The 72,089-nt window shown below is 43.0% G+C and overlaps 3 protein-coding genes across 4 annotated transcripts in view; all 3 read right to left on the bottom strand.

Annotated features, from left to right (window-relative positions):
- The window catches only part of pcloa (piccolo presynaptic cytomatrix protein a), a gene marked incomplete at both ends in the record, with an annotated part of 97,501 nt that extends 60,327 nt beyond the window's left edge, over positions 1-37,174 (bottom strand). The window contains 3 exons of the mRNA XM_083794564.1: positions 26,208-27,266; positions 31,138-31,944; positions 36,923-37,174. Of these exons, the coding sequence (XP_083650690.1) occupies positions 26,208-27,266; positions 31,138-31,944; positions 36,923-37,174 (2,118 nt within the window). The remainder of the gene's footprint in view (positions 1-26,207; positions 27,267-31,137; positions 31,945-36,922) is intronic.
- A 12,988-nt stretch (positions 37,175-50,162) lies between these two features.
- On the bottom strand, positions 50,163-51,563 carry LOC310879736 (monocarboxylate transporter 10-like; the record flags this gene model as incomplete). Its single annotated transcript, XM_083794563.1, has 1 exon — positions 50,163-51,563. The coding sequence occupies one exon, from the start codon at positions 51,561-51,563 to the stop codon at positions 50,163-50,165; it is 1,401 nt and encodes a 466-aa protein (XP_083650689.1).
- A 3,850-nt stretch (positions 51,564-55,413) lies between these two features.
- On the bottom strand, positions 55,414-71,585 carry LOC310853425 (uncharacterized protein). 2 transcript variants are annotated; one of them, XM_083757760.1, is made up of 5 exons: positions 71,316-71,585; positions 68,130-68,736; positions 58,534-60,295; positions 58,283-58,494; positions 55,414-56,677 (listed from the first exon to the last, which is right to left on the bottom strand). In XM_083757760.1, the coding sequence occupies exons 2-5, from the start codon at positions 68,578-68,580 to the stop codon at positions 56,586-56,588; spliced, it is 2,517 nt and encodes an 838-aa protein (XP_083613886.1). In that variant the 5' UTR covers positions 68,581-68,736; positions 71,316-71,585; the 3' UTR covers positions 55,414-56,585. The 2 variants fall into 2 exon arrangements, with proteins under 2 accessions (XP_083613886.1, XP_083613885.1); XM_083757759.1 differs by having other exon boundaries at positions 58,283-60,295.
- Positions 71,586-72,089: the final 504 nt, after the last annotated feature.

Genomic DNA, 72,089 nt, shown 5'->3' with positions numbered 1-72,089 from the left:
CGCTTTCACCAAACCCCACCTATAGGGTATGGGCGCTGGACGGATGTGCTGCAGTGACAAAGACAATATTGTGATTGCTGTGAAAGGGCAGAATCCCTCCAGCCCATTCAGAATAACATATAAGAGGGAATTAAGATACACTTTTCATTTCAGTTTCCAAAGTGCTTCTTCTAGTGCTAACGGGTCCTTCAGTGCTAACAGAACAACACGCGTCACAATTAGTCCACCAAGTGAACGAGGGTCGTCCACAGCCTCGCTAAGATGCGAGTGCCACGGCCGTGTGCGAGCGTCTGCGTGCGCACACACTGTCAAAGAGTTGAGTTTGAGTGTGTTGATAGCATATACGCTCACAGACACACAGCTAGCTCTCTCTATCTCTCTCTCTCCCTCTCTCTCTCATTGAAAAGTACAGGCATCAAGTATACTTAAAGGACCACTTCACCACTTTTCAACCTATCTTCATATAATAGGTCCTCACTAATAATCATGAAAAAAATGGTGCAATTTTTTTCTACTCGGTCTGTGTCTCATAGGAGGGCTGTGGGCAGTTCCATCATCGATGGGGAATACAAGCTAATAGAAACGGCAGGCTTTCTAGTCCTGAAAAGTTGCAATGCGAAAATGGAAGCCATCGTTCTCACGATAATGAAAATCTAAATATTTTCGTAAAAAAATAATTGTTTAAAAAATAATCTGCCTAATGATTTACCTAAAGTAAAAGTGCTCCTTATGCAGACCGTTTCACAAGTTTTCAAATGTATAAAATGTATAAAAATAGCAGATCTGCAAGCTCAAAGCGCGTCGCAAGGCGTCCCATTGTGAGCTTGTAGATTGTCTGTTTTCAAAAATAGGGCTAAAGTGGTACGATTTGCAATATTAATCAAAATCTAGAAAGTAACAAGTAACTTAAGTTTTCAAATAATTGTAGTGGAGTAAAAGTAACTATTATTTCCTCTGAGATGTAGTAGAGTAGAAGTAAAAATGTGGAAATACTAAAGGACTTTCCACCACCACGCACACACGCACACGCACACACACACACACACACACACACACACACACACACACACACACACACACACACACACACACACACACACAAAAAATAAAATGTACCGTATTGATCTCGGGGATACAATTCATCCTCCAATGTGCATCTGAGACTTTTACGTGACATCAGTTGTCTATGAAAGTGGTTGCCAAACTTTTAATAGCAAGACCCAAAAATGTAATTAAAGTAAACGTTTGCCCGGGACCCAAACTAGTGAAAAATATCATATCTACAAGCTCACAATGCGACGCTTTGCGCTGCGTTGTGAGCTCGTAGATCCGGCTATTTTCACTACTTCTTAAACACCTGTTTCTAATTTATGGAATTTCTTAGATTTTTCATGAAATCGGTGAAAACAATCTTGCCATGAATTTTGTTTTTAATTCATGAACATTTTGAACTTTTTTGGAAGGGTTTTTGAAAATGTTTTGAAATATTAAAAAACAAAACACAGGAAACAAAAAATTTATAAAGGGACCCATATAAATGTTTCCGCAACCCACAAATGAGATCAATGGTCTCTGACACGTCAATATGACTCCAAATGTTGGAAAGGTGTCAGAGCCCCTTTTCCCCAAAACTATACATCGCATGTGAAGAAATACATTCGCCCGTCGCTGATCGCCGGTACAAACAGACCATTTTAAGGACTTTTAAGAGGTTTTTAAAATGTAAATAAAGGAAAGGAAAGGGAAAAAAAGACTCTCAGTCATAACTGCCAGGTGCAACAAGCTCTTGTAGCGCCCCTTTTCCCTTTTCGTTCGTTTACGAAGTTCTTTTGCTGGTTCACTCATTGTGTTCTGTTAACATAACATTAGCTTCTGTTAGCTTCTGTTACCGCTCGCTCCATGTTGCAACGTTCAGAGTATGGGTTTTTATGCTGGTCAGACTATCATTGGCTTAGGAGGCAGCCAATCATGACTAGGTCGTCACTAAAGTCATCTTTATGGTCGTCAGTAGTGATTGGTGCAAATGTAGTCCAGGCCCTTTTCAAACACCATTACTTGCTGCGCACGTAAGAACTGGTCAAACATTGGCCAAATTGTCAAATAATGTAAGAAAGAGGCAAAACATTTTGAAAATATAGCCATTTTCACAATAACCGAATCAAACAAAGTGTAATGCCTCAACTCCTACAATCCCAAGTGCTTGCAGGGTGTGCAACTGAAGCGCAAATTGCTCCCGATGTGCTGGAGGGTGCCCTGCATGGCTTCCGCAGCAATCAGTGTATGAATGTGTGTGTGAATGGGTGAATGTAATGCACAATCTATGTAAAGCACCTTGGATAAAGGCACTATATAAATGCACCATTTACCATTTAATAGCAATAGCAGGTAGGTATAACAGGCGGTCCCCAGCTCCAATAATGATTATTTTGGAGGGTTGTGGCCTGAAAAGGTTGAAAACCCACTGTTCTAGATGGCTAGATTCAGGAGCCACGCTGAGTTCCATCTGACAAATATCCAGCATGGATTGAAACATTATGTGATAAATGAAGAAGTCTAAATGATGCAGGATATTATACAGTATATCTCAGAAGCATAAACCGCAGACAGCAACCAGATATGGAGGCTTCAGGCTGCCATATGGGGCTGTACACATCCCTAGGAGAGTTTAACGTTTCACTTATTTACAGTGGTGGAAAAGGTATACTCTCATGTTTTACTTAACCCATTTTGACCTGAGATCAGATTATATAAATGTCAGTCGTTCTTCGATTTTTCAAAAATAGCAGACCTACAAGCTATGAGCTTGTAGATCTGCTATTTTTCAATAGCTAAGGCATAACATAATGCTAACACCAAAAGGGGTTCCCGCTCAGTAGTAAAAGTAAAATAGAGCAGGTATCAATAGAGTATCAATAGAGCAATGTAGAAATACTCAACACAGTAACTAGTAACTAAAGTTTTCAAACAATTGTAGTAGAGGGAAAAGTACAATATTTGCCTCTGGGATGTAATGGAGTATAAGTAAAAGTATTGGAAATTGGAAATACTTAAGTAAAGAACAAACACCTCAATAGTACAGTAGGCTGATTTTGTCCTATATTGATGATATTCACACAGCTGCCATCTATCTATCTTACCAGCAAGGGTATACCTAGGTGACACTTCCTATATTGGTAGGCAGCTGCCAAAGGGCTGGTGTAAGCTTGTGGGAGGGCTTGAGCCCAAGTGTATTGATTTGGGTACCTCTTTTTATACTGCTTATATTATATTATATTATATTATATTATATTATATAGAGACTAACTAAGTGTACCAGTGTCAGGGGAAGACGGACAAAGTGTGCCAGTTCAGTAAGAAGAAGGTCAATAATATAATATAATATAATATAATATAATATAATATAATATAATATAATATAATATAATATAATATAATATTATTGACCTTCTTCTTACTGAACTGGCACACTTCTTCGGTCTTCCCCTGACACTGGTACACTTAGTTAGTCTCTTAGATCTGGCGCTTCTGAGTTAATCTCTCTGGAACACTTCTGAGAAACCCTCTCTGGAACACACTTCTGAGGACCTCTGGAACACACATCTGAGGAACTGTGGAACGCACTTCTGAGGTACTCTGGGACACTTCTGACTGTCTGAGCCATACTTTATAGGGTGACGTGACATCGTAGCCTGACGTCACGCCACTGACCGTTTCCGTGGCAACACAGCCCATTCATCTAAACAGAAAAGTCCTCTGTAATTATATTAAACAACCTTCAAAGTCACCAACATTGCAGCTGTGGGGAAAGCTTGAATTATCCTCTTTTAATCTGTAAAGTTTTTGTTTAATAAAAATCCACCGTAGACATTTTATGAGCTATAATTCCTGTCAAGAAATTCCTTGCAGATGATTATTTTCTAAGGGTGCGTTCGGAAATGCGCATCGGGAATGTGGTCAGTTTGTTGAGTGTGGTGGGCGGTGACGTCACAGAGTGCGTTCAGTGTGCCTTATTTACGAACGACCACAGCTGTGCAACGCATTCACACCGATTCACACCGGACGACCCCAGCCTCAGGGTAGGGTCGCTCAGTGCGGGCACTCGGCACACCCGGGGCGCCGCGCATTGGATTTCTGAACGACAATGGGCCGTTGAGTGATAGTCAACGAGCACTTCTAAACTCCAGCACTTCAGGAAAAAAATCAGGAAGTAGCTCATAAAATGTCTACGGTGGATTTTTATGAAACAAACACTTTACAAGTTGAAAGAGGATCATTCAAGCTTTCCCTACAGCTGCAATGTTGGTGATTTTGACGTTGTTTAATATAATTAGAGAGGACTTTTGTGTTTGGATGAATGGGCTGTCTATGGGAAGTGTCACCTATAGGTATCACCTTGCTGGCAAAATGGCTGCGGTCTGAATAAAGAGAATAGCCTAGCACCGATTACTAATGTTTTGACCCACATTTTGTAAATAAACAAATACATAGAAATGTAAAAAAAAAAAAAATCAATTTGAAAAGATTTGTCCACCGGAGGCTAGTTAGTATGTTGAAGCAATGCTAATGGGAATGATTCTGAATTGGGTCAGCCAACCTGAGTCTATAATGCTTCTAGCTGCCAAACACTGGGTCGCTGACACTATATTTGGTTTCATTGGCGTCGTTGCAAAAAGCCAACAACATTCCACTGGACATCTCTCTGTAAAGGTAGTGACCATTTCAAAATAGTTTTCAGCCCTCGATAAGACCCAGGGAATATAAACAGTGGAATCATGTGGATCTCTGGATCTATACGAGAGCACAAATGGAACCAATTGGAACCCATTTTGGGCGGGAACCCCTTTTGGTGTTAGCATTACGTTATGCTTTAGCTATTGAAAAATAGCAGATCTACAAGCTCATAGCGCGCCACCGAGTGGCGCGCTACGAGCTTGTAGGTCTGCTATTTTTGAAAAATCGAAGAACGACTGACATAGAAACATAGCTTTTTCAGAAAACTGTCAGGATGTAGAAGACATTTTTTTAATCTGATCTCAGGTCAGAATGGGTTAATGAGTGTCGGGCTAATGAGTGTCAATTTGGGGGTCCTTGACATCAAAAAGTATTAACGTTATAGACTATACTTTACACTATCAAATAAAGGCAGAAAAAGCTCCAAAAATATTTTTTTTAAACTAAAACCGTAATTGATTTAAACAGGATGGACTGATTACAACGCTGAATGTACACACACACACACACACACACACACACACACACACAATAATGGGAATATTAGGGGCAGAACCAGATTAAACACTTTGCCCCTTGCGTAAAAAGTTGAAACATGGACATACAAGGTTTCTGCCCAACAATCCGACAACAGCAACATGTCAATAACAAGGCTCTTCCCAACTGACAAACATCCCCCCCCCGCCCCCCCTTCCCCCCTAAAACGGTCTCCATGGGAACAGAAGCAGTCTCAAAGCACATCTCAGTGACTATAATGGAGCTCTTGTCAAAATGAAAGTTTGGAAGAGAGAAATACCGCAGCATCAGCGGCCTCGCAAGCCAAACATGGTCTTTGATCAACAACACTTTAATGCATGACTATAATTACTAAGAATATGATTGTGACATTTCTGCTTAATGATTGCTTTTCCATTTGGTTGTCTGAGCATATTTGGAAGCCAATATTTGTACTAACGTTATTCAAGTGAACATTTGAATAAAATACTTTTAATTGTAACAAGAGTATTTCCACTGTTGATTTTGACAGCAATTTTAGTTTTAATCTGTCTTGAATACAATTTCATTTAGTTTTAGTCTTAGTCTGAAATATTTGAGTTTGAGTTTAGTTTTAGTCAGCTATTATTATATGTGATCTTAGTCCATTAAATCTACAGTTGATTTTGTCAACCAAAAAACATATTTTGGCAGCTTGATGGCATCGTAATGGCAGATTTTACACTTGGTTGCATTCTGAAAATAGCCTGCAACAAAATATACAATGACTTGTCTTTTAGTTCTACTGGATCTCTTCTCCACTAGTCCCTTCAATTTAGTCTAGTTATGTTGACAAAATTGTCAACATATATAATCTCAGTTTATGTCATCATAGCTTAGTTTTTATTTTGCTTCTATTTAGCTACCAATGCCATATTCAGTGATTTCACTTAATTCAAATATCACTTATTTTTTTGTTTTGTTGTGACAATCCTCTCTACTATAGAGTGTGCTGACTATATAAGGAGTTCCTCCCTGTCCCCAGTTAACCCCTGGGGGTCAAAAAACCTCAGGTTTCGTTTTTGGCTCTCTATTCTGATTGGATGAAAGGCTTTGCCACCTAGCAAAAAACGAAACCTAAGGTTTTTTGAGTGAAATCACTGAATATACCTTTAAGGGGATGGGAGGAGTGTGAGGACAGGCGTTCCGCAAAGCCGTCAAGTCAGAGGCTGCCAAACGAAGGAAGCAGGTGGCTATTTATTTATTTTTATTTAACCTTTATTTAGCCAGTAAAAACCACATTGAGACTCTTTTTTAATTGGAACGTTCCGGCTATGGATCAAGAGAAAGGACCCCGACTGGGGGCTGCAAAATGAACGTGGAGGGGTAAACGCAGAGAGGGCACACCTGGGACGCCATGTGTCGCCGTTGGGCCCTTTGGAGGTGTCAATGAAACACCTACTGTATGAAGGAGGGTGCCCACCTGACACTGTTGTTTTTGGCAGCAAATTTCTATTTTAGTTTTAGTCATAGTCTTCGGAATGAAACTCCAATTAGTTTTAGTCATATTTTAGTCACCTGGAATGTTTTAGTGTTTCTATCATTTCAGAAATGTTTGACATCTGAAACATTTTCTAAATATGAATTTAATTTTGTCATGCTAGTGCGTAAAGACACTTGAACCCAGCCGGGTGGAAATTCAGTTTTCTGTCTTCGGTTTCTATTCAAGAAAATGTGTCTCAGTGAGTTGAGCCTATAGTAATTTATGCTCTGTTGCATCAGCGCCGCATTTAAAAGCTTGCAGGTGTGCTATTTTTGGCCGGAGTGAAAACTGCAAAGTGCAGCTAGCTGGCTTAATGGGAAACGATTCAGAAATTAAACATTGTTTGGCATGAATGGAACATTCTTCAACCCGTCAGTATCGGTGTTATCCCTGACACGGCCTTCAAACGCCACAAACAGGTCAGCTTAGAGGTCAGAAGCAGCTTTTTTCACCGGCTCAGACTGTTAGCCAAGGTCAAACCATAATGTCTCCCATAACGACCTGGAGAGGGTTAAACTTATCCGTGCATTCATTTCTTCAAGACTATTACAATTCATTATATGTGACCAGATTTGACTGAGAGACTGCCATCGTGCACATTCCAGCTTTTCACCAGAGGAGAAAAACTTATTTATTTATTTATTTTATTATTAGTTAATAGCACAGGCAGTCTCTTCACATACTAGAGCATGTGTCAGAGCTGAAATCAACATGTAAATAATATATGAAATAAATGCTTAAACATGTAGCTAGGTGTAATGTTAGAGACCACAGAAGTGAGCCCGTTTTCTCAACTCACTGTTTTCTGCAAGACATTACTCTATAAGCCATATCTCCAAAACTGGTGGGTCAAACTGTTTAACTGAACAACCAATATATCAATTTGAAGCTATGATTCCCTGCTTTCATAGCTGCTGCCCGTCTCCTCACTGTAACAAAGAAACATAATATCACAAGCCTCGCGTCATTGACTCCCTGTACGATTTCGTATTGATTTCAAGATTTTAATGTATGCTTTTGAAGTTAGAAATGGGCTAGCACCCTTGTTGTTCCTTGCTGATCTCATTTCCAACCACAACCCGCCCAGAGTTTTAAGGTCGGCCGATCTGCTACAGTTGAATGTGCAGCGCTAGCAACCAACAGAAGAACTAAGGGTGACCGGGCCTTTACAGTTGAATGTGCAGCGCTAGCAACCAACAGAAGAACTAAGGGTGACCGGGCCTTTACAGTTGAATGTGCAGCGCTAGCAACCAACAGAAGAACTAAGGGTGACCGGGCCTTTACAGTTGAATGTGCAGTGCTAGCAACCAACAGAAGAACTAAGGGTGACCGGGCCTTTACAGTTGAACTAGGGATGCACCGAAAATTCGGCCACCGGAAATATTCGGCCGAAAATGGCTAAAAATGTATTTTCGGCCTATTCGGTTTCGGCTCAAATAAGCCGAAAAATATCACCGAATAGTAGTAGTGGTCCTAAAGTTGTGAATCAAACTAAACTGCGGGAAAAACACAGATGTACAAGCCCAACGCGCTGTGCATTGCGACGGGTAGATAGCTTGTAGATCTGCTACTTTCAGCGCAGGAAGGGCGCATGCTTATGACGCTCTTGCATCAGCTCAGCAGGCAGCAGTCACAACACAACACACGAGCAGCAGTCACGGAATGCTTCAATGCACAGGCAGATCCGACACAACTTTATTGCATACATCTGTGCTTTCATCCAAGCTTCCATAGCCTTTTAAATCTTATTTCCCATCCACGGGCACAAGCAACGTGCTATCAGCAGCTCTTCCACCCGATCTGTGGACGGGTGGTGTTCTGTTGACGAGGGAAGCTATAGCTAGCAATAGCATGGGAGCTAACGTTAGTTTTAACAGTACTTTCCATCCGTTCCCCAACACCTCACACAATGATACTGTATCGTTGCGTCTGCCCATGTTTAATGGTCATGAAGGGTTTCACTGTCCACAGCAGGCAGACCTGTCAAAACGATGCACTTCCCAAAACTCAGAGACATGCCACCACCTATAAATTCAAACCCACCTCTGGAATATTGCTATCTCATTCCACTTTAATTTATTTTATTCCATAGTCTTAAGTTTTTCTCTAATAAAGTTGTTTTTATTTGTTTTCTCATGTTCTCCTTGAAAAGTGTCTAAGTACTCAGAGAAGCTTTATATAAATAATATTATTATCACTATTATTATTACTACTTGTTTTATTGCCTATGCTTATGTAGAAAAAAAAGCTCACTGCTCAGGTCAAATAGGCCTATTGATATGCGATTAAAATGTGATTAATTGAGATTAATTAATCACAAAGCCTCCAATTAATTAGATGTTTTTTAATGGACCCATAAGTGTTTATTATTTAAGTTAGGTTTTGCCATAATCATGTCTTTTGCCATAATCAGGTAGCTTTACAACAAATATGTATTTGGCTATTCAGTATTCGGTTTTCGGCCAACTGTTTCCTATATTCGGTATTCGGTTTCGGCCAAGAATTTCCCTTTCGGTGCATCCCTACTAGCAACCAACAGAAGAACTAAGGGTGACCGGGCCTTTACAGTTGAATGTGCAGTGCTAGCAACCAACAGAAGAACTAAGGGTGACCGGGCCTTTACAGTTGAATGTGCAGTGCTAGCAACCAACAGAAGAACTAAGGGTGACCGGGCCTTTACAGTTGAATGTGCAGTGCTAGCAACCAACAAGAGAACTAAGGGTGACCGGGCCTTTACAGTTGAATGTGCAGTGCTAGCAACCAACAAGAGAACTAAGGGTGACCGGGCCTTTACAGTTTAATGTGCAGTGCTAGCAACCAACAGAAGAACTAAGGGTGACCGGGCCTTTACAGTTGAATGTGCAGTGCTAGCAACCAACAAGAGAACTAAGGGTGACCGGGCCTTTACAGTTTAATGTGCAGTGCTAGCAACCAACAACAGAACTAAGGGTGACCGGGCCTATACAGTTTAATGTGCAGTGCTAGCAACCAACAAGAGAACTAAGGGTGACCGGGCCTATACAGTTTAATGTGCAGTGCTAGCAACCAACAAGAGAACTAAGGGTGACCGGGCCTTTGCGGCGGCTAGCTGCCCCCAGGCTCTGGAATAGCTTGCCCCTACATATCAGAACTGCCCAGTCGATAAATATTTTTAAATCCCTGCTAAAGACTTATTTTTCCCCCTCCTTCCTCCTTTTAGTGAAAGTTGAGGTAGCCCTATATCTTCCCTCACTGGAAGCAAATGTTTGCTAGTTTGCGCCTTTTTCTATTGCCTGCAGATGTCTGTTCATATTGCACTATGTTTGCTTTTGTTTTCTATTGCCTGCTGTATGTTTTTAATGTCTGTTTATATTGAATTGTTTTCCCTTTGTTTTATTTTAACCTGTGCAGCACTTTGGCTGACTTTGTCATAAATGCTATAAAAAATAAAAGGTTGAGTTGAGTCGAGTATGTTGTGTAATGTCAAATCACAGTAATTATATCCAATTCATTCTCACATTGGATCAATTTTCACCTACAATATAGCATACATTACATGCATTACTGATGTTTTGGACACTATTTTCTCAAAAGGTGCAATACTTTAAAATCAATTTAAAAATGTATCATCAAAGTTTCTATTTGAGAACATTTAACTGAATTGAATAAAAGTGATTGTACACTTTCTACAGTATATTTAGAAATGATTTATTATGGTTCCCTTAATACCCAAATAATAGTGTGTGATGTTATATTTCCTTTCATTGTATATTCTTTGTTGATGGTACATTCTGTCATCATGGTGCTGTTGGTGTGACTCATTCAGATACCTGACTCAAAGCCCACACACACCATCTGCGAACGCCACGCGTCAAAACAGCCGCCTCCGTTATTTTCAATGAACCTATAATACCACCTTTAATAGTGTGTGAGATTTATAGATTTTGGGGCATAAATAATATATTAGACGCCTTTAATCCAGAATTGATCGATACTGTACACACTGTACAAAATAGGGCACTTTGCTGTCCAGAGGGCAAAAGGGCATGTGCTTTTAGATCTGCTATTTTATCTGCTATCGTAAGACTACGACTGAAACCAAACACATATTTTCTGCCAACCCTGGAGCCACATTGGTCCATGGAAACGTCTCGACTATTCCATGAATCAAAGCAATCGTTAGAATAATCGTTAAGAAGATCAGTTGCAGCTCTACACAAGTGACGAGTGTCACTTCAGTAGGCATTTACTGTAGTCCAGTAGTGGCATTTATTCTGAAAACCCGTGTATAATGTTGGAGCTGTTTGTTTGAGATGTAAACAGCTTGCACAGAACAGAGCAGAACCCCTGCAAGCGTGTGTGGGTGTGTGTGAGGTGCCCGTGCCTGCCTGCTTGTGTTCGTGCCTGCCTGCCTGTGCCCGTGCCTGCCTGCCTGCGTTCGTGCCTGCATGCCTGCCTGCCTGCCTGCCTGACTGCGTTCGTGCCTGCCTGCCTGACTGCCTGCGTGCCTGCGTGCCTGCCTGCCTGTGTTCGTGCCTGCCTGCCTGCATGCGTGTGTTTTCTGCCTGCTTCTCTGTCTCACAGTATTGGTTTTGTCGGCCAAAACTATGACGGAAAATGTTCGTCGACTGCCCTTTTTCACAGAGGAAAACAAAACTAAGCTAAGACTAAAACTAAGACTAAATACACTGAAAATGTCAGAGAAATCCAGTTATATTTGGTTGCGCTCTGAAAATAGCAGACCTACAAGCTTGTACTGTAGATTGTCTGTTTTCAGCATGCAACTAAGGATGTAAAAGTAAAATCAAGCATTACTACACCTAAGGCCTACCAAAACACATTTTGTGTTGTTAAAAAGTTATTCAAAAGACAATGACTAAAACTAAATCAAACGTTGCTGTCAAAATGAGTGCGTGCGTGCGTGCGTGCGTGCGTGCGTGCGTGCGTGCGTGCGTGCGTGCGTGCGTGCGTGCGTGCGTGCGTGCGTGCGCGCCTGCTTCTCTGTCTCACCAGGATCCAGAGTTTTGGCAGAAATAATTTCCTGTCTCCTGGCATTTGTGTTCTTGGCACATTGAGGGCTCGGTGGCTAAAATATGCCTCTCGCTGAGCCCCCGAGCCCTGGTAAATGAGATAATGATAATAATATTATTATTATTATTATTATTATGGTAAATGAGATAATGGTATAATTGGATCTTGTGCTCCGGCTGGAGTGGAGCGGGCTGTGTTCAAAACATAAACAAACTACACAGGGCATATAATATGGGGAGCATTTTGTGTTTGGTTCAACGTCCAAAGTCATTTCTAAATGTACTGTATGTATATAAAACAGGTTGATCTGGTATATTTACTCATTGACTGCCTAAACGACGAGTTATTAGCTTATTATTAATTGTGGCTGTTCAAAAATAGTAGACCCTACAAGCTCAAAGCGCGCCACTATGAGCTTGTAAGGTCTACTATTTTTGAAAAATCGTGAAAATAAACGTTTTTAACTCAAATCTTTGCTTCTGGGGGTCCCTGGAACTACATATTTTCAGATGAGGGTCGGTGGCCAATTTTTGCGGTCCTTGACATGAAATATTGAGCACCACCGATATAGAAACATGAGGTATTTCAGAAAACTGTCATGATTTTAGACGTCAGGTCTAAAATGGGTGAAAAGCATGCTTCTGCCATGCTGGTTCCCTTAAAGGTTTTATGACATTCATTTTCATTTATTTTTCTTTTTCTTTTTTCTTTTAGGTTTTATGACCTCAATTACATCCAAAAAACCTGAACTTTGAACATTCAGTGGATTTTCTGTGGTCTGAAGTATTCTTTGGGGTTTGGAAGCCTTTTGAGCTACAATGAAAACAGGCAAAACAGTAAAAACAGTGACATCTGCTGGCAAATCCCATTGACATATATGGGATTTGCAGGATCTTACATCACAAACTGCCGGCAAATCAGAGCACCTGTTTGAGCCAGAAAACCCCAGATCACAGAAAATCTAATGAATGTTAAAAGTTCATGTTGTTTGGGTGCAATTGAGATTAGAAAACCTAAAAAAATAAGAACAATTCCAAAACCTTTTTTTTAATGTCACAATCCCTTTAATACCCAAATAATAGTGTGTGATGTTATGATATTTCCTTCCATTGTTTATTCTTTGTTGATGGTAAATTCTGGTGTGACTCATTCAGATACCTGACTCACTAGTGCTGAAGCTAAACAGCATCAGCGTCAATGGGGGAGCCTACCGGTAACAAGACAACTCACCCCTTTTCTGTTTTCCTCCCAGAATTTTCCCCAGTGAGGGGTGTGGGAGAGGCTGGACAGCAGACGGCTAGACTTTGAATTTCTCTAACTATAAACTTTCATGACAGCAGAACAGCCTAAGTACAAATATAATTTATGAAAAGCTACTACAGTGTTCACAGAAGTTGTAGTAGGATATGTGGGGATTATCTGACGAGGTACCATTTGAGTGGGCAAAACCTTACATATACTAAATAATACTAAATTGTTTATAGGGTCAATATAAGTAAAAGAAATATAGCCTTTCCAAAGGGGTATCTTATATTTTTCCAAAAAGAATACAAACAGCCAATAGCATATTACAAAGTTATCCCCCTCACTGGTGAAAATTCCGGGAGGAAAAACAGGCAAACACCGGGGTGAGTTGTCCAGTATTCAGCCTACCCACCTGCCCCATTTTGAGGGGCAGGTGCTCAAGTGAAAAAAGGGCACCTTGTGCGGCACGTGGAACCGCCGGCTCCTTTAATAGTGTGTGTGTGAGATTCATAGATTTTGGGGCATAAATAATATATTAGACACCTTTAATCCAGAATTGGTCGATGTCACCAACCATGGGCCACATACTGTACAGTACACTGTACAAAAACAAAATTAACCGTATATAACTTGACTTGGGGAAGGAAGGGCCACTAGATGTGCACTGCCAGCTTTAGGCTATTTTAGTTTGGTGGCCGTTTGGCGATTACTTTTCTCTGTCAGAAGAGACGTAACTTTATGGACTGTATAAGCTTTTCAATTTCTAAAAGCACCTCTTGAAAGGGGGGGGGGGATGAAGGGGGAACACAAAACATCAGAGAGAGAGAGAGAGAGAGAGAGAGAGAGAGAGAGAGAGAGAGAGAGAGAGAGAGAGAGAGAAGAGACAGAGAGAGAGAGAGGGGAGCAGAGAGAGAGAGAGGGAAGGAGAGACACAGACAGAGACAGAGACAGAGACAGAGACAGAGACAGACACAGACAGACAGACAGACAGACAGACAGAGAGAGAGAGCTGCCCTGCAGTTGTTTGTGTTCTTCATGTCGTCCGCGGTTCTTTTGTGGCAGGAACTATTTTTGTACATTTCATTTAGTTTCTCCTCCGGGGCATGAGGGCGGCGCCAAAGAGACAGAGAGAGAGTCGGACGGGACACACCAGGCAGTCACGCCACACTGGACAGCAATAAGCCAAACACAGACAGTCACATATTAACTGAAAAAGCTATGTTTCTATGTCAGTCGTTTTCAAAATTAGCAGACCTACAAGCTCGTAGCGCGCCACTCGGTGGCGCGCTATGAGCTTGTAGGTCTGCTATTTTTCAATAGCTAAAGCATAACATAGTGTTAACACCAAAAGGGGGTTCCCGCGCAGAATGGCACCACTTCACCACTTTTCAACCTATCTTCATATAATAGGTCCTCACTAATAATCATGAAAAAATGGTGCAATCTTTTTTACTACTCGGTCTGTGTCTCATAGGACGACTGTGGGCAGTTCAGAAACCGTATTCCAGTGACATCATCGATGGGGAATACAAGCTAATAGAAACGGCAGGCTTTCTAGTCCTGAAAAGTTGCAATGCGAAAATGGAAGCCATCTTTCTCACGATAATGAAAATCTAAACATTTTTGTAAAAAGAAATCTGCCTAATGATGATGTCACTGGAAGACGGTTTCTAAACTGCCCACAGCCCTCCTATGAGACACAGACTGAGAAGAAAAACATTCTGCCATTTTATCATGAGTATTAGTGAGGACCTATTATATGAAGATAGGTTGAAAAGTGGTGAAGTGGTCCTTTAACCCATTTTGACCTGAGATCAGATTCTAAAAATGTCTTCTACATCCTGACAGTTTTCTGAAAAAGCTATGTTTCTATGTCAGTCGTTCTTCGATTTTTCAAAAATAGCAGACCTACAAGCTCATAGCACGCCACTCGGTGACGTGCTATGAGCTTGTAGATCTGCAATTTTTCAATAGCTAAAGCATAGCATTATGCTAACCTTAACACAGACTGGGACACAAGTCTGTGGTACACAACAACAACAACAGAGTCACAACAATACCGGGGTTGTCTCTACAAGGAAGAGGTGCATGCTGGGTTATGATGTCACCATGATGGACAGGTCGTGGAAACAAACAGTAGCCTACTCACATGTTTTTACTTAAGTAAAAGTACCAATACTATACAACTTTTGTACAAAAGTATTTGTAAGGCCTATTTGAAAATAGCAGATCTACAGATCTACGCGACGCATTGTGAGCTTGCAGATTTGTCTATTTTCAAATTGACGAAATGTACTGTATATAGGCCTATACAGGGTTGAAGTGGTTAATGCATGTTTTGTAATCAAAATCTACAAAGTAACTATAGTAACTAAAGTTTTCACATAATTGTAGTGGAGTAAAAGTACAATATTTGCCTCTGAGATGTAATGGAGTAGAAGTAAAAAAATAAGTATTGAAAATTTGAAAAGTAATTTGAGTAAAGGTATTTCTACTTTAGACCACTGAAGGGTGTTGAGGTGACGTTGCTGCTCTGTCATATCTGGCTGTTACAGTCATGCTATTGTGGGTGTGTGTGTGTGTGTGTGTGTGTGTGTGTGTGTGTGTGTGTGTGCATTGCGTGTGTGCGTGCGTGCGTGCGTGCGTGTGTGCGGAGGAAGATGGTTCATGGTGTGAGGGAAGTATGGACACGAGCACAGAATAACAATGAAGGAACACAGAGCACATGAAAGACCCTAGTGTGTGTGTGTGTGTGTGTGTGTGTCACCTCTAAGAAACATGGCTGGAAATGGACAGGACGAGCAAAAGGGCTTACGCACGCACACGCACACGCGCACACGCACACGCACACGCACACGCACACGCACACGCACACGCACACGCACACGCACACACACACACACACACACACACACGCACACGCACACACACGCTTCAGAAGTGACTCAAGCATCCTGCAGGGTAGTTCAGCTGCTCCAGTTCCCCAGATGGATCAAACTAAAACAACAAAACCAGACCCAAACTACAGTGTTGTAGTTTAAAATGTAGGCGTTTAACAGACTCTCCGTCTCCTCTCCACCAGACCAGAACTACAGTGTGTAGAGTTTAAAATGTAGGCGTTTAGCACACAAGTACAGACTGAGAACAGGAGAACAACTGAGAAGAACTTCAAAGAAACATACTATAGGATACCAGGTATTAAAAGGTCATAACTCATATCTCAGGGTTCCTTGAGTCACAGGTCTGTAAATCTGAGAGTGTACAATTTTTCTACTCTCTCAGAGTTATTGGGGGGGGGGGCTGGGTCTTTGAATTTAAAATATTCATATCACAGACCCCCAAAAATGCACTTTCATTAATCATTAGACCTACTAGACCATTGAGGATGGCCTCATTTCAAATGACCCTGTCTTGGAGACTTGTGAAAATACGTTGTGTTTGGCGTTTTAAACATTGATATAATTTAGCTATTGGAAAATAGCAGATCGACAAGCTCAGAGCTTGTAGGTCTGCTATTTTTGAAAAATCGTAAAAATGTTCCTCAAATCTTTCCGAAAATTGTCATGATTTAGATTTAGAAGATTTTTTTTTTTTAATTTCGACGTCAGGCCTAAATGTGATATATTATATATTTATATATATATATATATATATATATATATATATATATATATATATATATATATATATATATATATATATATATATATATTTCTATTCAAGCGAATAGAATAGACCGGGTCACTGCTTTAGATCACTGTATGAAATGGTGATTGTCGCCTCAACCTGGCAACCTGTCACTGTATGAAATGGTGATTGCCAGGTTGTGGCCTACTCCATTAAAATGTGGAGGAAGGTTTCCAACCTGTGGGATGTAGTGTGATGTCTGTGGTGTAGTGTGATGTCTGTGGTGTAGTGTGATGTCTGTGGTGTAGTGTGATGTCTGTGGTGTAGTGTGATGTCTGTGGTGTAGTGTGATGTCTGTGGTGTAGTGTGATGTCTGTGGTGTAGTGTGATGTCTGTGGTGTAGTCAGTGGGTGGAATATATAGAGCTGTATATCTGAGAGCTGATCTCTTCTTTCTTAGTTGTGATGCTTTGCCTCAAAGCTAGTTAGCACTGCAGCGCCTCTCCCACATTATGTAAGGCAGGCTTGTTACACGATGGTGAGGGCAGGATGACACAGAGCCTGGGCTACAGACAGACAGTAGGGCAGGATGACACAGAGCCTGGGCTACAGAAAGACAGTAGCTTCTCTCCCAGTGACTAGCAGTCGATAAGACACTATTCTGTGTCTCATCAAAGTGAATTAACCCATTTAGACCTGAAGACGATTCTACGAATGTCTTCTAAATCCTGACAGTTCTCTGAAAACCCTAATGTTTCCATATCAGTGGTTCTCAAACTATTTCATGTCAAGGATCCCCAAAAATAGATGCATTTGGCCGCCGACCCCCATCTGAAAATGTGTTGTTCCAGGGACTTCCCCGGAAGCAAACATTTGAGTTAAAAACGTCCACTCTGAAAGAATATATATATTAAAAGATTTGCGCCACATGTTCACAATTTTTCAAAAATAGCAGACCTACAAGTTCATAGCGCGGCGCTCGGTGCCGCGCTATGAACTTGTAGATCTGCTATTTCTCCACAGCTAAAGCATAACAATGCTTAAAACACCAAAAGGGGTATCCGCCCAAAATGGTTTAAAGTGAGAGGAACAGAGGAACCGATGCAGGCAACACAAAAGGAGGATCTGGTAGTCCAGAAACACCACCGTGTTCAGGAGAGGAAAGAAGAGAAAAGCGGAGAAGCTGTTAGTGAATGAAGGAGCGGTCTGCAACGCAGCGGCAGTATAGAGTACAGTACAGTATAGAGTACAGTACAGTACAGTATAGAGTACAGTACAGTACAGTATAGAGTACAGTACAGTATAGAGCCAAGAAGGAAGGAAAGACTTGAAACTGAACATCTGAGATGTTGAGATTGGACACCATAAGTAGCATCAGAGAGAGAGAGAGAGAGAGAGAGAGAGAGAGAGAGAGAGAGAGAGAGACATTAGATAAAAACCACTAAAGCCGGGTGTGTTTCCCTGGGTGTGTTTCCCTGGGTGTGTTTCCCTGGGTGTGTTTCCCTGGGTGTCTATAATTCTTGACACTAATAGAGCGTCGCAGTCCCGCCCCCTCGAGAGACCCGGAAAAGAAATCGCCGTTCATTTTTCTCATAGGCATTTCTTAAAGTATTTATTTAAAGACGGTTACGCCGCAGACAAAGCCAACTCGGATCGTGACAAATCATGACAATGAACACAATATTTTGGGCCGATCAAATCATTAGAAAGAAGAAAATAAAGGCAGGAGACAAGACTATTTGTTTTGTTTTTCTTCTTATAAATGATTTGATCGGCCCAAAACATTGTGTTCATTGTCATGATTTGTCACGATCCGAGTTGGCTTTGTCCGCGGCGTAACCGTCTTTAAAGAAATACTTTAAGAAATGCATATGGGAAGAATGCATTGGGATTCATTTCCTGGGCCACTCGTCGTTCTTAAAGGGGGAGGGACTGTGACGCTCTATATTGCTGAGGATTAAAAGCAGGAATACCAGAGTCTAGGATAAGGTCTTTGGTAGAAATGGTGCAGGCTTCCTGTTGCCCTTTTCAAACCCCTTAAGGAGGCAGAGATTACCGATTATGTCTGTCTCTTACAGTCTCACATAGACACTGAAGTATTCTGTCTGTCTCTTACACTCTCACACAGACACTGAAGTATTCTGTCTGTCTCTTACACTCTCACACAGACACTGAAGTATTCTGTCTGTCTCTTACACTCTCACACAGACACTGAAGTATTCTGTCTGTCTCTTACAGTCTCACATAGACACTGAAGTATTCTGTCTGTCTCTTACACTCTTACACAGACACTGAAGTATTCTGTCTGTCTCTTACAGTCTTACATAGACACTGAAGTATTCTGTCTGTCTCTTATAGGGGATTCACACTGAGACGGACTGAATCCGTTTCATTGGAACCGTTTCCGAATACGGTTGCCTGGTCCCCGATGGCCATGATTCACATTGCCCGAGATTCAACAGCGCACCCGGGTACACTTGCATAACACACTTTAATCCTCCTGATGACGGTGTGCTTGATGGCTGGCGCGCACGGACACTGACCATCAACTGTGCGACATTGTCTCAAATAAATCCAGACACACTGAATTGCATTGCCTCTTTGGCTTTTTGCCGTTATACTACTTCACTGTCAGCCTGCCTGCTATTCACTGTGTCAGTCAGTTCTGTGCTCCAGTGTATTAGTTTGCTATGGATTCTACTTTAGCATTATTATTATTTTGTTTTACTTTGGAAACTGTGCCAAGCAAAGCCCAAGAGCCACGTGTAGTCCGCAGAATAAGATCAGCGCGGTGCTGCGCGTATAAGCAGATTCAACAGGAGAAGGGCGGCGTTGAGAAATGCGCTTGTGTTACACATCGTGCAGCGGCTGTGTTTTTTTTTGTTGACGCTTGGCTCGTCGACTAGAGATTATGTCACGTTCTTTTAAAAAAAACAGTCCACTTCCTTCTTTAGGTACGCATGCATTCACATTGGAACGATCCGTATCTGAATACACTTCAACGGTCCAGAGACCCTCCCCCCATGCGGTCCCAGGGACGGTTGGGCGATCCGCTCCCGGGAACGGTACGCATCATTCACACTACCACAACATCTGCCAAGTGGTCCCGAGTGCGCACCCGGGACCATAGTGTGAATCCCCTATTACAGTCTTACATAGACACTGAAGTATTCTGTCTGTCTCTTACAGTCTTACATAGACACTGAAGTATTCTGTCTGTCTCTTACACTCTTACATAGACACTGAACTATTCTGTCTGTCTCTTACACTCTCACATAGACACTGAAGTCAGCACAAACACTCACTGTGTGTGCACACCCTTTGTGTGCCACACGACATGGGACGGACAGACGGACTGTTGTGTGGTCTATAGTTACGTTCGTCCATCTGCCCATTGTTTAACACGTACAGACACACACGCACACGCACGCACGCACGCACGCACGCACACAAACCGTAGTTTTGCACAGCCAGACAATCTGCCAAAACAGCTGGGGACATCTAAATTAATCGTAGGTCCTAGAACAGTGGCTACTGAAAAATATATGACTACTGCTTTGAAAACCAATCCATACTGTCCCAATATGAAGGACTGTCATCGGCCTAAAGTCTTTGGCATTGGTTAATTCCACAATGCTGTTATATTCTTCTTATTATTATTTTTGATCTCCAGATATTGTGCTATAGCCCCTAGAACAACTTTAAATGTAACTGGATGCAAACCAGATTCGGCACAAACAAGGGACTAAATTATTTTCGCTCCTATGCCACCAAAATGTGGAACGCCCTACCAACAGTCATTAAGACATGCGAATCCCTTGATTCCTTCAAAACCGCTCTCAAAGGGCACCTATACGGACGGCTGCAATTCGAAACTGGCCCCCGTAAAATCTGAATCCCCCCCCACCGCCCCCCCCCTTTTCCCCTCACTGTATATGTTTCTTTTCCCTTTTTGCTTCCTATATGATGAATTCCTGTTCTGTTCTTTAACTATATAGAAGTGTATATTTGTACGTCTATAAATGTTTTGATGAATTGAACATGGTGGACCCTCTTGTAAACAAGTGTAATGCTTAATTGGGTCGTCCACTCTCAGTTAACAGTCTTTGTATTGAGTTTGTGCTTGAAATGTACTGTAATTCTGCAAACTGTTAATAAATATTTCAATCAATCAAAAAAACCCACAAAATTAAATAACTCTGTCCAATACAGAGCCAACCCAACAGGCCTGGCGCAGACAGACCCGAAGCAATCTAGAGTAAACACCAACACAGCACCGCTCCACTCCAGCAGAACCTCGCCTCGCGTGTCCCTTTTCATAAAACCGTATTATTCAGTCCTTAGACACGCTCGCCACTGACCCACATACTAACGTCGAACAAATGAATCCTTGCCGACAGCCAGCATTATGGCAGAGAGTGACACAGAAGTGAAGCGCAGCGCTCAGGGGCGGATGACTCAACCGAGGCATGTGTGTGTGTGTGTGTGTGTGCGTACGTGTGCGCGTGTGTATGTGTATGTGTATGTGTATGTGTATGTGTGTGTGTGTGTGCGTGTGTGTGTGCGTGTGTGCGTGTGTGTGTGTGTGTGTACATTTTTGTATTAAAGTAGACTGAACATTCACACTCAGTGACTCACATATTAGTCCATTGCTCATTATTACAAAGTCAGAGTTTCATTTAACACTGAGGGTTTCACTGTGTGGGGAACCTCTTTATATTATATTCTAGCTGCTATAGTGTGACATCCACCACCACAAGGATAAAGGGATTTTACCCACTTAAGGCCTGACGTCGAAAAAAAAACAAAAAACAATCATGACAGTTTTCTGAAAAACCTGTGTTTCTATGTCAGCGGTGCAAAACCGTTTTCTAATCCTATCTGATAATATGTTGTATAGCAGACCTACAAGCTAAATTATAACATAATGCTTAAAACACCAAAAGGGGTTTCCCGCCCAAAATGGGTTAAAGGCTTTTAACAGTTGATTTTAATGCAGCTACTGAGGTAGAACATGACTGGAAGAAATAAGACATCTAAAGGAAATGTCAATGTTTTCAATCTGATCATGTATGTCAATTCAGTCATGATGAATGAATGAATGAATATACTGTAACGTTGAATATTTCCTGCATCGTCGTACTCTATGAAAGACACCAAGGGCCCTATTTTCACCAGTGCCCTTAACCCTAAACTTATCCCTAAACTTATCCCTAAACTTCTTTGCCTATTTTTTGGGGGGGATTGACTGCCCATACGTCAAACATCCCATTAAAAAAATCTCCCGTGGCTGTTACCTATTTTTTTCTTTTTTACTATTTTGGAAAAAAAAATTAAGTACTTATATATACAGAATATACTGTACAAGCTCACAACGTGTCGATGTAGATTTTAAAATGTTTTTCAAAATAGTAAAAAAAGGATTAGGGATAAGGGGTAATTAGGCACGTACGATAAAAGGGCCACGTGAAACTACGTGGCACATAAAAAAGGCTTTCATTCATTATTTTTAATCTAATCTAATCTACCGTGCTGTCAGTTTATGGAAATGTAAATAGCATCAAGACAGTGTTCACTTTGAATATATCGACAATTTAATCAACAATTAAAAGCAGATTAAATGTTGAAGATGATGAAGTGATCCAGTAGTAGAACTAAAGGGAAGTCATTTTGTCACGCTCGGGTGCTGCGCTCTGAAAGTATCAGATCTACAAGCTTGTAGATCGGCTATTTTCAGTATGCAACCAAGTGTAAAGTATAGTTTTAGTCGACTAAATATAGGATTTGAGTGGACTAAATCTACAGTTGATATATAGTTTGATGTCACTCATCATGGCTGATTGACACCAAACTACTTTTTTTTGGTCGACAAAATCAACTGTAGATTTAGTCCACTAAAATCTTATATTTAGTCGACTAAAACTAGACTAAAACGAGATTGATTTACCTTTGCAATGGATGCCATGACCTGTGAAAAGGATAGTGGATGTTTACTAATTGTTTGAACCGGAACTGATTGTCTGCCATTTTAGGAGCTTTTTTCAAAAACGTCTGACACTGGCGCACTATAGCGGCCACTACAGCACTGGCGCTGATCCAGTTAATGGGTTAGTTGTTGTATTGTTGGCATTTTGCACATTATGTGAAAGTCATCCTTGGCATTTGCCCATCCTACGAGGAGCAAGTGGCTGCTATTAATACAGCAACGAGGGAGCACTTAGGGGTTAATACAGCGACGGGGGAGCACTTACTGTAGGGGTTAAGTGTCTTCAACAGATCGGAGGGGGGTTGCCGGTGACCTTCCGATTCCCAGACGGCCTCTCTCTACCCACTCAGCTGTGTCCTGTACAACCTCCTACTGTAGTGACACCATTGTTTTCCTCTATTCTTTTACATAATTGTGACCAGATTTGACAGACTGCCATCGTGCAAATTCCAGCTTTTCACCAAAAAACTCATTTTCAAAAATGAGTTAATAGCACAGGCAGACTATTCACATACTAGAGCATGTCTGAAACAAATGTCAGAGCTGAAATTGACGATGTAAATATGAAATAAATGCCCAAACATGTAGCTAGGTGTAATGTTAGAGACCACAGAAGTGAACCTTTCAAGCCTGTTTTCTCAACTCACTGTTTCTCTATAAGCCATATCTCCAAAACTGGTGGGTCAAACTGAACAACCAATATGTCAATTTGAAGCTATGATTCCCTGCTTTCATATGACATGAAAAAAACGAAAATTCAAAATAATCCAATGGCAGTCCCTCAGTCACATATAATAGAGCTCAACAGTGTGCAGGTGCCGGAGGTTAAAATTCCATTCATTTTCTGCATAGAGTACGGACATCTTTTTATTATTTTGTATTAGTTCTAGATGGCTGGTCCTTCAGCACCATGCAGAAAAAAGTTAAATAAACATTTCCCAATAAAGTTGTGGTGATTTTAGAGCTTCTAATCTATGGCCAATCGGAGCATCAATGATGAGCTCTCCATAATGTAATTAATTACGCTTTTCCCCATGCTTGGCCGCCCCTTAATTAGTTCATCTTCTCATTAACACAGAGCAGGAGTGTGTGTGCGCCTCAAGGAAAGATCAGGTCTGCCACCGTGTCTGTCTGTAAACAATTAGCAGCCATTTTGTTTGTTGACCCGCAAACGCTTTGTGGCTACTGGGTTCCTAGCCGCAAGCTACTTAGCTATAATGTTACTTATTTATATGGCATGTAAGTTGTAATACCAACCCTCGACAGCCCATTCATTGAAACCGAAAAGTCTGATCTGATTGTATTAAACACAAAGACATTTGTATGACTTGTCAAAATACATTTCGTGCATGTTTTGTTTTTTTCCCGAAATGTTTGAGTTTGGAAGCGCTTTGTTGGTAAATCCCAATCACAGCAGGACAGATGGGGTGGCCAATTACATATCATTTTTGGGTTCCTTGACATGAAATATTGAGATCCACTGATACAGAAACGTTAATGAAAACGAGTGCTTCCAAACTCGAACACTTAAAAAAATAATCACCTGCACAGAATGTATTGACAGAATGTAGCTCATAACATGTATTTTTATGAAACAAAAACTTGACAGATATACAAGAGGATAACCCAAGCTTTCCTACACAGCTGCCATATTGGTGAGTTTAATGTTGTTTAATACAAATCAGAATCAGATTATTCAGTTTCAATGAATGGTATTGCAAGTGCTATACTTAGATGACACATAGCATAATTATTAATTATAGCATCTCTAAGTTGCTTGTGGCTACTGGGTTCCTGCAGTCCTGGCAGGTGTTCATTTGGGACCCTGAGGGAGTCACAGACATCCCTCCATTATTCTCTGGAATATGGAATGGGCTCCAGGGGCCACAAGAAAGCTCTCCAGGGGCCACGAGAACGCTCCCCATGGGCTGGATTTGGCCCCTGGGGCTGCCAGTTTTATATCACTGGTCCAGGACATACCCTGCTAGAGAGCCGCATGTGAGCATAGAAATAAGGAATAGCGACTGTGGCTCAAGAGGTAGAGCAGGTCGTAGAATGATCCGTGGGTCGGCGGTTCATGTCGAAGTGTCCTTGGGCAAGACACTGAACCCCAAATTGCTCCCGATGTGCTGGTTGGTGCCTTGCATGGCTTCCGCCGCAATCGGTGTATGAATGTGTGTGTGTGAATGGGTGAATGTAATGCACAATCTATGTAAAGCGCCTTGGATAAAGGCGCTATATAAATGCACCATTTACCATTTATAGCATGCCTTTTTTCTAGAAATATATAACAAAACCTCTCTTGCCCTTTCTTTAGATGACAATAGTCAAAAAGAATAATACAGAACACAGCATATAGACCCCAAAAGAATGCACTGTGTCTGACACGACACCCACTGAGTACATTAATAATTACACGAAATGATACAGTACTTAATGCTTATAAAAACTGGTGAACCAAGACACCTACAGTACAGTTGCCTTTACAGAACCAAAACATGCTGAGCCAGCATACAGTACAGTACGAGTCCATACGGGAAACACTTATAATGGAAGGAGGACAAGCAGGCCAAAAGTGTTTCGTTTCTGTGTCAACGATGAGCAAACATTTGTGAGTGTGTGGCGCGCACGTGCGCACACGCACACACACACACACGCACACACACACACACACACACACACAAACACGTGTCAAATTACAGTAAGGTGTCAACTGTTTCAAGTGGAGTCCTCCTCAATAATGAGGACGTCCATTTAGACACCCTTTATTTACCTTAATTAACCCTTCATTAGAGCTTACTATTAGGAGAACCGTCTCTTTGGGATTCAACGCAATTAACCGCAAGCGAAACGCCACTACCTCAGGTGTTACACACACAGCGCACAGACACAGACACAGACACAGACACAGACACAGACACAGACACACACACACACACACACACACACACACACACACACACACACACACACACACAGCGCCACTACCTCGGGTGTTACACACACTGACTGCACACAGTTTGCATCTAACTAACGAGAATGACATTGTCCTTCAGAAGGCATATTCCATGATGCCAGTGCCAGCATCACTGCTGAGAACCAACTGTCATTACTGATGGTATCTCCACATTGGCCTATTTCACGGAAACATCCAGAGGATGTTTGTGTTCTATTTATATTATGGAGGCTACATTAATGCATAAATCAGAAATGTGGAGCATACACACATCCACTCTCATCAGGTGCAGGACTCGGGACGACAAACAGAAGATCAGCATAAAAAACCACACATTGCTGTTTTTTTACCATGGGATTTATGTGTGCATTTTCTAACGTTCTATTATCAATATTGTGTTATTTATTCTCCATATATGGAGCTGACCTGTTCTGACATTCCATATGTTGATCCTTCCCCACCACCCGTCCTTCCCCCTCTATGTTCTACATATGGAACTATAGTTCTATTTTAAACCTTCAAACTTGTTTTTAAAATTAAAGATGTATCTCTGTCGCATCACAAGCTTGTAGATTGGCTATATTCGACATTTTAAAAACGGTTGAGCCCAAAGTGGTAACAGTTGTTTAGTCTTACCTCTCCAAGGTGAGGCGTGGGGTTGAATCCACACAGGTTACACACGGTCTTCTGGCACTCTGTGCAGTGACTGTAGTTGGGCGCGTCAGTCGATCCCACGTTCAGCTCAGCGTTACAGAGCGGGCAGTTCTGTTTGGTGCCGGTGTCCGGTACCGAAGGAGTGGATTCTGCTGCCTTTGGAGCGGGCTCTGCTTCAGGGGCCTCCACAGAGAAGGATCTGTGGCCCTGCATGGACTTGGCTGTAGGGGTGTCGGGAGCAGATTCCAAATCAAGGGGAGACCCGGGAGGAGAGAAGGGGGACTCGGGAGGTGAACCCGGGTCAAAGTCAGCGGGGGAACACGGTACGGAGTCAGCAGGGGAACCTGGTGACTCCGGAGGGGAACCGGCAGCTCCAGAGTCAGGGGAGTACGGGGGTGAATCTTCATCCTTTGAGTCAGCAGCACCTCCAGAAACAAGACTAGACGCTGAACTCAAGATGGACGACCCAAAGCCGAACATCTGAGAGGCAGGTTTTGCTGGAGGTTTTGCTGAAGGTTTTGCTGAAGGTTTTGCCGATTCTGTCAAACCCCCAAAACCTCCAAAGAACTTCCCAGCTACCGACTCCTCCTGCTTTGGGGCAGCGCCAGCCTGGCTCGGTTTGGGAGCCTCGGTGAGGCCTCCGAAGCTAAAGCCACCGAAGAAGCTCGACTCCTGTTGTTTCCCCTTTGCTGCAGGCGAGGGCTGGGGGCTGCTTTTCTGGGACTGCTGCTGAATGGGACGGCCCGTCTTGGGATCGATTTTGGGCGACGCCGCTGCGGAGGAGGAGAGGGAGGCCGGAGAGGCCGGAGTGGCGCCTCCCCCCGGAGAGGTAGGGGCTGATTTCAGCGACCTGGGCGTGGTGGGCGGAGTCAGACCGGCGTCGCTGGTACTCTGCTGTTTGATCAGCAGCTTCCCCGGCTTGCCGCCGTGTGCCCGTGGCGAGGGAGGGGCGGAGTCCTGCTTGGGTTTCATGGCTCCGGGGGGATCCATGCCCCCCATGGCACGCTGCATCTGGCATGTGAGACACAGCCACTCCTTACCCTGCAAAACACAACACAGCGTGGGTTAGAGATTGGGTCTAATGCATAATATACGCCATCATGAGATCATGGTATGGGGGCAAGGGGGACATGCAATCACAGGCCAGTGCGAGCAAACAACCCCATAACCCATTTTGACCTGAGATCAGATTCTACAAATGTCTTCTACATCCTGACAGTTTTCTGAAAAAGCTATGTTCTTCGATTTTTCAAAAATAGCAGACCTACAAGCTTGTAGATCTGCTATTTTTCAATAGCTAAAGCATAGCGTAATGCTAACACCAAAAGGGGTTCCCGCCCCAAAGTGGGATAATGATCGTCTCTTGTTTCATCGCTGTCAGGCGAAAACCTTTTTACAGTATGTCAAATGTTGTGTTATGTAATTATGTTTCATCGGTTTAAATATTCATAAAGCCCACAGACAGACAAACACTTCCAAACAGCCAACAATTATGTCATGATGTGACACGTTGTCTCGTTTGTCTATACCGTTATACGACAAACTACACAAAAAGGACTTACGGTAAGTGAGCGATGGTTTTAGATGAAATATGGAGATATAAGTTTTCTCTGTCTGACAGCAAGGATATAACCTACTGTAGTAGAATACAGTATTTTAATACTTTTTCTTTTTATGAATCCTTGTTCTTATCATTTTCCAATTAAATAAAATAAAAGTAGAAAGTAATAAAAAAAAAATAATAAAAAAGCACCTTACGTACTGTATGAGAAAGACAATAATATGTCTGTGTTTTCAATAAACTGCTCTTTCAAATGACGCAGTGTGGGGGGAGAAAAAAAGCTTAAAATGAAATACTGTTTTGACTGTTATAGGCTTGATATATTGTTGTGCGTGGCATTGCACACCAAACATAGTACATCTACAGGTTACAAAAGGTTATCGCGGAGCTTGTATACAAGCCTGAAAACATAATAGTACATGAGCAATGTTTTGTTTTGTGCACGACACAGAATCGAACCCGGCCTTTCCGATCTCAGTGCAGACACAGAGGTGGTTATCTGGATAGATAATCACTGGATTAGGATACCCGACATATACAGTTGTAGAGGATGAGTTTCATTTTGTTTTCTATTGTCCACTATACCATGATTTAAGAAACCTTTTATTTGAAAAAATTCAGGATAAGAACCCAGATCTGTTTTGGATGTCTGAGTGTTTTTTTTTGTTTTTGGAGAATTCATAGAGAAGGCATGGCAGTTACGTTGGAGAACGATGTATCCATGAGTAACTGTCTATTTGTGTATATGTATTATTATATATGTACAAAGTGTCTTGTAAGCCCGTGCGGCCTGTGCATCTTATGATGTAGGACACTTTAATAAAAACTATATCTATCTACAGTGGTAATTTAAGTGGTTCCCAAACTGGGGGACCCCCTTTGGGGTTCTCCAATTATTTTGGGGGTCCGCAGATGATTAGCTTATAATGTGCAACATTTCTTTCTCACTCACAACAGTAAACAAACCAACATACAATATAATATATACAGGGAAAACTGCACAATCAAGTTACAATGTAATCACTGTTACGTTCTTAGCTTACGCATGTTTCATGATAAATGCTTTTTATGTGATGAATTTCCATGCTTTTTGTTCTTGCTTAATGTAAGTCGCTCTGGATTAAGAGCGTCTGCTAAATGCCTAAATTGTAATCACTTGTAAGACCCTTGGTCAAGTTGTCAAATATTATGTAAGAAAAAGAGCCAAACAATGTGAAAATGGACGATCTACAAGCTCACAACTCTGAGGCGTTTGGCCATTTTCTCAAATTTAACTAAATGTAATGTAATGCTTGCAATTCCAAGTGCTTGTCAGGGTGGGGCGTCCCCAGTTAACCCATTTTGGGCGAGAACCCTCTTTTGGTGTTAGCATTACGTTATGCTTTAGCTATTGAAAAATAGCAGATATACAAGCTCATACGAGCTTGTAGGTCTGCTATTTTTGAAAAATTCGGAGGCCAGAGCCAACCTAGGCTAGCAAAATGGGTTGAAAAGAAGTGGGTCAGATTGGCCCCAGGCCCAGATAATGGAGTGGGTCATGGCATTGGCCCCAGGCCCAGATAATGGAGTGGGTCCTGGCATTGGCCCCATGCCCAGATAATGGTTGCAAGGATAGAGAAATAAAGAAATAGGGAAAAACGTTTTTTTGACCCGAGATCCGATTCTAAAAATGTCTTCTACATCCTGACAGTTTTCTGAAAAAGCTATGTTTCTATGTCAGTCGTTCTTTGATTTTTCAAAAATAGCAGACCTACAAGCTTGTAGTGAGGTTGTAGATCTGCTACTTTTCAATAGCTAAAGCATAGCATAATGCTAACACCAAAAGAGGTTCCCGCCCAAAATGGGTTAACTGTATTGCAGTTCATGGAAGTCTTATAGCCCATGTGTGGGTTAGCATCCTCGCTAGCTGGCGTTCAAACAAGATCTTCCTGTGCCTGTGACATGAGTCACCTTGATCAGCCTCCCCAGCGTCCATATGGTCTCTCTGTTCCCCCTCGAGTCCTTTGCCACTCACACACGAGTTGCACTTCCTCTGCCAGGCATTTGCTACCACGTACACAGTATGGTGTCAGGGAATTTGAAGCGCGCAATATGCTAACAAGGTATACGGCTATACGCGCTGCTTTAAGTTAATGAAGAGCGACAGCGAGCTTTGATTGGATATATGTTGAAGACGTGACATTTAACACATGGAAAATTAAATAACCTTTTTGTCCCTCCTCAAAAATGCATATCACCTGTTCCTTAATAATGTTCCATGAATAATGTCTACCTTGATGCATGTCAGGCAGCAGACCCTGTGCTGATTGGAATATTTTTGGGTTTTGAAAAATAGATACTCATCATTTTGAAATATGCGACACCTGCTTTGGTAAAAATGATTGCTGGGCTGGCATCAAAGTAGACCCATTATGAACCTTTACTGAGGTGTTAAGTAATCAACTGCCCGTATTTCTCCCCAAAAACAATCATTTGACATTGAATGGTCTACTGTATATATGCACACAGAATAACGCTTAATTCCTACTTCCTTCACAGGTGTTACCGTCTACCGATACTAATTAAGGCTCTGTTCAATTTAGTGTACAGTGGTTCTTAATTTCAAGCCCCCCCCCCCATAACCCTTGTACACTCAGAACACAGAGCTGTACAGGGCCATTTGGAACTCACTGAAGGACACTTTGAGACCCACTGGCGTAGATTGTTTCCAGTGAGCCAACATGCACATTAGCAGCACCCTCAACTCTGTCTGACCAGAAATGGAACAGAGCCTTCATTAGTATCATTGGTAACAGTAATTCAGTGGTTAGAGTGTCCGCCCTGACACCGGGAGGTCGGGGGTTCGATCCCCGGCCGGGTCATACCAAAGAAGGGAAAAATAATGGGACCCAATGCCAACAACAACTACAAATGATTCCCGAGCGCGGCACGGCTGCGGCTCACAGCTCCGAAGAAATTGGTCAAATGCGGAGAACAAATTTCGCAACGCATGTGACAAATAGTAGGACTTTAACCCATTCTGGGAGGGAACCCCTTTTGGTGTTTCAAACATTATGTTATGCTTTAGCTATTGAAAAATAGCAGATACACAAGCTCATAGCGCGCCACCGAGTGGCGCGCTACGAGCTTGTAGGTCTGCTATTTTAGAAAAATCGTAAAAATGTGGCCAAATCTTTGAATATATTCTTTCAAAGTGAATGTTTTTAACTCAGGTCTAAATGGGTTAACCTTTAAGGAAGTAGGGAAGGGACCCAAATTCTTTCCAAAATGGCATATATGTGCATATAGAGGCCATTATTATTATAGACATTGAAGAGGATATAGGAGAACAATGATTATTTATTATCTTACCGCAGAGTCTGGGGGACTGAAGCCACACAGACTGCACACCTGGCTCTTACACTCCGTGCAGTGGCTGTAGTTGGGCGGGTCCTTGGAGCCCACATTGAGCTGGGTGGTCTTGCACAGAGGACAGACACCTGGACCACCTCCAGGCTTTCCCCCTGGTCCTTGCTGACCAGGAGCCCCTCCAGACTTAGCTGGAGGCCCTCCAGGCTGTGCACCACCAGCCTGTGGGCCAGATGTGGGCCCCGGTCCAGGTTTCCCAGGTCCCCCTTGGGGAGGAGGGGGACCACCTTTTTGCTGGGGAGGAGGAGGCCCCCCTTGTTGTTTGGGGCCTGGTGGTGGACCCTGGCCTGGTTTGGGACCCCCCTGCCCAGGGGGTCCTTGTTGCCCTGGCTTGGGGCCTTGTCCAGGAGGTCCCTGCTGGCCCTGTTTTGGGGTTTGTGGCCCCTTGGGTCCTCCTGGGCCGCCCTTGCCTTTGGCCGGTTCCTCGTCCCCGAACAAGGTGTTCATGGACGAGGTCATGGAGCTCATGCCCCCGCTGAACATGCTGGAGCCGAACATGCCGGTGGACTTGGTCTCCGGGTCTTTATTAGGCTCCTGCCGGAATCGGGACTCGAGGAGACTGAGGGACGAGGGGCTGCGTCCCGGGGTGGGCCGACCGGCCGGGCCCTGGCCCTGCTGGCCGAACGCGTCTACGGTCCGACTCCGCGGGCCCCGGAAACCACCGCCGACTCCTCCTACCTGACCGGAGCGCTGCTGGACGTCAGCCTCCGAAGGCCTGTGAGAGAGAAGACGGAGACAGAGAGGCGTTAGCTTTCATATCAGGACTGAGACAGAGGACAGAGAGGACAGACAGAGACAGAGACAGAGACAGAGAGGACAGACAGAGACAGAGACAGAGAGGACAGACAGAGAGGCGTTAGCTTTCATATCAGGACTGACAGAGAGGACAGATAGAGACAGAGACAGAAAGGCGTTAGCTTTCATATCAGGACTGACAGAGAGGACAGAGAGGACAGACAGACAGAGACAGAGACAGAGAGGACAGACAGAGACAGAGACAGAGAGGCGTTAGCTTTCATATCAGGACTGCGGTTAAAGGAGCTGTGAGATGGAGGGTGACTGATTTAAGCAGTCACACCTGGCCTGAGTCAGACTAGAACTGGACTCAGAGCTGGGTGTGGCTGCGCACCTGTTGTGCATCATGGACTTGATCAAAGGCACAACAGGTTAAATCAGTCACCTCCACAAACACTGAGCCTCTGTCCGGACAGTGCTGCTCTCCTGGGTAAACTAGTATTGTGAAGTTGTGATGCTATCAAATGGTTATGCCCTGGCTTAATAGGAATAAAACAGCCAGAACAACTGCCTGTGTCGTGTCCTTCCTGGCCCTGGGTTGTGACTAGCTTTGTGACAGGAGCATTCAGTGATTTGGGGTGATTTGGAAAAGCCCCCCCCCCAGTAACAAGATGTGCACATGCACGCACTACAGTGGGGGGGACACGTGACAGGCCAACAGCACACACACGAAGGCCCGCCCCCGCTCGATCATGATTGGTGGAAGGCCCCTCTCTATCCTGATTGGATGAATGCTGGGCCACCTATAGCCAAAAATGAAACCTAAGGTTCTTTGACCCCCACAGGGGTTAACTGGGGACAGGGAGGAGGAACTCCTTATATGGTCAGCAGCACACTCTATAGTAGGGAGGAGTATCACAACAAAAGAAAAAAATAAGTGATATTTGTAATTAAATTAAATCTCTGAATATACCTTTAAGTCTTCTGATTGACAAAAGGAAATGTTATCAATCACTTACTCAGTTGAATTAAAGTCAGAGAGAAACAAATCAAGCCAGTGCCCATCTGTTTAGTTTACTGATCCAGAATTTAAGCAAACTAAAAAACAATGGATTAAATAAATGGACAGTGTAAGAGACAGTGCATCATGATGGTTCTGTAAGCGGGGCTCCTTTAACTAATTTCCCTGCTAATGTATCATGGCATTAAACAACTCAAACCCCCACAGAACCACATCATCATAAATAGCTCACTCTGCTGCATTATTCAACACAGCCTGGATTCAAAGACTCAAATCGCTTAAACACACTTTCACACTTTCCCCTCACACATTCTGGCTCACATCAACAAGAAGACCGTACAGGGAGAAACAATATCTAAGACCGTACAGGGAGAAACAATATCTAAGACCATACAGGGAAAAACAATATCTAATACCGTACAGGGAAAAACAATATCTAAGACCGTACAGGGAAAAACAATATCTAAGACCGTACAGGGAAAAACAATATCTAAGACCGTACAGGGAAAAACAATATCTAAGACCGTACAGGGAGAAACAATATCTAAGACCGTACAGGGAGAAACAATATCTAAGACCGTACAGGGAAAAACAATATCTAAGACCGTACAGGGAAAAACAATATCTAAGACCGTACAGGGAAAAACAATATCTAAGACCGTACAGGGAAAAACAATATCTAATACCGTACAGGAAAGACAATATCTAAGACTGTACAGGGAAAAACAATATCTAATACCGTACAGGGAGAAACAATATCTAAGACCGTACAGGGAAAAACAATATCTAATACCGTACAGGGAAAAACAATATCTAAGACCGTACAGGGAAAAACAATATCTCCATTTCAGAAGTAGGCTGTAGTTTAGGCAGAGGCAAGGAAGCAACCAGGTGGTGCTCAGGTGGTGTGCAGGTTTAAAAAAAATGAAAATAGTAAAAAGGTGCTCCTGAGATCAATCGGGATAACACATCTATAGAACAAAGCGGAGATCCGGGCACACTTAATAGTTAAAAAGGAGGAAAACTTTATTGAGCCGACATGTCAGTTCAATAAAGTTTTCCTCTTGGCTGTAGTTTAATTTGAAACCTAACCACCACATCTTAATCTGTAATAATGCTCTGAATACAAGCTCTGCAGCTTGGCATGTGGCTGCGGGACATTAGCATAATTGATACTGTATATTAATTTAAAAAAAATCACACTTGTGTGACATGAGGGGCTGCTCTTATCATCATGCATGATACATCACATTCCATGCTCAGCCAATCAGCTGAGCACATTCCGTGCGGACAAACAGACAGACACACATGCACACAAAGCTGTGCATAAGAGGGGCTATAAAACAAAATCTCTCCCCATTTCCTGTCAGTCTACTTTCAACCTATCAATAAAGGCCAAAAAATATATCTTTAAAAAATAACCATTTCTCTTTTCCATGACAGGCAGAATCAGTGTGTATGATGTGTCATTTTACAGTTATAGGAATTAGTCTAATGGTCTCTCTCTCCAACCCAGAGTCACATTAACCTTGTTCCATTGCCAGTTCCATTGCCAAGCAATATTACTTTTGGGATATTGCCCAACTCCATTACCTTATATTGCCCGTGAATCATCACCATAATAACAAGCTAAGACCTTAGCATTATAGCGCCCTCAACCCTAAGGCCTTAGCATTAGCACCCTCAACCCTACGGCCTTAGCATTAGCGCCCTCAACCCTACGGCCTTAGCATTAGCGCCCTCAACCCTAAGGCCTTAGCATTAGCGCCCTCAACCCTAAGGCCTTAGCATTAGCGCCCTCAACACTAAGGCCTTAGCATTAGCGCCCTCAACCCTGAGGCCCTTTCATCAAATCAGTGGGTCACAAACTAAGATAGCATGTAGCTACAGTATATAGCAGCCTCAGTCTGGAGTAACATCGACAGGAAAGTGAATGGCGTTGAATGACATGGAGTGTAGATCACAGAGATACAGAAAGGGAGGGAGGCTCTGCTCTGAGGGGGTAAGATGAGACATCTTTATTAGGCCAGGGTGAGATGCAACACAGACAACCTGGACCTATACACACTATCAGGTACAGCCATGAACCTGGACCTATACACACTATCAGGTACAGCCATGAACGTCAATATTGGAAGCTCTGTGGACAAGTGTGTCAATCAATGCAGGCAAGTAATTTGTTCACTGGAGGGTGAAGTGGTGGAAATTAACTATAAGCACGTTTTTACTCAAGTGCTACACTTGACACAAAATTGAATACTTTTCTTTATACTTCTACTCCACTACATATCTCCATATCAGAGGAAAATGATGTATGTTTTACAAACATTTGACCGTATTACTATTTTTTCCTTACAGATTCAGGAACTATTATGATGTGTTATTCATGTGATTTAAGGCGAGCTATACCTCATAACAACCCCAAATAATTATTCAGCGGCCCCACATTCATCAGCTGCGATATTAAAGTGATGAACACAATAACACATTCATGTACTATACTCATTACAATCCGATTATATGATTGTACATAATATACGCTTGGTATGGTATTAATCAATTTTGGGCGAGAACCCCTTTTGGTGTTAACATTATGTTATGCTTTAGCTATTGAAAAATAGCAGTTCTACAAGCTCATAGCGCGGCGCGCGCCACCGAGTGGCACGCTATGAGCTTGTAGGTCTGCTATTTTTGAAAAATCAAAGAACGACTGACAGAAACATAGCTTTTTCAGAAAACTGACAGGATGTACAAGACATTTTTAGAATCTGATCTCGGGTCAGAATGGGTTAATGAAGCCTATTTTAATAAATAATATTTTAATACAGCAGGGCTTTTGCCACTCAGAGCACCTCCTCCAGCACTGTCCAATGGCAGCGAAAACAAGTTGTGATCATCAGACTACAGTAGGCCTGTGTTTACACAGGATTTCAGCACCATGGAGAGCGGCCACTCTATTCGTCAACACCTTTTCCTCCTCCGACATGTAACACGTTTAAAACCAGTGGCTTTACGGTCGAGACTCGAGTATGAAGTAGGAAACGGAATGGTCGGTGAATGGTGGCATTCTTTCTCGCTATATAGCTGTTCTATTTATAGTCATATTAATATGAATGCAACCCCCTCCCCAGCCCAGACCCCCACAGAGTAAATATAATAATTCACTTGAATCAATGGAAGATATTATAGCGTACATAAGCCACATAATATATATCAGATCATGGAATGCTTAATTATATCTATGTGGGTTATATGAACGTCAACCCTACACATTGTGTAATTAGCCGATGTTATTTTCGTCTGTGAGTGAGCGTCCATACTGGTACCTCCTACCCTGCACAGACAGGCTGTGCCAATCCTACCACCGATGCAGAAGCTATTTATGGGAATTAAAGCCTTGATACAAATACAATACGTAGTAAGTGGCCTAGTCGGTAGGCCTACACTCTCGCCTAAAAGACGAGTCCTTTTTCGGCACCTTCGTGCAATTAATTAATCGTAGGCTACCCAGCACTGCCAGCAGGCATTTCCGACTATTTCACACAAATAAATATAGCCTATACTACGATAGCCTACATGGAGGCGCGTCTCTCCACGTCAGATCGTCGCCTACACACCTTGGACTCGGGCTGATCATTTCTAAATCACAAATAATGCCTTGGCTTAACCCTTAAAGCAGCGACTCAGTCAAACTGAGAATAATGTCGCGTTTTGAAGGATTGTGATTGTGAATGGGCGTGAACGTGTAGGCTATACGTGCGCTCTGCATGTCTGGCTATAATGTGCCTACTTTACTACAGTAGGCTATACTACTAATAATAACCTCCCAAATGATGCTCTTCTGCGCGCACACACACACACACACACACACACACACACACACACACACACACACACACACACACACACACACACACGTATAATTATGAAAACAACAGCTCCCGACGTGTGTGCACAGCACCGCTATATTACTATCGTATATTGTGATGGTTCTAAAGAGCCGTGCCTTCTCGCGGCGGCGCCTCCGTGCGCCCTTGACATCGCGGCGACCAGCTGCTTCCTGTCCTCCTCGCTGAGTCCACTCAGGTCCGGCGGCATGCCGCCCGGGACCACCACGAAGCCGCCCTTCCCGTCGGGCTTCAGCCCCTCCGGTAATCCTCCAGCAGCGAGCTGCGGACCCCCCTCGCCGCCTCCTACTCCTTCGAGGCTCGCTTCGTTCCCCATGATGAGGAGCTAGGCACCCCTCCCAGCTCCCTCCCCTCTTCTCCTCCCGTTAACGCTCGACGCTTCTCAGCTCCAAACAGCGCGGTGGTGGTGGTGAAGATGGTGGTGGTGACCGTGACGGCGGTGGTATTCCGCGCGTTCTTCTTGGAGCATCTCAGTGCTTCTTGTGTTCGTCTGCCAGGCCTATACTTCAGTGCATTTTGCCCACCCGTTCCACTGGCTTCTCGTCTTGTGTGTGTGTGTTTGTGTCTGCAGGTTGTCCGTGAGGGGGGTCTCCTCCTCTCCCAGCTCTCCTCTCCTCCTCCTCGGTTCTATATGGTTCTGTACAACACTACCTCCTCCTCCTCCTCTTCCTCTTCCTTGCCACCGCGCATGTTCCGTCTCTGACAGGTGATCAGAACACATCACTGACGGCAAGGAAAAAACATGCTTTTAAAGGGGACGCACACGTAAATATAGACGGAATTATCGGTTCTTATTTTTAAACAGCCCTATTAAATAGATAAAAGAATATAGGCAAAAAGAAGACAAATGGTGTCTGAAACCACGTTTCCATATTATGCTCTTCGCAGTATAGGCTTCAAACTGAAACTGACTGACTTGACTGCCCTATATTTTGGCATTGTAAATATATGTAGGCTAAATATGTCACATTTCAAAACGTTTCAATGACCTTTTCCATAAAAACACCAGATCTAACGCTTTGCACTGTGATGTGATCATCACCACTGCAGCTTATAGATCTCCTATTGTAGCTTTAAAAAATAAAATAGGCCTGTTGGTTTCCTTCTGGTGAGGGTCAAAGTTTAACATGCTGCATGCTGGCTCTTCAAAATTAGCCTGGAAACCAGACGATGGAGCAAAAAAACATTGAGTGTAGGCCTATAAGGTGCATGATAAATAATTGGTAAGAAATAATGAATTTACATCTCAGAAGCAAATATTGTACTTTTACTCCACTACAATGTTTTTGAAAACTTTAGTTACTTGTTACTTTGTAGCTTTTGATTATTATTGCAAAACATACTATTAAGCACATTAACCCTACATTGAAAATTGCCGATCTACAAGCTCACAATGTGTCATGAGTCATGACACATTGTGAGCAATGTCATTTGGGCGGGAACCCCTTTTGGTATTTTAAGCATTATGCCATATACTACGCAAATCTTTGAATATATTCTTTCACAATGAACGTTTTAACTCATATACCTTTGCTTCTATTCTGGGGGGGTTTCCTGAAACTACATATTTTCAGATGGGGGTCTGCGGCCAAATTCAGATAAATCTGGGGGTCCTTGACATGAAAAATGTTGACCACCACTGACGCATAGAAACACAGAAAACTGTCAGGATTTAGAAGACATTTGTAAAAGTGTCAGGAACACCTCAGTATTTGGACCCGTATGCAGAATAATCCAGGCAACGACACAAGCACTTTTATTATAACTCAGAAAACCCTCCCAGGGCATATATAACATAAACTCCCACTCTTGGGGAAACACAGTGTTATAATAGAGCAACCTAACCAATAACACAGAGTCCCTAATATACCTCCAGAACCCCTTTTGGTGTTATAGCATTACGTTATGCTTTAGCTATTTAAAAATAGCAGATCTACAAGCTCATAGCGCGCCACCGAGTGGCGCGCTACGAGCTTGTAGGTCTGCTATTTTAGAAAAATCGAAGAACCACTGACATAGAAACATAGCTTTTTCAGAAAACTGTCAGGATGTAGAAGACATTTTTTTAATCTGATCTCAGGTCAGAATGGGTTAACCAAAGTCTCTTCAGCTTAGAAGCGCAGGTGGACACAGTCTCACAATCAGCCAGGGGAAGGGAGGCAACAGAGGGGCTAAAGGTAGGGACGGCGGACCAGGCATCAGGCATGGTACGTCCTAGGACAGGACACCAAGAAGAGACTATGCTGATTGTACGGTACGCTCATGGGGGTTTCTGAGACATGGCGTGACGCCAAAATACTGTACACTTTGTGTGCTGCAGTATAGCAGGAGGCCAGGAGCCCTCGGGGGGCTTCACTCTACACCGTGCAGGGTCCGGGGCGGAGCGATGCAGCATGGAGATGACAACCACTTCTAGTTAAACCAAAGATGGTGTACTCTTTCATGTCGTAGACACTGAGGTAGTAGTAGCCTTGCCGAGCCATCAGGCCCCTAGGGCATGTCTCCTGTTTCTGTAGCGTGAGGCAGCTTGATGTACAAGTAAACCCCCTGGACATGACCCTAGTATGTCGCAGGGACTTACACCCCCAATCCAACCCTTGATGCTGAGTGTCAACTCAAGCAGGGAGGCACTGGGTCCCATTTTTAGAGTCTTTGGTATGACGGGGATTGAACCCCGACCTCCCAGTCTCAGGGCGGACACTCTAACCACAAGGCCACTGAGCTGGTTGTAGGCACTGAGAAGCCGAAATTTGAACCTGGGTCTGCCGTGCAAGAGCTAATTATTTTTACCACTGACCTAATAGAGGTCACTGTTTCCCAAACAGTGACGGAACCCATTTGTGGGTCGTGGTGGACGCATTTTTATTGGTCCGTTTATTTTTTGTTTCCTACATTTTAAAAAGCACAAACTTTCATAAATTAGAAAACATTATTTTTAAGAAATATAGTGAAAATACTTTTTTTTTTGTTTGGGAACCACTGTGAGCACTCCTGCTTGTGTGTAGAGAACAATGATTTCTCCCCTGGCCAAGAGGGGACTCCTTCTTGTGGGTGAGCATGAAGCGTTTGGTTTCCCACAATCTCGAGTGTATACTCAGGGGAGAGATATGACTTTCAGCCCCAGGCATGCAGTACCACAGTCAGCCAGTAGTGGTCATACTCTCCTACAGATCTACATTTCTTAATAGGAGAGCAGCGAGACCCAATAATAGAGGGTATGCGTGTGACATCATCATACCTGGAAGTTATGCGGGAACGCCCACTGAGTGTCAAAAACCTACTTTCTGGCCTTGACAGCCCATTCATCCACACAGAAAAGTCCTGTCTGATTAAACAATGTTAAACTCACCAACATTGCAGCTGTACGAAAAGCTTGAATTATATCCTCTTTCTATCTGCAAAGTTTTTGTTTCATAAAAATCCACCGTAGAAACTTTATGAGCTACTTTCTGTCAAGAAATGCCCTGCATGCCCCCTGCACTCTGGAAGTGTCAGAGTTTGGAAGTGCGTGTTTTCAATAACACAACATTTTGCTGCCTCCTGCATCATGTGACATTTAGAAACAGGTGGTACGGCAGGACGGTTGAGTGATTTCCAACGAGCGCTTCCAAACTCCAAACCTCCATCCATGCTGCTCAATGTTTTGCCACTCCCCATGAGGGGGGCGTGTCCTGATGGGAAAAGCATGCATGTGCATACTCTCTATACCACCGCACTTCTAGAGTATTAACATACATTAACATACACATTGGTCAAAATGAAAATGTATTCACCAAAAAGGTGCTTGAAAGACTGAGCTTCCATACCATATAGTGATGCATTTCCTATAGTGAAACAGGCTGGGTGCTTAAATCACAGCCAATCACAGTGATAAGGATCAGCTGACCTCCCCTCAACGGGCTGTGGGATTCAATTGGTTGAAATTGGTCCAGAAGACAGTAATCACGCATTAGGTTTTTGCATGATAGATAGATAGATAGATAGATAGATAGATAGATAGATAGATAGATAGATAGATAGATAGATAGATAGATAGATAGATAGATAGATAGATAGATAGATAGATAGATAGATAGATAGATAGATAGATAGATAGATAGATAATACACACACACACACACACACACACACACACACACACACACACACACACACACACACTTACTTTAGTGCTTTTTCACAGCTGTTTCACACTAACTGTGTGAGAACCAGCTCCCCTTGGAGAATAAGGCCAGCGCTGTTTTGATCATTCCCAACTATCGTCAGAGAGCGGAGGCCATTACACTGTGACAGACAGACTGACTGACAGACAAGACAGACTGACTGACAGACAAGTGAAGGATCTGCTGAGCGACTGTCTGGCTGTAATAGGAGCCAAATGACGATCTGGACTGTTTTGCTGATGTGATTATAAAATGGTGCATTTATATATAGCGCCTTTATCCAAGGCGCTTTACAGAGATTGTGCATTACATTCACCCATTCATACACTGATGGCGGTGGAAACCATGCAAGGCACCAACCAGCACACATCAGGAGCAATTATAGGGTTCAGAGTCTTGCTCAAGGACACTTTGACACTAACTCTGGGGGAGCCCACAGGGTTCGAACTGGAAACCTTACGGTTACCATCCGGCCACTCTATACCCCTGAGCCACTGCCGCCCCATTATATCAAACGTGTCGTTTTGCATATATGGCTGCCATTGTTTGGCAGGTTTTATGCCAGATATAAAACAGTTCTTCTGTCCCTGTTACACAGTAAAACCCAGAGTGTTACTTAACGGTTGAGGTTTGACCCTCGAGGGCATGAAGAATGCGTTGTAGCATGCTTTGTGTCTCCTCATTACTGCATCACTGGCGTTTCTTTGACCTTTAAAGCTCAGTGTTCTGCATAACAAATCTTCTCGGGCTGCGAGTCCTCATCCTCGAAAAGGGAAAGCAAGTGTTTACTGGTCCCCGAGGGAGAGGGGAGGGGAGGTTGCTTTCACAGCTTCACCCAGCTGAGGGAGATGCTATTTATCACCCTATCTCTAAGGGAGATGCTAGCCAACCATTTATCACCCTATCTCTAAGGGAGATGCTAGCCAACCATTTATCACCCTATCTCTAAGGGAGATGCTAGCCAACCATTTATCACCCTATCTCTAAGGGAGATGCTAGCCAACCATTTATCACCCTATCTCTAAGGGAGATGCTAGCCAACCATTTATCACCCTATCTCTAAGGGAGATGCTAGCCAACCATTTATCACCCTATCTCTAAGGGAGATGCTAGCCAACCATTTATCACCCTATCTCTAAGGGAGATGCTAGCCAACCATGTATCACCCTATCTCTAAGGGAGATGCTAGCCAACCATTTATCACCCTATCTCTAAGGGAGATGCTAGCCAAACATTTATCACCCTATCTCTAAGGGAGATGCTAGACAAACATGTATCACCCTATCTCTAAGGGAGATGCTAGCCAACCGTCTGAGAAAACTAATTTTGGCCGCTTGTACCCACAGGGGTTCCCAGACATTTATACAACAATAGCCATAGACTCTGACATCACTTAGAAAATGTCAACTGAGCCAAGGTTGCAAGTCACTGTCACTGGCAAGAGCTGCAACTTATCCACTGGCATCTTGTCTGTGTAAAACCAGATAATCTCTTGCAACCAACGTTGCTCTTGTTAAGTTGTTTTATGACAAGAACAAAACCCCTATAAAGTGCCTTGGGTAGCCTGCCCTAAACAGTTCTGCTTCACAACAGGTTTTTGTTAAATTAGGACTGTTACATGTTCTCTAATGTTCTATTCGATGTGTGATGCCCACTCAGGGGCTATATATGGGCGATATATGTATTGTGTATCGTTCCTTTATGCCAAATAATCTAACAAAATAAATAACAATATAGGTAATAGATTCACCATAATAAAAAACAAATGTGCACACATAATAAACTGCACACTGGATTGAAGTCATTCCTCTACAAGGAAATTAAATGACAGTCAATGGTCTACAATGGTCTATATATAAGTTACCTATAGATACAATGGTCTATATATAAGTTACCTATAGATACAATGGTCTATATATAAGTTACCTATAGATACAATGGTCTATATATAAGTTACCTATAGATACAATGGTCTATATATAAGTTACCTATAGATACAATGGTCTATATATAAGTTACCTATAGATACAATGGCCTAGTGGAACAAAATAAAACAGCAAACGACACTAGCCCCTTTCCCCACATGATGCCAATATGGCCAATATTGCCAGTGGATTTACCGCTTTTAGTGCAAAGGGCTTTAAACACACGCACACACACGCACACACGCACACACACAGTCACACACACACGCATATACATTTGCATATACAGTCTACTAACTACACACAGCGTGATGAACAGTGCCATTATCTACTGTTTTATGTAAAACACCACACATGCAATTCAGACCCATATTTGTCTAAGATAACAGCTGAGGAAAGTATAAAATATATCATACAGTATCATGTATTGTATCCAACCTCTCATACATGTTGCGACTGTTGCGTGCGTGTGCGTGCGTGCGTTGCTAGGCCTGTGAAGAATGTAATTTGACTCTGGTAACCAGATCAGATACACTGCGCTCTGTTCATTAAAGTTGAATACTCAGCTAGATATATATGAGAATGACCCAACAAAACCTCTTCTTTACTTAGTTCTGGAGAACAGCGAAAGGATGGACACAGTCAAACACAACTCCAACCCACAAACAACATGCAATAAATAACCACAAATAACATACTCATACACAGTACAAATTTACACCATCTTCTCCTGACAGCTTCTCCACATCAAACCCTTCCTTCCTTTCCCCAACAGAAGAACAAAAGATAACAGACTAGTAGAGTACTACAGACCTTCACATTTAGTAGAACGTGCCTGTTGGAGTGTTTTAGGTATAAAATCCTCTGAGGAGAAGCATGTCTTGGGCTCCGATCGGAGCAACGTCAGACCTGTGAGAGTGTCTTCTATCCCGATTAGCAGCCTGGCCGTGCGCGCGCCTTAATTCTGACCTCAACGCCAATTTCTCCTGACCACTGACCAGCCAGACACCCGCTTCTAAAAATACTTTTAAAGGCACAGTGGCCGATCGCTCGCTTACTCAATCTTCATATCTTGTCCTGACTTGGATGTACACACACACATGCACCGGCGCACAGGTACAGTATGCATGCTTGGGCGCACATGCCCACGCACACACATATGCGCGCCACCACACAGGCATGCACGCTTGGGCGCACTTGCCCTGCGCGCACACACACACACACACACACACACACACACACACACACACACACACACACACACACACACACACACGCCTAATCCTCTTTTCTCTAAGCAGGCCAATCATTCACCTCTCTGCCGGGTAAGCTCCTTTCTTCTACACAAAGCCTTAACACAGGTTTTTCAAAGTGTGTGTGTGTGTGTGTGTGTGTGCGTGCACATGTGCGTGTGTGTGTGTGTGTGTGTGTGTGTGTGTGTGTGTGTGTGTGTGTGTTTGGGAGGGAAAACAATAAAACTTAAAACCCTAAAAATAAACATTTAACTTCAATTCAAAATTCATAATTGTTCCAGTTTAACCACTTTCAATATATTTTGTAAACTCACTTTGCATTGTGTGTGCGTGTGCGTGTGCGTGTGCGTGTGTGTTTGTGTGTGTGTGTGTGTGTTTGTGGGCAGCCAATGACTACCTCGTCTTAGCACGCGTCACACAGACAGTCATTGGGAGCCAAACGTGCTGCGTTGAAGTGTAAACAACTGACTGGACGGCGAATGAAAAAGCCTCTCATAATGAATTATTCACTCCAGCAGACCGTGTAGGGTTGTATCGTACAGGAGCTCCCAAACCTTGCCATGCCTCGGTCTATATTTTTGAATATTTTGCCTTCTATAGGTTGTTAATGGTATGGTCACATATTATGCCAATTATAAAAATTGCTCAACATAATGCAAGTTAGCATCCGGCAGTTTATACATGCTGGGGACCCATACTAAACATAATTATAACATAAAACGTTGGTGTCCGGGTTCATTTTTTGGCCACTAGACTACAACTCAAACCTCAACCAATGTGTTCTTGCCCTTTAACATTTATTTTTGAAAACATTTGAGTGAAACTTGACATTGTTCTGTGCCGGTAATGACATTCCCAAATAAGCCAGGTTGAAGTTAGCGAAATATGTGGAGAATCTGTAAAAATAATGCTTACGCCTACCACTAGCTTTCTTCACAAATGTGTTCATAAAGGCTCAAACTAGTTTCCATGATTCCGAATCCATTGCAATCCATTTTGCACGAAAAACACTCTTTCTGACAAATAACAGCCATAGCCATAGCCATAGCCCAAATGTGTTGACCGCATATCTCATTTGTGATGACGGCTATGGCCGTTTTTAGCCGAAGGAGTGTTTGTCGTGCAAAACTAATGCTTGCAATGGATTCAGTACGATGAAGTAAAGTGGATGTTATAACCAGAGTTTTATTAATTCATATTGCTGTATGGTACAGTATATGATTAATAGGGCATATCTATCTAGCAGCGTGTACTGTACAGTGTGTGCATGTACAGTAGCAGCATGTACTGTACAGAGTACAATTCTGCTCCTTAGGCTAATTATCTGCATGTGAGCAACATTCCCGGCTGATTTCTGGGGACATTTTACTTGAATATTTCCAAATGTATAATATATATTATTTTTACTTGTTCAGGATTGCAAACAAACATGTTCAGGATTGCTTTATGTTCAGGAAGTCATTGTTGGCGTCTGTAAATAAATATAATTTACTGGTTGTTGTCTGCAACCACAGCATCATAGCCTTGTCTGAGGGCCAGCCTCCACAACCACAGCATCATGGCCTTGTCTGAGGGCCAGCCTCCACAACCACAGCATCATGGCCTGGTTGTTGTCTGAGGGCCAGCCTCTACAACCAGCCTCCACAACCACAGCATCATAGCCTTGTCTGAGGGCCAGCCTCCACAACCACAGCATCATCTGAGGGCCAGCCTCTACAACCACAGCATCATAGCCTTGTCTGAGGGCCAGCCTCTACAACCACAGCATCATAGCCTTGTCTGAGGGCCAGCCTCCACAACCACAGCATCATAGCCTTGTCTGGGGGCCAGCCTCCACAACCACAGCATCATGTTGTCTGAGGGCCAGCCTCCACAACCACAGCATCATGGCCTTGTCTGAGGGCCAGCCTCCACAACCACAGCATCATGTTGTCTGAGGGCCAGCCTCCACAACCACAGCATCATGGCCTTGTCTGAGGGCCAGCCTCCACAACCACAGCATCATGTTGTCTGAGGGCCAGCCTCCACAACCACAGCATCATGTTGTCTGAGGGCCAGCCTCCACAACCACAGCATCATAGCCTTGTCTGAGGGCCAGCCTCCACAACCACAGCATCATAGCCTTGTCTGAGGGCCAGCCTCCACAACCACAGCATCATGTTGTCTGAGGGCCAGCCTCCACAACCACAGCATCATAGCCTTGTCTGAGGGCCAGCCTCCACAACCACAGCATCATCTGAGGGCCAGCCTCCACAACCACAGCATCATCATGGCCTTCCTGCCAATGAACTAAAAGCTTATATTGATATTTCCATGTAGACAAATAAATAATAATAATAATATCAACAGAGCTTTTTGCTTTTTTGTCGAGCCCAGAATTATAGTTTGCTTACCCCTGTAAGCTGACAGCGACCATTATCCATATCTTCCATTTTCATTGTGGAAGGGATTCATTTCCCTACAGAGACTTGTGGCAGCCAATACATTACTATTAATAATAGTAATACATTACTCCAGTGTGGAGTGGAGTGTGGCATCTAGTGGCTGCATATTGTCTGTTGTATTTTAAAACACATGGCATCCATTTTTCTGGCTATGTCATAACTTTAAGCATATAGGGATTAAGTGCTATTTTAGGAGATTGAGGGGTAAAGAAATGAGAAGTGGCCCTTCTTCACACACACACACAACGGTGGTACGAATCTACTTAATAGCTTTACTTTAGTAGCCTTGACACTAGAAAAGATTCATGATTTTTTTGCCTTTAATAGCACAGTCACATTGGATGAAGAATTGCATTTAATATAATAATAATGTCCCCCACACATCCCGTTCATTCTCACTTTCTTGGAATTAAGTGCAGTTGACATCTCCTTCTAATGGAGCCATTCATTATAGTAGCGTCTGAAGTCGAGGCGCTGGCTGCTTTATAATACAGAGAGAGAGAGAGAGAGAGAGAGAGAGAGAGAGAGAGGCTCCACCACCCACTGTGAATCCTTGGCAACACACACACCTGTCGCCAGGGTGGTGTGTCACGTGTCACATGTGGTGACGTCAACATCCCATAGGCCCAATGAACACAGATTAGAGGTGGTAGGGTAGTATAACAACCCATAGGCCCAATGAACACAGATTAGAGGTGGTAGGGTAGTATGGTGACTAGCCAGGTTTCTCACACATGAGTCACACGGGTGGAAAGACCCACAGGCAGACAACACTCTCTCTCGCATGCACACACGCTCACACTCACACTCACACTCACACTCACACTCACACTCACACTCACACTCACACTCACACTCACACACACACACACACACACACACACACACACACACTCAAGGTGCTGCCACACTATGTAAAGAGCCGCGCACGATCTCGGCTGTGCACGGCTTCTTTTTCCAGGTTTTTAGAGTGACAGCTGGTGGATGGAAAAGAAGCTCCACTTCCGGACGACTTGCGCGGCGGCCAGATTCCCGGAAACGCTCTCCTCCACGTCAGTCGTCCGCGGAGGTGGAGCTTAATTTCCATCCACCAGCTGGAAAAAGCCCGGAAAAAGAAGCTGCGCACGGCTTCGTCTGTCCACGGCTGTCGACCGTTTTGCGCTTAGGTGTGGAAACAGTGACAAAGGAAAGGTAAGGTACTATGTTTATTGTTTACCCAGGGTAACTGGACTAAGCTCAAGAACTTGTTTACAGCCAGGGTAGAGGTTCAATGCCTTGTCCAAGGACACACACACACACACACACACACACACACACACACACTTAAGGCTGCAATCTGTAACTTTTATGAGACCACCTCCAACCACTGCAGATGTACTAGCAAAATAACCTTCGACTCAAATTAATTCCGGATTGTACTGTAGCTTTCAGCCAAAACCCACATCATGGCTAAGTGCACATGCAAGCAATTACTAAAGCTATATTGGAGGCACTTTACTTTGGTTCCAATTAATTTAATTAATATGACTTTCATTGTCTTGGAATATGGCGAGAAGGTGTTCCTCTTATTACTAAAAAGCTTTTGGGTAAACACGGCCAAGAGTATTTCCTGTGTCCTTGGGCGACTTACGGGAACCCTTAAGACGAGCGACTCTTCCTGAATCTCAATCCTCTTCAGAGAAGAGACAGAAATAGGCCATTGATCACCTCCTTGTCAATCCCAAGCAATCAGTGGGGTGTGTGTGTGTGTGTGTGTGTGTGTGTGTGTGTGTGTGTGTGTTTATGATGTCAGTCCTTATGATGACAGACCTTGTACCAAAGTATTGGGAACATGGGAGTCACCACACCAATAAATCACTTTGTTTTAACAACAGAACCCCCAGACTCAAGTGCTGTGTGTGTGTGTGTGTGTGTGTGTGTGTGTGTGTGTGTCTCAAGTGCAGTCTGCACAGTAAATTCCTCAGTGATAATTTAACTCAGAAAGCGTACAAATGGAACCAAACAGACCACTTTGTACACTGAGTTACAGACCTGTGATCATGGTCCATTTGGTTCAATTTATACACGGCGAGTTAAACTACCACTGTTTTATGGCGTGTAATAAATCACAACAACCGTTTCTGTGTGAAAAGTGTGTGGGGGAAATGTAATGACTGTCTGACTCGTATCGTCTCTACCTCCCAGCTTTGCAATGTTAGGAAAATAGATTTTTGATATATGGAAAGAATTATGAAAAGAGGCTTTCCCATAATTCAACAGCTGAATTTATGCGATTGGTTATGGGCCGATTTGCTCGTCTACATGACGTAAATTTTCCCTTCTTTGTCAATGGCATTTAATGTTTAGTGTCTCAAAAAGACGAAAGAAAGAAAGATGTCCTCTCTCCTTGCCTACATACTTGATTTCCCACAATCCATCGGGCTTGCTTGAAGGTGAGGCAGAGCTTCTGAAGGGAGTCCTCTGTCAGGAGTCAGGACTCGGGAGTCGTGCTGTGATGAGCGCCCCCTGCCACACACACACACACACACACACACACACACAGACACACTTAACATCTTTATTTGCATTCACATTTTACAAGGAATTTCTTGAACACAAACAATAGTGGATGCGCAAACTTGAAATAAACTCTACGACAAGTGCTTCAGGATACAGATCATGGGTACAGAAAGCATCGCCTTCTCCATATATGGTGACTGCCAATTATTGCAGACACTGAACAGATTTTTGCCGATGCCTGATCAGCTCTCGGCTTATTGGCCATGCCTGCAATCTGCAGGCCACTCACGACTGATTTATGGACATTACTGAGGCTTCCAAATATGAACACAAGTAGTTTACATCTGTAGCCAAGCTGTATAATAGCATCTTGGTAAGGAATGCCTCTTCCAGACTGTGGTCAAATGTACATGCCACTTCACACACACACGCGCACACACACGCGCACACACACACACACACACACACACACACACACACACGCAGTATGATGTACATATTAATGTAGTGTATATCCCTACATCCCAGAACAATCAGAAGGTCAATATTTACTTCTATTGTGAATCAGCAGCCTTTAATACTGTCTTAAATAAGCCTTAAATAGGACATTTCACTCACACATTTAGTGACGTCAGGAGAAAAGCTAGTAAGGGAATGAATGCTCCATTTCCACACAGAGGTGAGTCAAGCTGGGCTGTGTCAGTCACAGCCTGTGTTGATTTGTCCACACCAGTGTAATTCCTTGTAACTGCCATTTGAAATAATGGCAGTTAGTAATAATATCCCATTTTGACTTGAGATCAGATTCTAAAAATGTCTTCTACATCCTGACAGTTTTCTGAAAAAGCTATGTTTCTATGTCAGTCGTTCTTCGTTTTTCAAAAAATAGCAGACCTACAAGCTCGTAGTGCGCCACTCGGTGGCGTGCTATGAGCTTGTAGATCTGCTATTTTTCAATAGCTAAAGCATAGCATAATGCTAACACCAAAAGGGGTTCCCAACTTCCCGCCCCAAAATGGATTAGAGAACCAGCATTTGCTGGGTGTCCTGCTTCAACTCCTCCTTCCACTTGCGCCTGGCCTCCACCCAGGGTACCAGACACAGCACGGCTCCCCCGACGATGGGCGGGACGCCGGCCACGTAGAAGGCCACGTCGTAGCTCCCCAGCCTGTCCCTCAGGAAGCCCACGAAGGGCGCCCCCAGGGCTATGGGCAGCGCCATCATCCCCAGCATGGAGCCGATGGCCCGGGACACCTCCGCGGCTCCCACCAGCTCCGAGGCGACGGGCGTCATCATGCAGAGGAAGCAGGAAAACAGACCCATCGTCAGGCACACGGCCATGAGTTGACCGAAGGCGTGACACAGGGGCATCGTCATGGACATCAGGCCCACGACCAGGAAGGAAGACGCCTGGAGGTAGACCTTGTTGACTCCTCGGACGTGGTCGCCCGCCCAGCCGCAGGCGAGGCGGCCCAGGCCGGACGCGACGCCGATGCACACGAGCAGGAGCTCTTTGTCGACGACGTCCGGTCCGAAGCGCTCCTCGGCGAACTTCATCAGATGGACGAAGGGCACGAAGTAGGTGTAGAGAGCGACGTGGATCCCGAAGGCCCAGACACGGAACCCCACGGAATTCCATATGTTGACGTTGAAGACCTCACCCAGTGGGTGGCAGCGACTCTCCCTTCCGGCGGGCAGCAGCGGCGTGTAGGTGAGGCCGGCCAGCATGAGGACGACCATGACGACGCTGAGGAGGCGCAGGGTGTCGTGCAGACCCACGCGCTCCAGCAGACCCGGCAGCACGAGGGCCAGGACGACGGTGAAGACGCTGCTGCCCGCCGTCACGATGCCGTTGACCAGGCCCAGGCGTCTCTTGAAGTAATGCCCCAGGATGACCAGGCTGGGCTGGAAGGCGAAGGAGCAGCCCGCCGAGAACACCACGCCGTAGGTGAAGTACATGGGCCCCAGGGACGTGACGAAGGAGCTGGCCAATAGCCCGATCAGGGCCAACGCGGCCCCGCCCACCGCGGTTGCTCTGCAGCCCAGGGCGTTTGTGAAAACGCCGACGACGGGAGAGCAGAAGAAAATCATCCCGAAGGAGAGCGAGCCCACCCAGGACGTCCTGAAACTGAGGTCCTCGTCGTCCTCCGAGCCGAATTCCTTCAGGAGAGAGACGAAGAGGATTCCAAAGACGTTGCGAAACCCAAACACCGCCCCGTTGCACCACATGGCCGACAGCATGACCAGCCACCCCCACCCGCCTTCTGGGTGCACAAACCCGACCTCCTCGGCTATGGGCTGAACATCATCAGCGTCTGTGGTAGAGCCCACGGCCGTTGTTGCGGTCTTGGTGTCAACAACGGATGTAGGATGTATGCTGGATGCATCCTGGTTTGATGTATGGATGTATCCAACATCCATTTCTTGCCGTTTACTTCCTCCAGAGGTATTGTTTTGAACGTCTTACAGTATTATATAAACGTATACCGGTATGTAGGATGTATTCCATCAGTCGTATTCCATTTTATGTTGAAGTTTGAGATATTGAAGTTGTATGTTGCTATGTTCACTTCTGACACAGTTCGGGACACCTATAGGTGACGCCTAAACCCTAACCTCACAAACACTATGCCTGACCGTATATACGACCTTAACCCTGACCTCACAGACACTATGAATAAACCTGACCTCAAAACCACGTCCGCATGGGAGAAAGACAGGGAGGGAGAAGAGTCCGGACACAGTTCAGGCAATCACTCAGTCAACTTCCGCTACACATCCGCTGCTTACATGTCAGCTGATGGGAATAATGCCTCAGCTCAAAAGATATGATTTTTATATAGACAGGGTCGCTATGACAGGGACGTTGATGTCACATTCTAAAATCTGTACTGATCAAGTGATCATAGACTGTAAATGTATGTATATTGTCTGTGACGTCATCCATTGGTTTGTGGATTCCCGTTTTGGAAGCCTTTGGCCGTTTCACCAAGTCACAAACTGACAGGCACAGAATAGTAAATCATGACTTATTTTCTATCAATTACAAAAACCCATGATTGAAACCTTGTATGCATGGCACTTTACTTGTTTTTCTCGCATCCCTAAGACAATAATTTGATGACCGGCAGAGGAGGCTTGCCATCCTACGGAGTCTACTATTGACCAATGACCCGGTCATCAAATGACTGGCTCAGGAATACGACAAAAAGTCGATTGTCCAATCAATGCCAATCCAAATAGTTTAGCAACTGTTGCTATGCAGGTCAAGCGTTCGCCACATCATCGCTGTCAAAGCTCATTTCCATGGCTGTGTCACACGGCTTAACGTCGAGAATGTTTGACCCACCCAGGTAATGCAATAATACTAATGACCGTATAGTCTTACCAACGTGCAACATGAAAACTCCTGTGGGTGTTCGTTAGAAGTTGATTTCTATTTCCCTTGTATTTATTTAAATGTCATGCAAATGCATATCCACCCTACTGCAGACCTGGTTGACTAGATTTAGAAGACATTTTGATGCACTTTGATGCACACAAATGCATCACTATAGGACAGCTTGCCCTGTCTCCTCGCTGGACTCTCTCACACACACACACACACACACACACACACACACACACACACACACACACACACACACACACACACACACACACAGTAGATCTGCTATTTTCACTGCGTCTACTATAGGCACGTATAAAGAAGGCTCTAAGTAGATAAATAAATACTCAATTCCCTTTTTAGAAAAAGCTTCTATTGCTGCAGTGCTAACATAATCTTTATGGAGGATTTAAATGTGACATTGAGCTAACAGACTTTAGGAATGCAGGAATAATGACCGCGAGAGGGCGTTATTGCTTCAAATAAGTAAATAAATAAGAGAAGGGAGTAGGGACCATGACGGTACTTCCTAGGGCAAGGCTGAGCGCTGAGACAGATATTTATCATTTTATCATGAATAACCAATTGCATAGTATTCCAAGATAGACCAGGAGACTTACGAGTTGACAATGTTCTCCTCCAGATGGCTGCTCGTTCAACTCTGGTGCTGAGACAGTGCTGACGAGAAAGTCCAAAGTATTTCCTTTTCAGTTCCCACTTCCAATGTCCTGTCTGTCCAGTAGGTAGCCTATGCCAGTCGTGGTTCCCTAAGTGGGGTCCGCCGTCCGGGGACCCCCAGGGGTCCTTGAGGGAGTTCCAGGGGGGTTCCCAGCCCAGCTACATGTTAGTTTGGAACCAAATGGACCCTTATGTGACTGTAACTCAGTGGAACCGGAACCAAATGCCATTTGGTTCCATTTGTACACTCAAGAGTTAAATTACTTGGAATTAAACGCGTTGAGAATCACTGCCATCACTGGTCCCTGGAATATCTTTTCAAATGGGGGTCCGCGGGATAATTAGTGTCAATTTGGGGGTCCTTGACATGAACAAGTTTGGGAACCACTGGCCTATATATGCAGCAGCAGCAGCAATGCAGCCATACAGACTCGGAGCAAACCAAAACAAACAACACCTGACCCTGATTGACACCTTGCTAAATAGGTAGCCTGGTAGCGGTAGCCCCAATATGTTCCCTCAGTCCCTACGCTCATTCTCATTCTGTAGCTAGTTTGGTTATATTTATAAAGTAGGCTATTCAATTTCAAACGTGTACGGACACCAGTAACACACCACGAGTCACCACTTGCCAGTTACTAGTAGCACTACATTTTCAGTAGACGGTAGACCTACACAGGACTGATGGAACTAACCTGATTCCGCCAGATGGGGGCGGTATTGATTCACAATACGTTGTGAAAAAAGATGTGATTGTGAAGCAGACAACTATTCCACTATTATTATTATTATTATATTGTCTGGCGGAGTCACGTTAGGATGGAACAGTTTCCCCTCATTTGGCATTTTGATGATTCCTCAAAACATTCAGAAAATGAAAATGTCTTGAGTTACCAGCAATTACCCCACCCCCCCACCCCATTTCCCTCACTGTATATTGTATATTTTCCCAGTGCTTGTATATTTTCCCTTTTTTGCTTCCCATATGATGAATTCCTGTTCTGTTCTTTAGCTACATAGAAATGTCTATTTGTATGTCTCTAAATGGTTGTATGTCTTTAAATGTTTTGATGAATTGAACAATGTGGACCCTGTTGTAAACAAGTGTAATGCTTAATTGGGTCGTCCACTCACAGTTGACAGTCTTTGTATTGAGTTTGTGCTTAAAATGTACTGTAAATTCTACAAACTGTTAATAAATATTTCAATCAATCAATCAAAAAACGAAGTATTATGATCAGTATAACGTTTAAATACTGAACTGATCATAAATTACTTTATGTGCTGATTATTATTAGAAGTTATTTAACTGTAATATAAGCACTCTTTAACAATAACTTCGTTAACACTGTAGCCAGGTCAGGTCAGCAGTTGGTAGAAGTTGGAGAGCAAGCAATCTCCTTTCCTTTGGACCATAATTGGTTCGGAGTATATTCCTCTCAGGGTCGCCACCAATTCAGCAAATGAGTTGTGTGGTACTGGCTGGATTCAATAATTCTATACTCATTTTTCAGACCATAGCCTATTTGTCATACAAAAAGTTAGATGTTTTTTAACCACATGAACCCTAACATTACTACTCAGTGGGAAAAATAGGCCTAGTCAAACAAGCTTGTGGCTCTGCTTGTTGATCAGCAATGTTTTTTTTTCTATTTTTTTTAATATATTTTATGATTTGTTTTAAAACATTTTGCCAATGACATGACCAAAATAGACGTGTCAGGTTGAACGTGGCACCAAACACAGGCAATGTTCATATGTTCAATCCCTACACTGATCATAAAATACCAGTGCAACTCAAGGCCACCTGCTTAAAGGGACAATATATGACGTTTAGAAGATTTAGAACACTTTCCTGGGGGTCTTTGTGTGTGTAATTTTTGGTTTTAGATATTTTAGATTTTAGCAGTGAGCCCAGTGTATATCAGCTGAGGCCTGACCTCAACATTAAAAAAAAAAAATCTAAATCCTAGTTTTCTGAAATAAATATTTTCACAATTTTTCTAAAATAGCTGACCTACAAGCTCGTAGCTGCAGATCTGTTATTTTTCAATAGATAAATTATAACATGTTTAAAACACCAAAAGAGGTTCCCGCCGAAAATGGATTAACCACTTATTTATTCACCTTTGATCACTTCACATTTTGTGAATGAAGCCTAATTTTATAACTTCATCATTCATCATGTTTTTGTTCATTGTGGTTTGGCCTAACGCCTTATAGATGGAAATATGGCTTTTTACTGCGAGTTTTTCATTTTTAGACGTGTAGTCTGTTACAATTTTTTTTGGTAAACATTTCAAAATACTGACATTTATAGCTTGCAGCCCTTGTTAAGTTGAGTAACCCTGTACTAATACCATACAGCTATTACCCATGTCCAATTCAACAAGGAACAAACTAAAGACACCGTCATTACATCAACATCAACCACCACAACTTCCTTGTGTAGAGAAATCAGAAGATCAGACTGAAGAACAAGATGAGAGCCTAGATAAGAGCTTGAACCAGGAAACACAAGTGAATGCTGCCCATTTACAATGTAGGCATTTAGCAGTCTTGATCCAGAGAGACTTACATTTAAGCAAAAACGAAAAGCATGGCATACATCACATAATATAAAAAGTAGTTATCATGAATCATGTATAAACTAAGAACGTAAAAGTGGAGTATCTATGTCAACTATACATACTATACTATATATTATACAGTATGCATAGTTGACATAGATACTCCTCTGCCCATCAGCTCTACAAATCCTTGAACAATGACACAACCAGTTAAAATGAAATGTAGTGAGCAAAATATACATTTTTTCCCCTCACCATGGAAGAGGGGAACGCAGAAAACCACCTATAAACAAAACTATTACGTTATTTCTTATATTATTGTTCCTCATTACAAGCATACCCATCTGTTTACATATTTAAATGCAACATGCAGTACACTTTCATGGAACCGGGAGGCATTAGTTATGTTTCTGCAGTCTGCACTCAAGTTATTGATATTTATCCTTTAATTCGTCACCTGTCTGTATTCAATTTTACAAAATAGGCACCACAATCAAACAATAAAATAATAGTTACTTAAGTAGAAAACAATACAAACATACTCAATTCCACACAGGTGTCAATAGTTTCAATATGAAAAGACATGTTCTCATTGGGCTTTGTAGCCAATATGAGATGCAACACAGACAAAGTAATAACAGTACAGTAGTTTAAAAAAGTAGAAAAACAATAATACAACACCACATACTCAAATCAACGCAGGTGTCAAATAGTTTCAATATGAAAAGATAATTCTCATTGGACTTTGTAGGAATATGAGACGTGCAAGGACTAATTATATATATATATCCTATACCCTATTCATTATTACCAGTCTAACTCTACTGGGGAAGCAGCTCTGGGATTTTTCTTGTTCCATTTGTAGTTGCGGAATCCCTTCGAGCCATCCTTCGAGCCACCTGTAAAGAGATGAATAAGTCAGCCACTTCCATTCAAACTCCATACATAACATGTGATTTCACCTCCCCCCCCCATTCAGAGATAGCGTAAAACCTATAGTTAGTAGTGACCTCTTTAATTAAAAGCCATCCCTCTATTCATTACAGAGGGTGCCATTGAAAAAAGAAAGCAGTTATAAACCGGCCTTCAAATCTAAGGCCTCTTTTAGACGGCGACCATCTCCATATAACACGTCAAAGTCCCGTTGCGTTCTCATTTTTTCTTACCCTTTACACGAGAACGCACACGTTATGATATGATGTGCTATTATGCTATACTGTCGCTAGGTGGCGATAACGGGCTGCCAAATAGACAGGTCACCCACGTACAAGAAGAAGAAACCTTCACGCAAGCCTGCGCAACACGGCTCTGGGCGCGCCACGGGATGGTATATATTTTATAATACATTAGGCTACATAAACGCTGCTGCCGCGGCTGCCGTCTATCAAAAGGCTTTTTATTTACATCATGGTTTTACATTCAACATCGCTGATGAGCAGCACTTTGTAGGCGAGGAGGGAGGCTTGTTCAGGAACAGAGGAACTCCATTATATCATAATGATATGGCTCTGCATCAATGTAATAAACATATGCGCTGTGAGCCAACATGAGCCATGATGTCATAAGTTTTGCGGATTCACCGTTTTGCCTGTTTATATGGAGACCATAGGAAACGGTGTTCTGAATGATTTCCACTCTGGAAGGCGGTTTCACTTCGATGCGTTTTCACCTCCTGAGAACACCGTTCTCGTCTAAATGACAGCGCTAAACGGTACTTTATTTTGCCGTTTTTTATGAACACCATCCTCGTGTAAATAGCACCTAAGTCTTTTTTTGTGTGTGGCCGTATTCGTTGAATGAATGAATCGTTCCTAAGGTCATGCACAACATGACAACTCATCTCTCTCCCCCCTCTCATAATTTGATCACTGTTGCACTGTTTTGTTCATGTAAGCTGCATTGATGTCATTATAGGAAATAGCCTACCATATATTTTATTTTTGAGGGGCGCTAGCCCCTCCTATGCACAGATTTGTGTGCGCGCATGAACACAGAATGTACTCAGCCGATTGGCTGAGCACGGAATGTCATGTATGATGATAAGAGCGACCCTCACTTCACAAGAGTGATTATTTTATTATTTGCAGCTGAACTTGACTGTTATTAACCTAACTCAGGCCTAGATATAGATATTTGAATGTGCAATAAATAGGATGGACCACAGTATTGTGGTAATCTACCTCAGTTGAAGTTATTTTTTGTAATTGACGTGTTGATGTTATTGTATTTACGATAGACAATATTGTTATATTGTTATCGTCATTCAAAAAAGTTAAAATGCCCAGTGACCACCTGTAACTGCTCAGTTTAATATTTCTTGAGGTACTTGTGGCAAATGTGGTTTTATTCATTATGAAATATAGGCCTCTTTCTTATACTGTAGATAGATGACTCCTTCCAATAAAAGCATGGTACAGTTGAAACAAATACAACCCCAGGCCACTATTGGAAGATGTACAGTATTCATGATGAAAAGAAAAAAAATATATATATTATATACATACTTTGTTCGTCCTGTGCAACTTTTGTTGCCTTCCGCTTGGTCTCACCCCTGGCCTCAGCCACGGTCTTCTTCCATAAAGGATTTGGATTTTTCTTCAACAAAGAAGGATTTTCATTAGACTTGTGTCTCTGTCTGGGAACAGGTCTCTGCCAGGGAGCAACATGACTGTTGCGTTGCTTTCCGGGAGCAGGCTCCTGATAGTTGGCCGTTGGCCTGACAGCGCCACCGTGTGGTGGGGGACCTGGCATAGACATCGTGCTCGACTTCTCTTCGTCCATTTCCACGCTGGTCAACTTGCCTCCACTACTCTGGCCTGGTTGATACACGAGATTCATTTGATTTTTCAATTTTTCCCTTATCCCAGATGCCATTCCGGAGATGCTAAAGGGAGACGATGGGCCTTCCTTGGAGGCCGGTATTAGACCTTCTCCGAGTTTAAAAACATTTGCTTTTGTAACAGCCGAACTTTGTCTGGAATATGAAGGATTTTCTTTTGCCCGGACAGGATTTACAGTGGATTCGGGAGAGAATTGTCTCGAGATGGACGCCTCTCTGGATTTGTCGAGTCTCGAGGCTGCCGACTCCGGGCTGCATCCTCCTGAGCCAGACTCTTTGTCGTCTCTGTTTTTGGCCTGCTTCTTTTCAGTGTCATTCAGACTCGTCGCCAACAGAGTTTTTAAAATGCTGGTCTTTATCTTCAGCCGCTCTGATTCAGGTTCATGTGATATGCTCCTGCGTACTAGAGGACTTGATGCAGCGTCACCGTCATCACACACGCCACTCTCAGAATTAGATATTGACCTCTTGTGACTTATAAGAGGTGAATTTGATCTCTCATGACTGGAAAACGTTAGGCGGTTTCTTTGTGGTGGGGACATTGAGCAATCGGAGCTGTTTTCAGTTTCAGAAGAATTGGACCGTGGAGTACAAGGTCCCCTCTCCATTTCAGGTGAAATCAATCCTCTCTTTTGGCAGTCAGCCGGCTTGTTGTGGTCTTGGTCACTTTCAGCCTTTGATGAGGAGTAGTCAGAGGCCACGTTTTTACTTTTTGAATGAAGTTTCCGTCTCTTCACTTTTCTTCGATCAGCATTTCTCCCGAGAAGATCAGAGTCATCAGAGCTATCGGAGCTGTGCTCCAACGCAGTCACAATGGACAGTGGACTTAGGGGCATCAAATAAGGACTCGTTTCGGCACTGTGCTGTGGACTTCTCTGAGGTGCTGCTCTAAATGGAAGCCTGCTCCTGGCTGGTGCAATGGGCGCTGCCGTTCCAGCATTAGACTTATTGACCTCAACATCATGGATATGAGCGGGGGCTATCCCCAGCAGTTTAGCCTTTGCTTCCTTAAAGCATTCCATGTTGTCAAACACTTCAAGCCGGGAAGAAGCTGGTGCCGACTTTGACCTGCCCTCTGGGGGTGTATATTTTAAGGATTTTACCCTAACCTCAATGACAGTCCAGTCATCATCATCCTCTTCATCCTCGGTTTCGTTTTCACTTTGGTAATTGATCGTGGATGCATCTCCGTCTGCATGTGCGCTCACAGATGGAGATTCGTCCACGATCAGTTCCTCCTGCTCGTCCTCTTGCATCTCATCGATTCCGTACATGGCGTCGTCCCTTTCTATGTTCTGCAACTCTTGCCGTCTCACACACGCAGGACACGGCTGGCACTCAAAATTGCCATTGTCGGTTTCAACATAAATATCCATTTTGCAGGACGGTTCTAAAAGTCTCTCTCCTCGCTTGGGTGGCTTCACGTCGTCTATCTGTGGACGTTCGTCATCTGTAACGTCTTCATATCGCATGCCTGACCGCCCGGTTTTTAAGTAAGAAATCTTCAGGGCCACCTCATCTAGGAGGACTATCATTTGAACGGGGGAGAGGTTGTCTGGTGAAGGCTTCCCTCGCTGCGATGCGTTGTAGGGAACGAATTCAGTCATACAGTACAGATCATCGTCCTCCATCTCCTCTGACACAGGGTTTATACTGGAGGTTCCTTCATTCCCCATCTCTGGTAGGGAATACAAAGCAAATAAAAACAAAAAAGGTACATGAATAAATATGTTAGTTTGTACTAATAATTATATATATATATGGTGTACAGTGTTCTTGTTTCCTACATTTTGTTTTTAATTATAATTTCAAAAAACATTCCCATAAATGAGCTTGTAAATCTGCCATTTTCAAAAAACATTCCAATAAATGAGCTTGTAAATCTGCTATTTTTGCTGGTTTAGGTCCCTCTGGCAAAAGTCTAATTTATCTTTTGTGTCTCGAGCTTACGTTTGGGAACCACTGGTCAGTCTAGTACAGTTAGTACAAACCGAGCCATCCAAGAATCCAATATGGCGGTGCTATTTCAAGATGGCCGCCACATCTAAATGTTAGCCAATGTCTACATTTCTTACACATTTTAGGTAGTTTTTTTTTTTTTTTTTTTTTTTATATATTTTTTATTCTTTATATAATTTTTTTTTTTTTGTTATTTTTCATACTGAAGTGGCTAGAGCCATATTGTGAGAGAATCTTTCACAAGGTTATACAAGCGTGAAATTTGGCATGAACATGCCTCTGGGTCACCTCTTTAACTTTTTTAACCGAGCCAGCGAAAACTCCAATATGGCGGTCATTTTTCAAGATGGCCACCAAATAAAAAAGGCCTTTTGTGGCAGTTCTGGACAACCGTGGGTGCGGCCGACTCGAGACCGGGCACTGCACTCCCTGTGGGTGTGTGGAACGTGTGTCGAATTTGAAGTCGGTGGGGCGAACGGTTCTCGGGTTACGTGGATTACAGATCTACACACGCACACAAATTTGTGCAATATAGCTGAAATATAGAAGATCATTGGAACTAGGGATGTCAGGGGTTAACCGGTTAGCCGACCGTTAAGAAACATCCGGATATTTTTATCAGCTTTAACGGTTAATTTGCATAATAATAAATGCGTGTTCTGATCTTAAATCCCTTTATTTTAGATTGTTTTTAGTAATAGTACAACATAAACATTACAGAGACTGTAGTTGTCACTGTACAATACTTTAAAACAGTTGTCATGTTGCACACATGCCTAAAATTGCTATTTGCGCCGCCCAGCTTGTCGCACTCCAGGCTGCATGAACAGCGCTCGGGCTCTGTTTTCTGCCCCCTCAATGTCCCCGTTCTCTGTTGTACTTCAATGGCTAGTTGGCTACAAGTTACAACGGTAGCTTTGCGGTAGTCAAAATGTAAGCGAGTGACAGCGAGACGAGATGAACACATGTCGACCGTATCAATGCAGAGACCTACATTATTAAATCCATTATTGGCCATTTGGCCTGGAGGGAGAACGTTTACAGCCGCCGCTTCCTCCTCCTTCTCCTCCTATCCGTCTCCACACTGGCACGGCTTACGGCTATCAAAAGTTAGCCATGTGCTATCGATGTTTGAGGGTTTTCTCGTCAGCGAAAAGTCAACAAACGGAACACGGTGACATGCATGCTGATCTTCCTTAATAATAAAAAAAGGCTTAGCCCATGCGTCCAGTGGCTTTATAGGTATAGGTTGCTCGGATCTGGACTGGATTTATTTATGTTTTGTTGGACTAGAACCGGCGGACCCCTGTACTGTAGACGCGCAGATGCATGCATCATGCAGATGCGATGCGTTGTTTATTGATGATTAAGCCAGAAGCCTACAACAATTTATTTATATTGTTAAATGTTGCTTTTTTGTTTGTCTTTTATAAAAGGAGCATAAATAAATGTATGTCATTCGTCTACCAACTTTAATTATGTAGCCTGCTATACATGCATATTACATTTGGGGTAGCCTATTAAAAAAAGAAAAAAATCAACCACTATCCGTTAATGAACCGGTTAATCCTAACGGGTAACCGGTTGGGAAACTATCCGTTACTGACATCCCTAATTGGAACGGTTGTTCGCTTGGTGATACAAGCGTGACATTTGCCATGAACCTTCCTTTGGGTCACCTCTTTAACTTTTTTAACCGAGCCATCCAAGAATACAATATGGCGGTGCTATTTCAAGATGGCCGCCACATCTAAATGTTAGCCTATGTCTACATTTCTTACAAATTTTAGGAAAAATTTCACCATTATAGATAGATACGATAATTTTAGATATGATAACGATAATTTTGAACCTGGCTTTATCCGACCTTCAGATTTATCGTCCGGAAATGTATGTAAATTAGCGCATATAATGCCTAATTTGCATATTTAAACATATAATTTCAGAAAACTTGTAATACAAAAAAAACTTAGTTTTAATATAAGTAATCAACTGGAGAAGTTTCATTGTGATAGCTATTATTTAACTTTTTTTCCCTATTCACCTGGGGTGTCTCGCCTTAATCCCTGAGTGTCCCTATGGCGTGTTTTTTTATGTTTTAATGTATATGTTATAAATGTTAACTCCTGTTTGCAAATGTTCAAAACACTATAGGAGTGCTATTTGGTGATTTGGTGATTCCCATCACAAACGTATAGGCAAAGTTAAGCTGAAATGTAGAATAAGTATAATCTTGGCGGCCATCTTGAAATATATGGCCGCCATCTTTGATTTTCAAGTGGCTCGGTTTCTTAAGTCGAAGATTGACCTTCAAAGATGACTGGTACCAAATTTCACGCTTGTATCACCTTGTGAAAGATTCTCTCACAATATGGCTCTAGCCACTCTAGCCACACAAAAAAAAAACTAAAAAATAAGAAAATAATATAAAGAATAAAAAAATATATATATAAAAATAAAAATAAAGAAATCTATCTATCTATCTATAATGGTGAAATCTTTCCTAAAATGTGTAAGAAATGTAGACATAGGCTAACATTTAGATTTGGCGGCCATCTTGAAATAGCACCGCCATATTGTATTCTTGGATGGCTCGGTTAAAAAAGTTAAAGAGGTGACCCAAAGGAAGGTTCATGGCAAATGTCACGCTTGTATCACCAAGCGAACAACCATTCCAATGATCAGCTATATTGCACAAATTTTGTGTGCGTGTGTACATCTGTAATCCACGTAACCCGAGAACCGTTCGCCCCACCGACTTCAAATTCGACACACACGTTCCACACACCCACAGGGAGTGCAGTGCCCGGTCTCGAGTCGGCCGCACCCATGGTTGTCCAGAACCGCCACAAAAGGCCTTTTTTATTTGGCGGCCATCTTGAAAAATGACCGCCATATTGGATTTTTCGCTGGCTCTGTTAAAAAAGTTAAAGAGGTGACCCAGAGGCATGTTCATGCCAAATTTCACGCTTGTATCACCAAGCGAACAACCGTTCCAATGATCTTCTATATTTCACGATTTTTGTGTACGTGTGTACATCTGTAATCCACGTAACCCGAGAACCGTTCGCCCCACCGACTTCAAATTCGACACACACGTTCCACACACCCACAGGGAGTGCAGTGCCCGGTCTCGAGTCGGCCGCACCCATGGTTGTCCAGAACCGCCACAAAAGGCCTTTTTTATTTGGCGGCCATCTTGAAAAATGACCGCCATATTGGATTTTTCGCTGGCTCGGTTAAAAAGGTTAAAGAGGTGACCCAGAGGCATGTTCATGCCAAATTTCACGCTTGTATAACCTTGTGAAAGATTCTCTCACAATATGGCTCTAGCCACTTCAGTATGAAAAATAACAAAAAAATTAAATAAAGAATAAAAAAATATATAAAAAAAAACAAAAAACAAACAAAACTATCTATCTATCCATCTATAATGGTGATTCTTTTCCTAAAATTTGTAAGAAATGTAGACTTAGGCTAACATTTAGATGTGGCGGCCATCTTGAAATAGCACCGCCATATTGGATTCTTGGATGGCTCGGTTAAAAAAGTTAAAGAGGTGACCCAGAGGCATGTTCATGCCAAATTTCACGCTTGTATCACCAAGCGAACAACCGTTCCAATGATCTTCTATATTTCACGATTTTTGTGTGCGTGTGTACATCTGTAATCCACGTAACCCGAGAACCGTTCGCCCCACCGACTTCAAATTCGACACACACGTTCCACACACACACAGGGAGTGCAGTGCCCAGTCTCGAGTCGGCCGCACCCACGGTTGTCCAGAACCGCCACAAAAGGTTTTTTTTTATTTGGCGGCCATCTTGAAAAATGACCGCCATTTTGGAATTTGCGTTGGCTCGGTTAAAAAAGTTAAAAGGTGACCCAGATGCATGTTCATGCCAAATTTCACGCTTGTATCACCGAGTGAAAGGTTCTCTCACAATATGGCTGTTAGCCGCTGTACTAAGTGGTTCTCAAACATTTTCATGTCAAGGACCTCCAAATTAAGATGCATTTGGCCGTGGACCCCCCCTCCCCGAAAATATGTTGTGGGGGACATCCATACGTTTTTAAATACTTCAAACATATTAACACATTGTATGCTAGAGTTTTCTATTTGCTCAGGCTTGCTGGTGCTAAGCGATTAACATTGGACTTTTGAACTTTTTAGGGGCCCACAGCGAGGGGCCTCTTATAGCTAGAATCACATCGCATAAATAAAAAGTAGGCCAAACATGTCCACTTCAATTTAAAAAAAAAATTATGATTCTACCATCTTCCATTCTGGAGATATTGACCTTTTTCTAAAACCTGCTTTTGAAGGCACGCTGCTCGCTTGAAAAAACAGCAGAGATATGGAAGGTTGAAGTTGACAGACATTGACAGACAGATATAAAAATGAACACAAATAATATCATATACATACTACACACTGAATGAAAGCCCTGAATGTCTACTTTTAGGAGGAAAACAAATACACATGGTCCCATGTATAGTTTGTCAGTAATTGGCTATTGAATGCAGCTTGCGCCCACCAGAGAGGATTTCAGAAAATGCATGGACCTGAAGAACCATTATTCACAAAATAAGGCCTATAGCGACATGTACATACTATATACCGTATGAAACAGAAGACTCTCTGCTTTCATAAGAAAAATACTTCTACTGTAATAATAATGATTTTTATTATTATTACAGTAGAAGTATTTTTCTTATGAAAGCAGAGAGTCTTCTGTTTCATACGGTATATAGTATGTACATGTCGCTATAGGCCTTATTTTGTGAATAATGGTTCTTCAGGTCCATGCATTTTCTGAAATCCTCAGAGTATTTTAGACAAGACAAGGAACTGACAACTAAATATTCACAAAATAAGGCCTATACATACTATATACCGTATGAAACAGAAGACTCTCTGCTTTCATAAGAAAAATACTTCTACTGTAATAATAATGAAAATCACACCCCTGTGAAGTGAGCAGTGCAATGTTGCACTGCTCACTTCACAACATTGCACTGCTCACTTCACATGGGTGTGATTTTTATTATTATTACAGTATTAGTTTTTTTCTTATGAAAGCAGAGAGTCTTCTGTTTCATACGGTATATAGTATGTACATGTCGCTATATGCCTTATTTTGTGAATAATAGTTCTATAGGTCCATGCTTTCTCTAATCAGACCAGTGTGTGTCCAGTGGAAACCTCGTATGAATCTGATCTCAGGTCAGAATGGGCTAAAGTTCTCTCTGAAAAAGAGAATTTTATAAATGAAATGGATTCAATAGTCTAGTATTGACAAACAGTATATGGGATATGTGTATTTTATTTGTTTTCCTCCTAAAATTAGACATTTAGGGCTTTCATTCAGTGTGTAGTTGATACTTTATTTATGTTTATATCTGCCTGTCATGATAACGTCATGATGATGATGATTCTATGCACATATGTGATCATTGTCTCAGTAAACAAAATCAACAGATCGTTTGATAGCATAACAGTGACTTGAGAGGTTGACATGTCTGGACATGAACCACAGGAGCGACTCAACTCGCAGTGGGGGGGGGGGGTTCCACGACATGTCTGGACATGAACCACAGGAGCGATAAGCGTAGCCAGGCTGGCTGTGATTTCGACAAAATGACAGACAACACGATGGCTTCCGCAGCTTAGGATTGTATTAGTTATCCATTACAAACGGGTCGATTACGTCCCAGACGCCTTATCACTGCAATTGGCTGGCGAAGGCGCTATGGCGATTATGGTGATCAACTGCCGAGAATCTTTTTTCCGAGAATGAGAGTAGCATTGCAAACTGCAAAACGATCGATCGCAACTCGCAGTGTGGGGGGGGTTCCACGGTGTGATATCTGCTAGCCTAGTATACTGCTTCTTTGTCCAAACATGGCTGACGCGACGGCGAAAAAAAGACAGTTGGTCAGATGTATACTGCTTCTCCTATGGCGGTCCTTCGAGAATACGTCATTCGTTTCGCGTATACCTGTCCGTGAAATGGCGATCGACCGTTGGAGATTATTATTGGTTTATATACGGGTTTATATTTCCGAGAATGAGGCGGCAGACCGGTGAGTTGTCGTTGGAAAGAATTAGAGAGGGCTGTGTCGGCGGTGCAAGGCGATCGCAAGGCGCAGTGGGGCCTGGGGGGGGGAACTCAAACTGCCAAAGCGATCAAGAGACTCCCCCCACAAAGCTTCCTCGGGAGAAACCATGTAGAAACAGGAGGGGAGGGGGAATCGAGTGTATTCACAGACACTAGAGTATGGGTAACTCCATTTTAGATGCCCTGACATCTGCGTTGGTCTATGCCGTTGCCGTGCAGACCCATACGTGTAATGGAGGCATTGGAGGAGGGAGCGTCTTCGCCACAGACAGACCTCTTTTCAGGAGGGAGGGGCTTTTTACTCCCGGATCACATATTGGAGCTTCCTGGAGACGAAAGCTGTTATTTTCTTCGGTGTCCTGGAGCATAGGACGTTGATGTACAGTAAGCAATAAAAAAACGTATAAAACGTATACATACGCTTCGCGCGTACGGCGTTCGATATTAATAAAGCGTATGGATACGTTTCCAGCATTTTTTGTGTTAAAAAGAAATCACACCAGTGTGAAGTGAGGGGCGCTCTCATCATGACGTAAAATAGACACTATGGGCCCTATCTTGCGCCACCCCTTATCCCTAAATTTATTTGCCATTTTTCAGCGATGCCTGTGCTCCATTATGCAGCTATGTGTGTGTCAACGTGTCCGAGCGCGGAAAGACCGTTTCGGACGCGGGAAGGCTCGCCGGAACAGGGCGTTGTTCCTGGGGGTCTGATGATGTTTTCCAGGGACCCCCACACGGTAACTGTCATTTCTCGAGCGTTTCAGACACGGGAAGGCTCGCCGGGAACCGGGCCGGCCCCTTGGGCGTGTTCCTGGGGGTCTGGATGTTTCCGAGGACCCCCACACATCCCAAAAATAATCAAAGTACATGTACAATACAGAGCACAGTACATAACAGTAACTATAACATTATATAGTTGCACCGCTCAGTTCACACAGGTGTGATTTTTACCAATTGTTCAACTAGCCAATTTACATCAGACACGTTGTGAGTTTGTAGATCAGCTATTTTAACACGTTTTAAAATAGTAAGAAATGCCAAATAATTTTAGGCATAAGGTGGCATGGTATAGCTGTAAATCGATTTGCTCAGACACGGACATAAAATTCTCCATTCATTGTCAACAGGAATTAAATGTTTGTGTAGGACAAAGTTTGTGAACATACACTAAAAGCTGGATATAGGAGGGGCTAGCGCCCAAATAGCTGATCTACTCAGGGTACTATGAACTTATTTTGCCAGGGACGCCCTGGAACCCCCCTCAAGGACTCCTGGGGAGTCCCACAGACTGCCCTGGAACCCCCTCAAGGACCCCTGGGGACTAGTACCACGGACTGCCCTGGAACCCCCTCAAGGACCCCTGGAGACTAGTACCACGGAGAACACTTGAGCCATTTACAGCAGAGACTGACTGACTGACTGGTGTACCTGATGAATGTGTATCTGGTCTGGAGTTGGTGTGATAATCCGTGTTCCGAAATAAGGGGGTGATTTCTCCGTCTTCTATCGACCCGCCCTCGTCATGCCGTCCACCGTCAACTGTGGAAGAAGTACAGGGGACCACAGGGGAGTCCACTCTCTCTGGGATGTCCTCTGCACGCTCTGGGATGTCCTCTGGCATGTCCTCCTCTGCACTGGGCTGTCGTCCTCTGCCCTCAATCACGGGGGAGCCGACGACTCTCACGGTGTCGTTATCCGTGCTCTGACTTAGTGTTCTATTCTCCGTGATCTTTCTCACGACTTCTTCCCATATTTGCTCATCCGACGGCGGAATGTATGAAGCATGTGGGTAAGGAGTCAATCTAGGAGAGTTTCTTGTCATGAATGTTTCTGGAGCTTGAAACGTATGGGGCGAATACGCCACAAAGTGTCTTTCCATGTCAGATGATGAATGATTCTCTGCGTGTTCCAGGTTATTCTCCGGAGGTTGTCAGCATGGCGTGGATAGTACCCCGGTGCTCCCACACATGGGGGGCAGGTTTTGCAGGGACCTCAACTCTTAGAAGTGACCTGGATAGCTGTAGTCTTCTTTGGTCTATAAATCAAATTATATTTATTGTAAGTAAAATAAAATAAAAACATTGAAATGTACAGTTTTCTGAAATAAATACAAGCCTACAAGCTCGTAGTGCGGCACTCGGTGGCGCGCTATGAGCTTGTAGATCTGCTATTTTTCAATAGCTAGATTATAACATGTTTAAAACACCAAAAGGGGTTCCCGCCCAAAATGGGTTAAAGAGCAACTTAGTTTTTTGAGGGACCCTCAACAACGGTAAATCTTGTCCCCACACGTCTCAATATTTGCAATTGACAATGAAAGGAGAAATTAGGTCAAATGTCCACAAATGTGACGTAAATTTAACCAACCAACCATGTACATGCAGTCGTTCATGAGATTATGTATATTATGATAGAACTTCACACTGGTATAAAATAGCTCACGGCTCTATTGCTGATTACTTAGGTTAGGACCGATTAAAACTTAAAAAACAGACCTCTATTATCCGATTAGGCTGTCAGGATGACTGAGCCAATAAGATCCATATATAGGTTCTATCATATTGATCTGATATTAGCATTAGGTCAACCCGGACCAAATATATGAATAGTCGTACTACTAGACACGTCATATGTCACATATCCCGACATCCTAGTCGAATACCCCCATATATGGAGACTAAGGGCTGTATTTTGCGTGTCTTAAGTAGTACTTAAAACACGCAAAATACAGCCCTAATTCCCTAAATGTCCAACTCTCCCTCCTCCTGATATGAATAGAAGTGAGTCTTCTGAGTCTTACACATGACGTAAATTCTCCATTAATTGTCAATGGCATTTAATGTCTACACTTGGTAGTCTTGCACATCTGGTGAGTTCTGTGCCCTGACCTCTGAGCCACTCTGCTACATAAACACAACATCACATGAGCATGAGGTCAGGGAAATTCCCTTAATCCCTTCCCGGTTTCCCGCCAGGAGGAGACACTGGTGGTGGTGGGATTAAATTGATTGATTCACTGTCAAAGTGCGCCACCATTTATTCCAAAACACCAGCCTACTGTTGGTTTAAACTCGGGAATTATTTAGGCCTCAAATAATATATCTCAAACTTATATAGCGCTTTTCTGAGTAATAAGTTTCTGATCTGCTGTTTGTAATTGTATGCATCAACATGAAGGACCACCAGTCAGGTCTCTCTGATGGTCTGGGTCTGCTTTCTGTCCCCCAAAAAACACAACTAAAACAAGTAAACACGGTAGCCCTGGAACATGACTGCCATGATGATTATCATGACAGTCATGCAGTAACTTTGCCCTGTTTTTTGCGCTCGCTGCATTTACAAGATTTCCGTATATATAAACATTCAGATTTCAAATATAAAGTACTCACAAAGTGTCCCACGGGTGTTAGTTAGTAGCAGCGCCAGCGATTAGAATTGCTGCGTCCCGCGTTGTTTAATAAAAAGCATTTTTGTCCGAGCTCCCCGGCTACTTCTTTCAAACGGGGTTCGTTTGGGAAATCCACAGTTGCACAGCGGGAGTGCACTCGCCTATTAGTCTGTATTGGCAGGGCGGTCAGCCTACATATATCGAACACACCGAGTGCCACCCTCCTCCCGACCGATAGGGGCGCGTAGTTGAAAGCCAATGGCAAAATAACACCTCGGATAACAATGCTTTTTATTAAACAACGCGGGATGCAGAAATTCTAATCGCTGGCGCTGCTACTAACTAACACCCGTGGGACACTTTGTGAGTACTTTATATTTGAAATGCGAATGTTTATATATTTTAATTATTTGTAAATGTAGCGTTCGCAAAAACCAGGGTGAAGTTACGTCATGACTCTCGTATGAATACGAGAGTCATGTTCCAGGGCTATAAACACGGAGAAGCTGCAGCTTTTCTGCACCACCACATATATCGATTCATTGTTTGAAGTATTTATTAACAGTTTGCAGAATTACAGTACATTTATTTTCGAGCACAACTAAATTACAAAAACGTATGCTAATAACTCAATTTCCCACAGGAGTTGAATTTCAAACTTTTAGTACACGTTATTAGACACCTTTAGAAACACACAACACCATTTCTTGGTAGCGATTTAGTTCCCAGATTGGTCAAATACCTGATAAAATGCCCTTACTATAACGCCAGACTCAAAAACAAATGCAAAACTAAATTCCCCATTTACAAATAGCCTTCAAAAAACATGGCCCCTACCCTGGCCTACAACATGCTTACAACACACCCCACGGCCACACCACCCCGGGCGCAACCATGCAGACGCACTAAATCATGCTTGCGAGTTGTGAAGGAGTCGGACGACTTAACACAATTAGCCTACATTCTTGGAATGTCTTACATTCACGACATGTAGGTCACACATCATTAACTTTTGGTTCTTGGTCTTCCCTTTGGCTTTAGTACTTTAGACTGTGGTGCGTTAGCTTCAGTTGTAGGCTAAAGGCTACTAAACAAAACACACCAAAAACAGTAGGTCAAAACACTCCAAACGTTGCCCGTTTGCTTTCAATGTGACGCGATATAATTCCCTTAATGATTAAAGTGACACTTGATCGTGCTGCTGTCTCCTTGTTCTCGAACTTTACCTGTCTCTTTTTTCCCCCCTTCTTCTTTGTCCGCCAACTGCAAGTCGTTATTAATTCCAGAGACTGGGCGTTATTATTATTATTATGATCCGACTCCAACTGTGCCGTAAATCTTCTCCGGTCGATTTGCCGCAGGTCACTTTCGTAGAGATACTGCCTGCCAAGGCAGGAATGTAGCCTATTGTATTAGTATATATCCAAAAATCAAATATTATCCACTCCTCGGCGGCTCGGCTCGGCCATCTCCAGTTCAGTGCTGCTGCAAGACGTTAAAAGTTCAACGTTGTGTCATCATGTGTGTGCTGTGATGCGCGGATTGGACTGTTATATTAGGGGGAGGTGCGGGATACAGGCTCGGAGGCTCCTCCTCCTTCCCATCTTAACATTGGTATTATTAATAAAGAAATGGTCGTTTTATCGTCTAGAGTAGACCGTATACTCAGTCAGGCTTTTATGAACACCCCAGATCGTTTTAAAGTTGCTCGATTCAGTATTTAGATATTTGATATTCATTTTAGCTGCCCCTCCAAACCCTATAACAATATCAGTCACCATAAAAAGTGTGGGTGTTTGGTTAAAATAGAGTTTGAAGTTAGTGGGTTTGTGTAGGAACTAGGAAGGGGGCTAAAATTAATATGAAATATAAATACTGAATCGAGCAACTTAAAAACTGTCTGGGGTTTTCACATAAGCCCGAATAGACGATAAAATGACCAAAACATATTTTGAAAGTGAAATATCCTACACTATACTCATTCTATAGACCAGAGCTAT

Source organism: Protomyctophum parallelum, assembly GCF_964188405.1.
Source record: "Protomyctophum parallelum genome assembly, chromosome: 22".
Classification (NCBI taxonomy): domain Eukaryota; kingdom Metazoa; phylum Chordata; class Actinopteri; order Myctophiformes; family Myctophidae; genus Protomyctophum; species Protomyctophum parallelum.
Note: the sequence above shows the minus strand (reverse complement) of the source record. Positions and strands in the feature narration are given on the sequence as shown.

Bases quoted from the DNA above. Each gene is read 5' to 3' on its own strand.
- LOC310853425 (XM_083757759.1), bottom strand. From the start codon at position 68,580: ATGGAAAGACACTTTGTGGCGTATTCGCCCCATACGTTTCAAGCTCCA. The intron at 60,296-68,129 runs GTACACCAGTCA...ATTCCCTACCAG, and splicing joins ACCAGATACACATTCATCAG to AGATGGGGAATGAAGGAACC. The intron at 56,678-58,282 runs GTATGTATATAA...ATCTCTTTACAG, and splicing joins AGTTGCACAGGACGAACAAA to GTGGCTCGAAGGATGGCTCG.